The sequence below is a fragment of the Amblyomma americanum genome, chromosome 2 (assembly GCF_052857255.1).
Source record: "Amblyomma americanum isolate KBUSLIRL-KWMA chromosome 2, ASM5285725v1, whole genome shotgun sequence".
In the NCBI taxonomy this organism is placed as follows: Eukaryota; Metazoa; Arthropoda; class Arachnida; order Ixodida; family Ixodidae; genus Amblyomma; species Amblyomma americanum.
In genome coordinates, this window is record NC_135498.1 from 100,426,642 (window position 1) to 100,482,265 (window position 55,624).

The 55,624-nt window shown below is 48.4% G+C and overlaps 1 protein-coding gene across 1 annotated transcript; it reads right to left on the reverse strand.

The window, feature by feature from the left end:
- Positions 1-16,451: 16,451 nt before the first annotated feature.
- Positions 16,452-21,513, reverse strand: LOC144119938 (beta-alanine transporter-like). Its single transcript, XM_077652439.1, has 2 exons — positions 20,364-21,513; positions 16,452-17,152 (listed from the first exon to the last, which is right to left on the reverse strand). The coding sequence occupies exons 1-2, from the start codon at positions 21,511-21,513 to the stop codon at positions 16,452-16,454; spliced, it is 1,851 nt and encodes a 616-aa protein (XP_077508565.1).
- Between the last annotated feature and the right edge of the window lie 34,111 nt (positions 21,514-55,624).

Below are 55,624 nucleotides of genomic sequence, written 5' to 3' on the forward strand. Positions count from 1 at the left end.
AAAGGAAGAAATAGTTGCCGTAGTGGAGGGCTTCGGAATAATTTCTACCACCTGAGGATATTTAACGTGCACTGTCATCGCACAGCACATGGGCTCCTTAGCGTTTTTCTTTCATAAAAACGCAGCCGCCGTGGTTGGGTTGGAACTCTAAAGAACGGAGGTAGTCTAAAAGCGGGGAAGAGGAAACTAGGCATAGGGAAAAACCAGATGTATGGGTTGATAGACAAGGAGGGCAATGCCATTAGCACTATGGATATGATATTTAAAGTAGCCGAAATAGCCGAATGGAGTAGAGCGCATATGGCAGGTTCTCTCAGATCACAAATAGCAGGTTACCAATATCCCTCAAGAGAAAAGGGTACAACAGCTATATCCTACCGGTACCCACCTACGTGGCATAAACGTGGAGGCTAACAAAAAGGGTTGATCTTAAGTTAACGATATCAGAACGAGCCATGAAAGGAAAATGACAGCGGTAACGTTAAGAGACCGAAGCTGGCAGAGTGAGTGAGGGTACAAACGCGGGTTAATGACATCCTGGTCGAAATCAAGATAAAGAATTAAGCTTGGGAAGGGCATGTACTGCGAACGCAAGATAACCGATGGTCCTTAAGGGTAACGCAGTGGATTGCAAGAGAAGGCAAGCGTAGCAGGGGGCGGCAGAAAGTTATATAGGTGGGCGGATGAGATTAGGAAGTTTGCAGGCATAGGGTGGTCGCAGCTGGCAAAGGACAGGGCTACCTGGAGAGGCTTGGGAGAGGCCTTTGCCCTGCAGTCGGTGTTGTCGGGCTGATGATGTGGCGATGATTATGATGATGATGATGATCATGATGATCATGAGTGAATGCGCGCCTTTCATATATTAACTCTTCCGAACCAGATGTCGCCGCGCTTACGCTACGTATATCCTGCCCTAGCAGGGCTAGGCCATCATCATTGTTTTTTATATACGGGGGCAATTGTTTGGCTTGTTTAGATATCGCCTTTATAGGACGCACCCACACTTTTCCGTTGGGGATGTTTTATCGAATTTGAAATGTGCCTTCCCCGTTCACTGCCTGGTCCCTTTCTTCCTTGCGCAGTCTCCTTTTTACGGCTTTCAAGCGTGCGGGCGTGCATGAAAACATGAATGCCCAATGGCGACAGTTGTACAGTATAAGACAGGGGTTAGATTGGGCTAAATAAAAAATAATTGCCCTGCTGGCAATAGTATAAGGCAGATAAAAGCACAGATTACGTCATCATTGCACCCCTCACCAGACACTGTGCGAGGTGGGGGAGCCTGTAAGCAGTCCGAATTTCCTCGCGATCTCAAAAAGGGGCCAAACAAGACTGCATGTTTTAAATAAACTAATTTGACCCCTTTATACTCGTCGAATTACAAAACCTCTTCAGTTCTTTTTTTACGATGGAGGTTCCCACATTGGCGCCCAACATGGGGCATCATATGATAAAACTTCCATGTTGTTGGGGCAGGTTCGTAACCAGCGGGTCGCTCATAGGTGACGCGGGGACTCAAAACGCTTTTTGGTCCAAGGCGGAAAGAAAATACGTGAAACACAGCAAAACTAGAATTTTACACCACCCTGCAGTAGAAGCTCGGAGAGTGCATAAGTGATTGGTAAGCCAGTTTCGCTACGTTGAAGAATCCCGCCCATTTTACATTGCCTTTTAATAGCTGTTCTCCCTCTGTCGGCGCACCACAGGGCGCAGTCGTGACCATCAGACACAGGTAGAACCAACATCTATTCCCGCGCACTGCTCCTGCGATGCGGGCCTCGGCGCTCATCGGCGCCGGCAGATGGCGCTCACCACGATTTGGCAAAGGGAAATTAACATATCAGCGTTAGCTAGGAGCCAGGGAAGGAGGCACAAAAGCATAATGGAAAACATTCCATGAACCGTCACACAAATCAAAATACAGCAGAGAACTTTTAAAATTCCTTATTATGAAAAAGAAATAGAATTTTAGTTAAAAAAACCGGAGGAGGAGCACAAAATAAGTAAAACAGACACTTTAAACTACAGAAGTCGGATACACCACCGCAGTGGCTCAGGAGCAGTGCTTGGCCGTTGACTTAATAGACACAGGTTCGATCCTGGCCGCGGCGGTCGCATTTCGATAGAGACTAAATGTCAATTGGGTAGAGACACCAAATTCCAAGGTTCTACAGAGACTGTCATACGTATTCTTGGTATGTGAGCACCAGAGGAGCCATGTATTAAACTCAAGGGAGGTCTAGAACATATTTTAATCGCATTTTAAAGTTTCTGAAAATACCCACTCTTGGAAGTCCGACCCATCGCTAGTGCATCAACGTGACGTAAGGACGGAGAAGAAAACATATCAGGTATTTGTTACGTCTCTGCAATGTTTTCTGACGTGGGGGAAAGTTTTGCTGTTTTGCGGACTAGCAACCTTGCTCGCGAATCTTCCTTTTTCTAAAGGCTCACGACTGCGGTAACGGGGGCTCACGACCAACGAGTCAACGAATGCTGCTGTAGCGAGCCCGGCAGTCACGCAGCCCTGCTTGCGTTTTACTTTACGGGCACAGTGAGTTTCTAGGCACACCAATCGCCATGCCACCGGTTTCGTGCGTTGTTGACTTTTGCCTCAGCTAGTCCGGCACCGAAGCGGCGTTGCATAAATTTCCTCGGGAGGCTGCGCAGAAACAAGCCTGGATAGATTTTATGCGTGCAGCTGGGCATTCCGAGCAATTATACAGTGTTATATGCACGGTACAATTTGACAACAGCTGTTACGATTGCAGCCCGCATACCTCGCTGGCTTCGGCATTCGAGCAAAACTTTTCCTGAGCCCTGGCGCAATGCCAACGTTATTCTACAACCTCGCAGCAGCGCAGCGTCTTCTCGCGCAGCTATCCGCAGCGTATTCTCGCTGCGGATAGCTGACAGAGCGGACCAAAAGCGCCAAAACGTCAGGTGTGTATCGCATGCTTTCTCAATGATGTGTGTTGGCGTACATGTTCGTGGTGCAGCGTCAGCTCGTGCAAAAATTTTGCGCAGTGCGTCGTCGATGGTGTCAGCGGGCTTCTTGACTCCTGTGAGTACGCGGGCTTAGACGAGACTCCATACTTGTCGTCTTCGGACACAGGTTGGCATTTTTCGATGATCTGGTTTACTTCGGTTTTCTCATGGTGCCGGAGATTGATGTTTTGGTTGGCTCCTTATCTAGATCACAGTCGCCCCGAAAACGTACAAAAAGGTCGCGAAATAAATGGTATAGAAACCTGGTGTGAACGCCGCGACTTTATTAGAGCTTCGTATGAAGATGGCCTCGTTGTTTCTACCTCTGCCCAACCACCGGATTCCGCTATTGCTGTACGCGGAATGCCGCCGCAAGCGATACGGTTAAATAAAATTGACTGCCCTCGAGCCCAAAAATCAAAATTTTTCCTCTCTCCCTCTCTCTCCCAGGAGTATTTTGGAAATACAGGTACCAGGTGATCACAAGGAGCTTAGCACTGCAATACATCCATGCCACAGAGATTGCTCCTGACATTCCAGCCATTGTTACTGAGCTACTGTATGGTTAGTCTCCAGCACTTCTAAGTGGGCGCAATAGGTATGACCGATTGAGAGTAATTGTGATAGAAAGAGTGGTGCCAGAGCTTAGTTTTGAAAGTGCAGTGCCTAAGGGCAAAAGAAATGAGCCAGAAACCCGGACAGCATCTGCATTCTCAGTCTCGTACAGCACAATACAGGGACGCCTTGGAGCGCTGCTGGGAGTGGCTTGGCGTACTATGAAGCATGTTAGTCGTGTAGCGCTACTTTAATTTTGTGCACTTCCTAGACTAATTGTTCACTACCAAAGTACAGAGTTGGACGCTATGTCTGTGCGATGCACTTCAGTATAGAGCTAGGAGGTTTGTGCTCATTGTATTTTAAACACACCAATTGCCGTGCCTGCACTTTTCTTCCTTGTTGACTTCTACCTTAGCTAGACAGGCAGTTAAGCAGCTTTGTAGAACTTTGCAGAAACGAACAACAGTGTTGTTGGAATACCAGCATTAGGTGCTCAATGTGAAATTTAAAATGATGCTGCACAAGACGAGAAATGCAGAGTAAAATTTGGTGTGAGCAATGGTGTTAGAAATCAGGTGAAAACATTGTCACTTAGGGCATTCAGGTTTCAATAAAAACTGCCTTGACCCAAAATCTAAGGAAAGCAATACAAACCTAGTTTGGGGTCAACTCAAAGAGAAGTAAAGAACTTTAAACAGAGGCAGAAAGGAAGGCTGTGGGCTTGCATAGGAAATAGAAAGGAAAATTGTGAGAGAATCATTCCATGATAATTCAGGATGCTAAGCCCTACTGTTTCAAACGGCAATCCCGGCTACAGAAAAAAAACCTATTAAGAAAATATGGGTAATTTAAGAAACCAAATTGTCTATCTTCCTAGAATGTGGCAGTAGTCTGCCATAACTGATGCATGTACAGGCTTCAGAAGTAATGAAAGTAATGTGAAACGTTCATCATTGACATTATCCAGAGTCAGTTGAAAGATTGTCGGCTTAAAATCAGTGCAATGATCTAGTAATACAAGATCAGGATTCAGATTTGGGATAGCTTAAATAATAGCGAGATTTCTACTTGAAATATAAGTTCCACAGATTGGTTGGCTTAGAATAAAAAAATACAAAGCATAGCGGCATTCACTACCACCGTGTTTCAGTGAAGGTCCTCGGAAACCATTGGTTCTTCCACTGTTTCCTTGTACATATCAAATCTTGTGATACATGGGGTTTGAGGCAAGCACTTGACAAATAGCCTGTATGATTGTCTAGCATAAGTTTTTCATGGCCAATATGTATAAATAATGCCTCTTTGTATACTCTGAAGCCTTGCCATTAGTTTCTATGTACAATTTTGTTCCTTTTATTTTGATTTTAGCACTTTCCTATGGGCAAGCAGCACCGCTTCTCACAGTGCCAGAAAAAGCAGCGCCTACAAAATCTGATGCACAGGATCAGTGCACAGCCCCAGTGGCATGAAAGTCTACGCAGGTGGCATTCATGCCTATAACGAAAAGTGTTGGTGTGCAAACAGGGCATGCAACACAGGAAGCTGGTAGGTGTGCAAAGGAGTATTTGTCTCGTTTTTGAAAGATAACAAAGAAACATATTGTAATGCATGCACTGCGATTTTGTGAGTAGTTGGTGTTGTTTATCTCTAATAGCAGCACTAATTATACATTATTTTGCCATTACATGTGATTTTCTAGCGTAACATTCTTTGTGCTCTAGGAAAGAGTACTAATTATATTGTCATTAGCCCAGCTGCTGACCCGAAATCCACAGGTTCGATCTGAGCCTAAGTGGTGGCATTTTTATGTAGGCGAAATGCTAGAGGCCCATGTACTGTGCGATGTCAGTGCACATTAAAAAACACCAGATGGTAGAAATTTTCTGGAGTCCTCCACTACGGCGTTGCTTATAGCCTGATTCGTTTTGGGACGTTAAACACCATAAACCAAACCAGCAAGCACACTAGCGTGAGGTCTTCTTTGGAATCCTTTAACAATTATGTGTATTGTTTGTTGAGCAACACTCTTCTCTGAGAGAAGCGTCAAGGTGGTTTATTGTTGTTGGCAAGCCAGACATAAGCTTCTTTTAAAGTAGCTGTAATCGAGCTTGTTGTTCAGTTGATCATTACCAGGGAGCAGCCTCAGCAATAAAAGTTCAGTGTTTTTCCCAGCAGTTAGAAACCATTGTACTGTGCCTAAAAAAAGAGAAATCATATGTTTCTGTGGTGCAAACTTACCAGTATGCACACCATAGGCTGGCTTCTTTGCACTGAACAGTCTAGGTATACCAATGTAACGCATCTCTGATACTAGACACATGCACTGCTCATCTGTGGTACAACTCTTCCTTTCTGGCCAATTACTTTGACACTGTTTGCAACTGCACATTGCTCTTAATTGTCCTCCTAATTGCAGAATCTCCGACAGACATTAAAGTTGCCGATATTATGCTGCAAGAGGACACAGCTCCGAGGTGTTTGTCGCCAAACTGGGATGGTTTATCTGCAACATTCTAAGAGAATCATAATAACAGCACTTACTAACCAAGTTTGTACACCTCAGCAGCATAATCGTATCAATAAGCATCACCTAGGTACACGTATAAAAGCTCAATAGCATGTAGGTATCTTCGTTAATGGCCAAATTTGCTTCTGTAGAACCTTTGCGTAACATCAACATGCAAATATTTTTGTAGTAGTACGTGATGGTTGTTGTTATTTAGGGTTTATGGTAGTTGTACATTGAGCATATTGTTTCATTATATACATGACAATACTAAACTGACGGCAGGTCTCCCTCTGAACCGTCACCACCTCGGAGGTTGATTGTTTATGAGGACTGCTTGCTGCAACTCACCAATTTCTGCCGGAAGTGCCATCACCCAGCAAAGTCTTCACTGAAGGTGTGTAACTGAGTCTCACCTATCTATTGCAGCGGTTGCAGTAATCTTTTTCAGGTGATCACAGTAATATGCTACATATGCTGTTTGATATCTTCCTGCCATCATTCATTCTTTAATCTTGCCCTGTTTGTTTTTCCAGGCCATCGGCTCTCTTGTTGTGGTGACAGCATGTCCAGATATGCACAGCACTAAATGGTATAGCCAATATCCAACCAACACAGAGGTGGATTGGACATGGCAACGTGCTTCTGGCCGCTGCCCTTTTGTTGACAAGATGCAGCTCAATGCAGTCCCTGCGTCTCGTGGAGAATGCCGGCATCTGCTCCTTTTCAAAGCTCACATACGACAGAATCCAAAAGGACATCTTGTTTCGTGCTGTGTATAAGGTTTGAATGTTTAATTTATAAATGCCTGGATTACCGCTATTGTCAATGTCGACATTATATAATCTTTATTTAAATATGTTTTCAAGCACTGTGTGCTGTAAATTTATTATTTATGCGTGACATCTTTTAGATTCTGCTAATTTTCTTGCTCCCATGAATGTATTATTCAAACCGCTATACCATTCCTTTTGTTCTGGAGTTAGCGTTTTGGCTTGAGTTGTGTTATGTGTACCGTCGTGACCACAATATGCTTTGATTATATAACTTCTTTTACTACATAAAAATTGTATGCAACCTAATAGATATGCATGAGGATGCCTTTTGGCCTACAAAATGCAGCGCAATCCTTCCAGTGTTTCAATGACGTCATTCATCGAGGTTTTCAGTTCGTATTCACACACATCGATAATGTCCTCGTCGTTAGTTACTCTCCCGCTGAGCATCTCCGTCATCTGCGCCTCGTCTTCGAATGTTCTGCCGACTACGGACTCAATCTGAACACTGAAAAATCTGTGTTTGGCGCTTCATCCTTGGCATTCTTCGGACATCTCGTCGACGCCCACAGTATCCAACCTCTTCGTGACAAGGTTAAGGCAGTCGCGGACTTCCCCTACCCAGACTCACTATATCAGCTCCAGCGTTTCCTTGGGCCCGTCAGCCATTACAGACATTTCATTCCTGGACGTGCTGCCGTTGTTCAACCGCTAAAAAGTTTACCTTAGTTGGCCAACCCGAAAGCACCCGCTTTCTCCTGGATTGAGGCTGCAAATGCTGCTTTCATTGCTGTCAAGAAGCGTCTCGCTTTTACCACCCTTCTAGTTCACGTGCCACACAACGCACCCACGAGCGTCACGGTCAGTTTCACGTTCCGCTGTTGGCGACATTCCGCAGCAATTTCTTAACAGTGAGTGGTGCCCTCTCGGTTTTTATGCGTTGCATATTGAGATCACTCAGTTGAGGCCTTGGGCGCGGCCGGGCAGCCACCAAACCACGTGACGTGACGTCACGACAGCCGGAGGAAAAGCTGGGCCCCAACTCGCGCGGTCGCGCGCGGCCGCAGCCACCACCTGACTCCCGCTCCCCGCTAGGGGCGCTGCGCCGGCGCGTGACGTCACGGAGGAAAAGCTGGGCCCCAACTGGCGCGGTCGCGCGCGGCCGCAGCCACCACCTGACTCCCGCTCCTCCCGCTAGGGACGCTGCGCTATGATTGACGTCACGGCATATGTATAAAAGAGCTGCGCTCCTTCGCCGGGACAGTCTTATACCCCTGTCACACGGGCATTTCGAGGGCCCTTGAACCGATAGTCTATCCACTCAAAGGCAATCGAGCGCTGCTACACGGGCAGTTTCAATGGCGATCGAGTCAACGGAGCAGCACGGAACTCCATCGAGATATGCAACGCATTCTTGGCTTAACCAAGCTAAGCCTGGCCATTTTTTCTCGAAGAAGCTCTCATCTTCAGAGCAGCAGTACAGTGCTATCGGCCGCGAGCTGCTCGTGGCATACATCACTGTGAAACACTTCCTTTTCTTCATGAAAGGCCGAAATTTTGTGATCTTCACGGAGCACACCACTCACGAGCGCTTTCTCTTCATTCGAGACCACCTACTCACCCACGGAAACTCGACATTTGGCGTTCCTGTTGGAGTTTTCACCGACATCCGGCACATCAAGGGCGCCCATAACATTTCCACCGATACCCTCAGCCATGTATGTTTCTTGCAAACACCTTTTACCCAGCAGGATGAAGATCTTCAAGCAGTTTGTTCATCATCCTTGCACCTACGCCCTGTACATTGTACTGATCCTGGAGTCGACCTTATTTGCGTCGTGAACCCTGTCACTGGACACACATGCCCTTATATAGGTACCCGTGCTTCTACGCCGCAACCTTTCCAGCGATGTTCACCGCCTTTCTCATCTCAGTATCCGTGCCTCTCAGCGTATTGTTGCGGAGCATTTCGTGTCGCCTGGCCTCAACGCCGACGTTCGCATCTGGGCTCAGGAGTGCCTTGTTGCCCGCCAGCTGTGCAAAATTTATCGTCACACTGTGACCCCTCTATGAAGTTTCTAGCCTCCGGACTCCCATTTTGCAGTTATTCACATCAATCTGGTCGGACCATTACTATCATCACACGGTTACCGTTATATACTCACCGTAATTCACTGTTTTACGCGCTGGCTGGAAGACAGCCTTATACCGGACATCAATGTGGAAACGGTTGCCTCCGCCCTCATTTCCCCGTGGAATGCCCGTTTCGCCGTTTCGGCGTGCCAGGGGAGATCATCACCGACCGAGGCCACCATTTCGAGTCTGCACTTGTCGCCAGTTTACCCAGGTTCTCGGCATCACCCTCCTCAAAACTACCGCTTACCGTCCTCAAGCCAACAGTTCGGTCAAGATGTTACATGCAGCCGAAGGCATCGCCACCTCCTTGCCAGTTGTCCTTTTAGATCTTAGTACGGCCATCAAGGGAGATCTCGGAAGTGCCCCTTCTCATCTCGTCTATGGCACATCGTTGTGTCTACCAGCTGATTTCGTGTGAGCGCCTGCCCAAAGCGTTGTATGTCCCGTCCTGGCATACATTATGTTGAACTTCTAACAATTCTCTTGTTCCGTATCACCGCACGTTCGACACGTGCTCACCAGTGCAAGCTGACATTTGTCCACTGTGATTTGTGAGACAGCGCCTATGTTTTCTTATGCGTGGATTGTGCTTGCCGTCTGCTTCAGGCACCATATACTGGACCCCATCTCGTCGTCGCGCGGGGTGACAAAACGCCGTGTGTCATCAGTTATGACACAGTCATCTCCGTCAACCACATAAAGCTTGCCCACGTCGACAACACCGTGCTTCCTTAATCAGCTGCCATTTCACTTCTCTTTCCACTTCTTCTCAACAAGACATCTCCATACCCTCTTTAACACAGCCGGAAGACTTTGCTGGGACAATTCAGTCTCCTGAGGAGGAGGCCTTGTGGTGGCATGTTAGCGCCGTGCGCTGTGAGGTGAAGAGCTAAAAGAAGAGACACGCAGCGGCTGGAATAAACCAGTTTGGCTGCAGCTGTTGTGGAACCAATACCTTCTACTGCAGCATAGCAGCCAATCACACTGGATCAGTGCTGTGGAGAAGACAACTGCGAAGTGCAAGGGACGCTTGCAGACCTAACATTTACCTTGAAGTGTTGTTGGACGTTGCAGACTATGTAGTTTGAACTTGGCCAGACCTCCATCATACTCATTGAGTGTAAGACAGCAGAATCTTGTGCTATGCTTTTGTACGCTCTATGGAGGCAGTAGAACTGCTCAGTGAGGCATGTAACTTGATCCTTTAGGTGCTCATCCTTAGCACTCGAAGGATGAGGCGTGAATATTTGCACAGGATGTTGTATGCAGGGCCAAAGTACACGCAAGTAGAACTACGGCACAAATACTTTCTGCAGCTGAAGCTTCAGAAACATTTTCTAAAAATCAAGCAGCTGTAGCAAACCTAAGAGACAAGAGAAATCGTAGCAGTAAAAACTAGGAGGGCCACAGAAAATAGCTTCCACTCATCATAAAGTAGGTCCGAGTAGCGCCGCCAGAAGACCGGACGTGTTGGGGTCAGGATGAAGTAGCACTTATAACCCGTAATTGTCTAAGCTGCATGATACCTGCCCTCTACATAGAAGCTGTCTTTTGCTTTCTTTCTCGTTGTAAAGTTGATTCCATAGTCGAAGGCTTAGTGACATTTTGTACTGTTTTCTTTGGAGAAATTGTTCCCGCAGGTGTATGCTTTCCGAAGTAATGTCCTGCATGTGTGCTCATTGTAATACTGCATGAGCAGGTTCTTTTATATCTTAGGGTGTTGTGTAAAAAGTATGTTTTTTAACCGTTTGTAATGCAACTCCGCCCTCCAAGTATGGACCTGGTTCCTGTGTTACGATTTTTTTTGTATTCTGACACGTTGAATCAGTGTTACGCGTCTGATGGCCAAGGCAATTTTTACACAGACTCACAGGTGACAGGTGCTATGCAGCACGTGATGATGATGATAATGATGAATTTTTATAGCGCAAAGGCGTCTGAGGCCAAATAGCGCCATGGCACAATGTATTATCGATTTCTCAAGGTGGGGTCAAATACCCATTTCCCAAGCATTTCACCCTAAATAAGCCGAGCACCAGACCAGCGGAAAGCTTCTAGCCATTGTATCACCGGTGGGTACCCGGCGGCACTGGGGATCGAGCCCCGCACCTCCCGCATGCGCGGCGGATGCTCAAACGCTCGGCCACTGCTGCGCTCGTCTATGAAGCACGTGTCGTGTGAAAGTTCTTTATATTTGTGCAGGGCAGAAAGTGGATGACAAAAGAGAGGTAACACATATTGGTTCAGGTGGAGATGTTTTGGAAAAAGAAGTAATTTGTGGAAAAATATTAAGTGAAGTAAACGGCCAAAATGACAATAAAATGGGACAAAAAAGGCAACTAGAACCAGGTGTGGAACTATAGGCTGCAGTGTTTGCAAATGGTTAGGGAAGCCTGTCTTGTTTCATCTCATCCTGCAAGGTCGGCGAGCACTTAGATTTTACTTTTTTATTTATTTGGTTAGTTCGCACCTAAAGGCTCTCTTTCATGGGTATCACGTGGCGGGTTAGTGTACAGGGCGTATCCAGATCCAGAACAGCAACAAAGATATATTGTTTACCTTCTGAAAGGCTTCTTCTGCTCTGCAAGTGCGATGATCAGTTTGCATTATGAAAGTCAACTTGATAGCGCCACAAGAGCAACATTGGAGAAATTAATGAGAGTTTGGGACAGCTTTAAAAAATTGAAACGTTCTTCCAAATATCACACAGTGCCCTTCATGTCTGGCAGTTATATATTCTTGCACAGGTGGCAGGAACTCTGCAAACAACACCCATGAAGCACTGAGTAAAATGGGCTATGCATTTGACCTGACATATTGTCGTAATGGCCCCAACTGCTCGCAACTGATTTTTGTTTTATATAGATTAGACGATTTAGGCTGGGCTATCTTAAACAGGTATAGACAGCGCAGTGCTTGGTTTTCTAGTAGCTTGAAGGTTGTCTTTTTTTCTCATACAGTGCTGGCCAGTGATTGAATATCTCTGATGATGCCCCCGTGCATAATCCTGCAGCTGTTCCAGCGAGCCTACAGTGGGATACAGCCCTGCAAAAGTTTAACACTTACCTGCTGCTCACTTCTATTGTTGGCAGGTCTGGCACTGCCGCAAGAGGTAGCCCCAGAATGGATGCTTAGCGTTATTTGAAAATAGAAACACTTTTTTTTACTCAATATTGTTTTCATAACTCACCTCTTACTATAAAACACTTTGAATGGGTTGCCACCACACCTGCCATGCTTGATGCGCTAGCTTGCTTCAGGAGATATTTGGCCATGCGCAGGTTCTTATTTACCAGGGTATAGCTTTCTCGAGAGTTCAGGTTAAATTGACAGCATTCCTATCGATCTGCTGTGCTCACTGATGTGCGCAACACCTGCATAAAGAAAATGTACCTGCCTGCTCAAAATTCCCCATATCAAGCTAAAATTTGAAATCTTTCACAGAACTGCGAGAAGCTGGCGCTCCTAGTGATACTACACCCTGGCTTTGTCGACTTTGGAAGTTCCTTTCACAGTGAAAGCTCCTTGATACACGCAAACAGTCTCTGCTTAATCGTTTATAACGTCTGCCAACTATTACCACTCTTTTTCATTTTGTTCCTTCGTCTGCTTAATTTTATTTAGCTGTAATTTGTTCCTTTTCCAAATTACCTTCATTCAATTAGAACAAGTGTCACCTTTCTGCTGTCCTTGTCCTTCAAATATGAGCCCACTGTATCTTGTCCAACCCTCAAGTCGTCATTACTTGCACGTATTTGCTTTGTGTGAAGTGCGCTCAGGTTGTTGTTCTGTATTGCTTGTACAAAACTACATTATTGTACTGCTGATCAGGGTAACATTTGTTTGCTTTTTCTTTCAAACAGAGGTGTGCAAATGGGAGAAAAACAAGATAATGGGAGAGGGTTTGATCCTATTAAACTGGTTCGTCTGGATAACATGGATATTGAGGAAGTGCTGACATGATAATAATCAATGCTTTGCAGAAGGCAAGGAACGTGGGTTTTATGCACTTCTCAGGAATTTTCAAAAGTGCATGCAACTGAAGCAGTCCATTGTACAGCGATGTCTGTCATTGTACCAGAATATGCTTGGCACAGACTGGCTCGGCTAGGGGTCATCCCTTACGCATAGGAGCTAATGCAGGTATAGCTGTTCTGTCATTTTACTGTTGGGTATGAAAATATGTGTTCATTCATATTGATTACAGAGCAGTGGGATATTTTATCACATGTACAAACCCTGTTATGTGGTGTGAATTTCGGCAGTCGTATTGCTAAAGGCAGCATTTCTTGAATATGTGTTAAGTGTAGCGAGGACAGCCCAAAGTATGTATATGTATACGAAGTGCACATTTCTCCGAAATATCACATCTAATAATTCAGCCTAATGTACACATAATTTTTTGTTTTACCCGCAGTTCATTGTTCTGCTTTGCATTTTGATGTGAAATAAATAACTGTACACCTTATTGCCCTCAGTGGGCACCGTTCATTTCTGAAACTGATTTATTTAAGGTAGCGAAACTCACAGTATCGCTGTGCGGGGAAAGCATTTCTCATTTCTCCTACGACACAGCTTGGCAGAACTCTGCGATTCCTCCTCACAAGGCGACGCCTAATCCAGCGCACAAACTGTCGTTATGCCGCGTACCAGTAACGACTGAAAAAAATAGTCGCTGCATTATGATGATGATGTGAAAAACACAAAAAAATTGTTAGTTACAGAACCCTGATTCAGTTTTTCCATTAGTTGTTCAATATCAGTGGCAAGTGCCAGCAACTGAGGTGCCAGGCGAGGTGTATATACAGAATAAGAGAGTACGTTGCGATATTATGTAGGAAGCTATATTTTCACTGCTTTAAGCCTTGCTGTCAGGATTGCCAAAATTTCAACCACTGTCCTCAAACTTTAAAGCTTTTTTCATACGAAGGTGGCTGCATTCAAACTGTATAGCTGCAAGCGAAATGGTGGCGTAGTTAGGTTTGAAGATCAAGACAAACGTGGAGTTTAATGCAAGAGACACAAATGTCATCATTGAAACTGACACAGGAGCGGAGCATGACAAAATCACAACTGCCTCTCATGTGTGATCAAACATTCAACATCCAGTTACCTGTGGATCTCTGGTGCGTTGACGAGGGCCGGTCTGTCTTCCAGTAGTGCCAAATATGCAAGTTGCCGTGCGTAGATGTTAAGGGACCCCCTATACAAATATGTTGCTGCTGGTGATGCACAGAGCACACTCTGGGATGTGGGCAGCGACTTCAGGTATTTCAAGGCAGCGCAGACTCGAGAAGGGTGTCCATGGCTCGACAGCGGCCACATTCACATCGAGGATAAACGTCGTTATTATTATTACTAGTAGTACTACTATTGCAGCACGCAAAACTGCACTTGCAAGCCGTCGTGCCCGCAGTCGAAGGCAATTTCGGAAAGACCGCTTTGTGCATGCATTGGCCGCGTTTTTCCGAGTTCTCGCATTAGTGCACGTTCGCCACGAAGCATGCGGCAAGCGCAAGATCGTACGTATCACGGTGCAGGAACGAAAAGATAAAAGAAACGAATAAAGGTGTGCGAATGGATTGCTGGAGCGGCAAAATTATGCCCCTCAATCTCGCAAAGTATACGGCACTATACATGCACGTGGGAGAACATGTGCAAACAGTTGAGGGAGAAATGGCATCCAAACGGTGTAATTGGTGCCCGCGACAAATTGTATACGCATTCTTTACGCAAACAGCAAAAACCGAGCTACAACATGCAGGGTTGCACGTGTTAGTGGCCTCGTTTAAAATTTGTCCGCGATATGTTTGACTGGTAGTAACTGACAAAATGGCAAAAAGACCGGGCAATGCAGTTGGGACGAAAACAAACGAAAATCCCTTAGAGGAGCAGCAAAATAACACGACAACAACACTGCTTCCCAGTTTACGTTGCCTACACGCTCGGCGTCCGCTGGCACAACCTGAACTGCGTAGAGCCCGACGCCAGCGGGTCAAATATAAAGTTGTTCTCGTTGCCTCAAATACGATGGCACATACCCATGGTGGGGGATTGGCCAGGCCAGGGTTTGGTGCAGTTCCAAACAGGATAAAACTCATCCATGTTTATCTCAAGCGGTGAAAGAATGAAGTGGTTGTCGGTGTTCGCAAACGCGACGTCTTTTTCATCGTCTGTGTCGTCCTCCGATGCCTCATAATCAGTGTCCTCGCCAAAATAAAATTATTCGCCTTCTGACTCGGAGCTATTCGCATTAATTTGCGACTTGCCCTGCTCCCGTCTCTCCGTCGTCTCCGTGTTTACGCGCACCACGTGCGTGTCAAGCAGACAACGTGCCCAATCGACCTCACGGTTTTCCGGGCCCACGTGACAGCGCATTGTCTGGTTTTGGACGTCGCGTAGAAACCTGGCAACTACGAACCGAAACAGAAACCGGGGGCACAAATAGTACGATTACTAAATATAGCTTCTAACATTGTGTAACATGCTTACAGAAACGCTACGCATTATTTACAATCGAGAGGTGCGACATTGTGTAACATGCTTACAGAAACGCTACGTATTATTTACAATCGAGAGATGCGACATAGTTACTATAAGAGTGTCTATAAGCATAGTGGCCCTGGCAATCGGCCCATTCAAAGGGTATACCTTAATATCAGGGTAACACCGGTGAAAGGGCTTCAGTTAGGGATCGCCAATTCGGAAGACTATAAAATAGGATGAAAGTATTGAATTGTGGAATGGTTGGTTTAGTTTTGTTTAAGGGGGTTTAACGTCCTAAAGCGACTCGCGCTATGAGGGACGGTTACACCTTGTCGCCCCTACCGTGGTATATATATAGAGAATAGACGAGGAGAGCATAGTGGCGGGTTTTATTTAGCTTATTGACCAACTAATGCCGCATCTACACCAGGCTTTGCCGTAGGCTATATAAATAATGGATTAGTAATTAAAAATGTGCTCTCCCCACCACGCACTCCGGATCTCTAGCGCAATACTGGCGGGAAGTTGGACAGTTTCGCCGTACGGGACACTGTGCCCATCACTCAGTTACTCGCATGTGAGCTGTCCGCCGCTGGCGGACACAGTCGAACTTCGTTACGTGCTAGAACAATTGCTGCAAAATTTATTGGACACCATAAGAGCACGAAAATCACTGAATGTTTCCAGATGCCAGAGTTCTTGTGAATTCAGCGCTTTGTAAGCTATGGATCAATAAAATATCTTCCAACGATTCATTAGCAGCGTCTGGTAGTGTCCCTTTCGCAGTGCTACGCATATCCTGGGTACGAAACGATTTATATACTCTGTTAATGAGCACAGAGTCTAGAGAGAAAATGAGCTTCAAGTAAACAGCCGATGTATAAATAAAATAAAGCAGAGGATTGCGTATGCGCTCCAGAAACACAAATATGATTACTGCCACCCCCTCTCCCCCCTCCCCCACCCCAAATCACCGCGCATCTTGTTCTTCACTTCCGGCTCTATTTGGCTGCTCTCTGGATTTCGGATTGGCCGCTCTTGGCTCGCTTGCGCTTGCTGCCTCTTCGAGCGACCCTCAGTGGAGACTGCAGCTGCCACTTTTCGGCCGCGAAGTCGTGCATCGTGTTGGCCGGCTGCAGCTCCGTCGTCTCCGGCAGCGCCAGCGCCATCACTCCGAAGAAGAGCAACAGCGCGGCCGCCACGGCGTACATCAAGCCCTTCATGTCGGACGAATGAATCTCATTGAGGAAGGGCCCTATGACGGCTCCCACGCGCCCGCACGTGTAGCTGAATGCCAGCCCCGCCCCGCGAACCACCGTCGGGTACAGCTCGGCCGTCAGGATGAACAGGGTGACGGCGTAGAGGTCGAACAGCAGCATCCACACCACGACCAAGGCCGCCAGGACGTAGCCGGGAGCTCGAACCGTGTGCCCAATGGCCAGTGCTCCGGCCACGACGGCCATGATGATCAAGCTGAGGCTGAGCGTCCTGCGCCGCCCGGCGTACGTGATGATGATCACGTTCACGATGATCGAGGGTAGCCTGAGCAGGACCAGCGCGATCTGTGTCCCGTCGTTGGAGCGCATGATTTGGCCCGTTAGGAGTTTGTAGTAGACGGCGAACCCGACGAGCCAGCACCCGAAGGTGACCAAGGACCGGTGGCGCAGGGACTGGTTCCGCATAAGTTCGGTCACGTACACGTCTGCGATTAACAAGCGCGTGTTAAGAAATTACGGAGTGACGTTCGAAACGGTGGTTTTTGGTGTCCGCAGACAGCCTACGAGGATCGCGAGGCTTCGAAAGCGTTTACACACCTTCGGTACTCTGTACTCATCAGACGAGAATACAATTTCCTTTAAACTGCCTTGCCTGGAGTTTTTTTACTCGTCGCTTGATTTCCGTTTGATCGCCATGGTCTTTTTGGGCTTCAAATCGAATAAAGGCTAGAGAGTTACAAATGGTTGTAAGGGGCTTGAAGGTTTACAGGGAACAGATTTGTTCGAAGGGTTGTAATGACATTTAGACACTGGGATTAACTTGGAATTCCTCATCCCGCTTGCAAATGATTGCAGTGAGACACTCGAATCGATGTGGTCGACATATCGAGTGTGTACGGACCTCCCGCTCCAGTTATAGTCCTTATGAGTATGAATGAGTTGTGCGTAGGTGAGGGGCTGCAAAACAACGGAAGGCAAGGGAGACGGTTTCCAGGGGAAGAAGCACCACTCCGCCCCCCTCCCCCCCCCCCTTTCAATTCTAGGACGTGGTTTATGTAAAGCATGGTGTGGCAGAGCTAGTTGGCTTCACAGGCAGTCAAAGATTTTCGCTAAACGAAACTGAACCAGTCATGTTCCAACAGAAATCATTGAGACACGTCCAAAGTTGGTGAGCGTGATCTAGTTAGACATCACATACAATGAACAAATGAAACGGCAAATTCCCCATAAAAGAGTTCCTCCAGCCAAGGGCATCGAACGAGTTTCATGATGACGTGGTTAATCCGTGTTTAATTCCCTGCAATAATATCCAAATGGGATCAAGCATGCTTTAACTGAGCATGACAGGGGATAAGATAAAAAGATTATGACCGCGATGCTATAAAAATCGCTCGGCGCCATGGGCTATGGGCTCTCCTTTGGGAGGAATTGGGCGTTTCGATCTTGAGATGTTCTAAGTAGCATCAAGGTGGACGTCCCTGGTTGCTTGCGAATCTGCTCCTTGTATGCGTGGTTGTGTCGCGTAAAGATAATAATCGCGTTTGTTTAAAAAAAAAGTCATCCGTGGCAATGCGGATCATCACCGCTAGTTATTCTTCCTTGTTCTTTTTCAGTTGTAGCATTTGCCGCGAATTACTGTTTAACTATTGCGCCTGTGTTGTATGTAGCTTAACGGAAGCCACCAACTATATGCACAGGGTGGTCGTCACGTGATTGTACGGGCTGTGTGAGCGGGGTGGTCACGGGGGACTGAACCGCGAGGTGCTGTGGTCACACTCGGACGTACGGAAGCTGTGGACGGTCTCGCCAGCTGCCACGTTTACGACAGACACCCGCACACTAAATGTTAACGCTGTAAACAGAACGTGTGGCAGGCTACATTGCGATGAACGGTCTTTGTCAAACGCTTACAGCTAAAGGAAGCTTGCTTCTGGGCCACGCCGCGTAGCTTGTTATGCATTCACAGTGTTCGAAATCTTGTAGCTAAGGGGAACTCTAATTCTCCCCTCTCCGCAGGTTAGGACTTGCACGGATGCTGCCGGAGTTCGAAGCCTAGAAGCAAACCCCTGCGGGCTCTACATTTTACAAAGGTTGTACACGCTTGCCGAGAAGCTTGTATCTAGTCGTAAATAAAGGACAGAAAATCGTTACCAAGCCACCAACAAGTATGAATGACTAACTTAAGTGTTCGGTCGTGCTCTTTCAACTTGTCGTCGTCTCTTTATCGCTATCTGTTGTTTTGTGCAGCTGCAGTTTCGTGGGCTATCTCAGTTCTTCCCGAGTGCCTCAGCCTGGGCCGCTTTAGAACGTTGAGCCCCATAGAACAATATTTCAGCTCGTTAATAAGACTACTCGTTATTAAAGCACTCTGCCTCTATGATGTCCGGTGACCACCAGGGTTCAGTCTAACGATATGATCAAGCGTCGCTTCAGATCACCTTTGTCACGGGAACCATGCTTTATCCTATCACCAAATCTGAATTGCGTAGGGCAGACCCATACGGATTCACGAGCTAGTTAATACATAACGATTATGTAAAAGGGTGCAGAAAACATTACAGGGACACCTCATTGGCTAAAATGTTGGCAGAGTGATAGCATTATAAGCTGTTACTGTCTTTACCAAAAATGATGTCGCGTGTAATCTCGCGATGTCACTTACCCCAAGCCATTGGGAATTATTCATTTTGATTATGTCTCTTCCTTGTAGCCATTGGACGCATTTATGGCCGATGCCACGTTTTTTTCTCCGATGAGGCTTTTAGTTCTACCGCATTAATACGCACAGTGGCATCTAATTACAGCTCACACAATGGTCTGACTCGAAGTTGGTTGTCACAAAGCGGCTGCTGTGGCTCATGGGTTATGGCGCTCGGCTGCTGACCTGATAGACGAGGGTTCGATCCCGGCCGCGGTGCTCGAATTTCGATGGAGGCGAAATGCTAGAGATTCGTGTACTGTGAGATGTCAGCGCACATCAAACAAGCCCAGGAGGTCAAAATTTCCGGAGCCCTTCACTACGGCGTCCCTCAAGCCTGAGTTGCTTTGGGACGGTAAACCCGCATAAACCAGTCGACTGTCAAAACCAAGCATGGAATTGGAAATAGCTGATGCCTGAATGCTTGGCGTGTTATCGTTTCTTAATGCTGGGTTTCCGATTTATGCGCAATTTTTTGGATGAAAGTGATTTCGCTTTGCATTGTGTTTCGATTTGTAGGAATTCAATATTATCGAAAATTTGAAGAGGAAACTAAACCTCCACCTTAAGTATATGACGCGATGTGAAATTGGTCATTTTCAACTTTGCATTCATAGGTCCATGGGAGCCATCACATCGCTTCGCCCGCAGTGTGGTTAAGGGAGGAACCACTGCCCTGCGATGGGAGGGGCTGCCACCGGTGGGGCTTGTGCGACCCAAGTTGTTCTTCAGCTACAACACCTCGCTCTCAAGCATTTATTTAACGGACACCTGCCACGCTGGTCAGTTTGCATACAGTCCGGTGGGCTGGTTGTAATAACGCCACAAGGTCGCTTGACCTGCGTGACCCACCTAGGTTGCTTCTCTGGCGGGAGGCCACCTGGGCCACCCTACGCGTGCGCCCACAACGCCAACGCCGGATGTTCTGGGTAACGGGGTCATTAGCACTATCGCGTTGATGTAACTGACTACCATGTTAAGAAGGCAAAGACGAGCACCTTGAGGCCCCGAGAAAATGTCAGAGCTGCCGGGGTCCTGCTGCTGTTCCTGCTGCCGTTTGAGCTCGACCCTCAGCGCAGACAGGCGATGCTTGAAGTCGTTGGGGTCGGCGTTGTTGACGCGCGCCGCCCACGACAGCACGTCCTCTGCGCGTCGCATCTTCAGTACAGCCAGGAGCCAGCACGGCGACTCCTCCATCAGGTACACTCCAAGAACCAGGCCGCAGGTTGGCACCATGGACACAATCTGGACGGCCTTCCAGTCGGTGACCATGCCTAGCACGACAGCTTGGTAGACGGAGGCCAGAAGCGCGCCGCCGGCTACGGCGCAGCTGCAAAAGAGGGCCCGGTGCTGCGTGTCGGTAACCTCGAACAGCACCATGGTGGATGTGACGACGACGCTCGCGGCCGCGGCGGACAGGAGGGCGCGGAGAGCGGCGAAGGCGATTAGGGTCTTGGCGAAGACCACTCCTATGCCGGCGAACATGATCAGGAACGTCCAGATGCACAGCACGGGCCGCCTTCCGATCCTGTCAGCAGCGATTCCTGAAAAGGGCAAAGCAATCACACCTCCGAGCATGTAGGCAGCTATCAGGGCCGTCATGATCCAATCACGCTCACAGACGATGTTCCACTCTCTGATGATCGAGGCTGCCTCTACCTCGTAGTCCCAACCGGCGTCGCAGGGAATCGTACTCCTTTCTTCAACGCCGTCTTCTTCCTCGGAAGGGAGCGGCGGCTCGTACCGAAGACACTTGTGGCGAGTCACGCCGTCAGCCTCGAGTGGCACGCTGATGTTCCTCCATATCTCAGCTGGCACATGGGCGTACTCTGCTGGCGGCCGACACCAGTGGTCCGCGGGGCGCGCCAGGCTGTTGATCGCCGCTGCTTGCAACACGGTTGTGAAGTAGGCCAGCGTGGTGCATAGCAGAACGAGCCTCTGGAACCAGCCGTGGCCGAAAATGAGGATGTGGTCCAGTGGTGACGTGAGCACGGTAGAGGTGGCTGCTGTGACGGGGGCGGAGACCATGGTGGCAGCCTCCTGCGGTGCTTCGGGGTTCTGTTGTGGCATCGGCGGAGGTGCGGAAGGTCGGCGGCCGGAGCGCCGACTTTTCTTCGTCGAGTGAGCCTCCCTTTCAACGTTCGCCATATCTGCAGTTACGGCGGAGGCGGTGTCCGACGTCTGCGTCCGATGAATAGAAACAAATCTCAATTATGGCGGCACCTCCGTTTGGAACAGCCTTGCTCGTGAGCAGGCGCCGTTTTTTTCTTCTTTCTTCACTGGAAGCTTTGTATGCGCACTAATGTTTTCTGAGCCGTATCTGAAGGCGTAAACAAACGTCACATACCGGCACTGACATCGGTTACGTGAGACATAAAATGCGAACCTAGTTCAGAATAGAATAGAAAACAAAACAAAAAACACAAGAAAAACATTTCATAGACCGGCATTATTTATTTGTTTCCAGCGGCTCAACTTTGAAATTCGTAGGTTGTTAATGGTTTTAGAACGCCTTTATGCACGTGGTAATTTTTTTTTCTGTAGGTATGAGACAATAACTCAGATCCAGGCCATAAGTGTAAGGCAGATGAGTGATTTGTTGAACCTCTGCGTACTTCCTGACCGTACTTTCCTGTCTCTCCTTAAACCCCCTTCTGCCAGCTTGCAGTCATTCTTTGGCTAAAAGAATGCTGTATTTCGCTGACTACGTTCGTTTGTTTTGTGGGCTCTGAGGGCGCTTGTCACCAAAATCATCTAAGACAGCTCTTTTGCGGGCACTGCAAAGGGTAGGCGTACCGCATTTTCCTTGGTGTATTTTGTTTTATACAGTGGTTGTAAAATGGAACCAGTGCGAGAAATTCCCGCGCTGAGTAAACAATTTATAACTGAATTTGCTCTCCCGCTGATAATTATATACTTGTGATGTTCCAAGCATCGTTTTCCTACTGAGACTGAAACTTAAACTACACTAAGCTAACAATTAGGGCTAGCTGGTGTGACGCAGCTTTGTAACATAGGTGTTACACACGTTTTCATGTGCAAAAGTCTGCTCGTATGTCACCGAGCTTATGTGTTTTGTTTACCTGCTATTAGATGGCGTTACAGTAAGCGTCAGCGCAATAAGAAAAGCCCAAAACGCACATTATTGTCACGTAGTGGTGACGGCAGTCGAAGCAGCGATGAAGACGGACGAAAGGGTCTTCTAAAAGAACTGTTTATTGGGCTGACTTGCACCCAAAATGGACTGAATCACTCGGCGGCGGCGAAGCGACAAGCGTGCTCGGCGGTCGCCGAACAGAATGCCCGCCGCTGTCGGCCGTGCTCAATTTAAAGCTGATAGCGAACATTCGAGATAAAGGGCGCAAAGTTACTAGAACATTCCGGAACAACGTAGAATCAGCTTTGCCTGGCTGCGATCAATCGAGATAAGTCTAGTCGCGTCTTGCGTCGCAAACAAAGCGATAAGGTGGTGTCGCGGCAGATTTGAAAAACGAACAAACACTGCAAATATTGGCGGCATTACTCCCCTCTCAAAGAAGCATCGACCCGATGCATTAAAACAAATGCGACTAGTAAGGGAAAAAAACAGATCTTGCGAAAAATAGAGCATGGAAATGCAGCGGCCTTTAGCGCGCATAATACGGCTTCAGACGGACTACATGGACAACTTCTGGTCGTACGCGGCGTCGCTGGGATGCAGTCATTGCGTCAGGGATGACTTCATAATCCAGTTCACCCAGCCGACGAAGAACCTTGTACGGGCCGAAATAGCGGCGCAAAAGCTTTTCACTCAATCCACGGCGGCGAATGGGCGTCCACACCCAGACTTGGTCTCCTGGCTTGTATTCCGCGTTGCGTCTTCGTATGTTGTAGCGTCTGGCGTCGGACCGCTGCTGATCTTTGATCCGTAATCGGGCAAGCCTTCGAGCTTCTTCTGCGCGTTGAAGGTAGGCGGCAACGTCGACGTTCTCTTCTTCTGTAACGTTGGGCAGCATGGCGTCTAGCGTGGTCGTGGCCTCCCTGCCATGGACGAGCCTAAAAGGCGTCATCTGGGTGGTCTCCTGCACTGCGGTGTTGTAGGCGAAGACGACGTAAGGCAGGATGACATCCCAGGTTTTATGTTCGGCATCGACATACATAGCGAGCATATCGGCGATGGTTTTGTTCAGGCGCTCGGTCAGTCCGTTGGTCTGCGGATGGTATGCAGTTGTCCTCCGGTGGCTGGTTTGGCTGTAGCGCAGGATGGCTTGCGTGAGTTCCGCCGTAAATGCTGTTCCTCTGTCCGTGATGAGCACATCCGGGGCGCCGTGTCGAAGAAGAATGCACTCCACGAAAAATTTGGCCACTTCTGCTGCTGTTCCGTTCGGTAGGGCTTTCGCCTCGGCGTAGCGGGTCAGGTAGTCGGTCGCTATGATGATCCACTTATTTCTAGATGTTGACGTTGGAAAAGGGCCAAGCAAGTCCATGCCAATCTGCTGAAAAGGTCTTGAGGGAGGTTCAATGGGGTTCAGAAATCCTGCTGGTCGTGTGGGAGGAGTCTTTCGTCGCTGACAATCTCGGCATGTTTTCACATAGTGTGCGACATCGGCAGACAGTCGGGGCCAGTAATACTTGTCTTGAATGCGGCGGAGGGTGCGAGTAAACCCGAGATGTCCAGCTGTCGGCTCGTCGTGTGAAGGCTGTAGAACTTCTTCGCGGAGACAAGTAGGTACAACAAGGAGGTAGGCTGTTTTGTTCGCTGTAAAGTTCTTCTTCACAAGGACCTCATTCTGCACACAGAAAGAAGACAGTCCTCGCTTGAATGAAGCGGGGGGTGAAGAAACCTTGCCTTCCAGGTACTCGATGAGGCCTTTTAGGTTGGGGTCCGAGCGTTGCTGCTGAGCAAAAGAGCTTGCGCTGATGGGTCCCAGGAAGGCGTCCTCATCGTCGTCCAGCGGCGGTGCATCTACAGGGGCTCGTGAGACGCAATCGGCGTCAGTGTGCTTGCGTCCGGACTTGTAAACGACGGTAACGTCAAACTCCTGGAGACGCAGACTCCATCGAGCGAGTCGGCCAGTGGGATCCTTAAAATTGGCAAGCCAGCAGAGCGCGTGGTGGTCGCTGACCACCTTGAACGGCCGTCCGTAGAGGTAGGGGCGGAATTTCGACGTAGCCCAGATGATGGCAAGACACTCCTTCTCAGTGGTCGAATAGTTAGCCTCGGCCTTGGAAAGGGAACGGCTAGCGTATGCGATGACCTTCTCCAGCCCGTCACTTTTTTGAACGAGAACGGCGCCTAGTCGCACGCTGCTTGCGTCGGTATGAACTTCAGTATCGGCGTTTTCATCAAAATGCGCAAGGATCGGTGGGGACTGTAAACGACGCTGAAGTTCCTTGAAGGCTTCTGCTTGCGGCGCTTCCCATTTAAACGGCACGTCTGCCTTCGTCAGTTTGGTCAGGGGCTCGGCGATGCGCGAAAAGTTTTTTCACAAATCGTCGGTAATATGCGCATAGTCCGAGAAATCTGCGCACTGCTTTCTTATCGGCCGGCGGTTGAAACTGTTCAATAGCAGCTGTTTTCTGCGGGTCTGGGCGTACTCCTTCCTTGCTAACGATGTGGCCTAGAAACAGCAGCTCTTCGTAGGCAAAGTGGCATTTCTCTGCTTTCAAGGTTAGGCCAGACGACTTGATTGCGTCTAGTACTGTTCGAAGTCTTTTGAGGTGCTCTTCAAAGTTCGAGGCGAAGACAACGACGTCATCTAAATATACCAGACAAATCTGCCACTTCAGGCCTGCCAGCACTGTATCCATTACTCGCTGAAACGTCGCTGGTGCGGAACAGAGACCAAATGGCATCACCTTGAACTCAAACAGCCCATCCGGAGTTATGAATGCTGTCTTCTCGCGATCTCTTTCGTCGACCTCAATTTGCCAGTAGCCGCTCTTGAGGTCCATCGATGAGAAATATTTGGCGTTGCAGAGGCGGTCCAGTGTGTCGTCGATGCGGGGGAGGGGGTAGACGTCCTTCTTTGTTATGTTGTTCAAGCGGCGGTAATCCACGCAGAATCGAAGTGCGCCGTCTTTCTTTCTCACTAGAACAACCAGTGCCGCCCATGGGCTGTTTGAAGGCTGGATGACGTCGTCGCGAAGCATTTCTTCGACTTGGTCCCGGATGGCTTGTCGTTCTCGCGGAGACGCACGGTAGGGGCTTTGACGGAGAGGTCGGACGTGTTGATCCGTTATAATGCGATGCTTGGCAATTGGCGTCTGTCGCACCTTCGGCGATGTCGAAAAGCACTCACTGTAGTTTTGAAGCAGATTGCGGATCTGGTCTTGTCTGTTCCGGTGCAGGGCTGGGTTGATGTCGAAAGTGGGCGAGTTCTCTTGGTCAGGCGGATCTTCTGCGGAGGGGTCGGAGAGGGCGAAGGAATCTCGTACGTCAGATATTTCGTCGTAGAAAGCAATCGTCGTTCCTCTGTTAATATGCCGGTATTCTTCGCTGAAGTTAGTCAGCAGTACTTCGGCCTGGACATTGCGGAAATGTGCGATGCCTCTTGCGATGCTGATTCCTCGGTCTAGTAGCAACTGCATGTTCCCCTCGATGATGGCTTCAGTGTTTATGGCTTTCGTGGCGCCTACGGTCACGATAACGCTTGAACGGGGTGGGACGCTCACTTCCTCCAGGACACTTAGGGCAACGTGATTTTCCCGAGTTTTCGTCGAAGCGATGGCTTCGTCCGTCGAAAGCGTGATCAGCTTGGATAGCAGGTCGATGATCGCCTGATGCTCATTAAGGAAATCCATACCCAAGATCACTTCGCAGGAGCATTGCGGTAGCACAACAAAGGTCGCAGGATAGGTATGTCCTTTGACAGTCACTCGCGCTGTGCATCGTCCTGATGGCGTAATGAGGTGGTCCCCAGCGGTGCGAATTTGTGGGCCGTCCCAAGCCGTTGTGACTTTTCTGAGCTGCGCAGCGAATGTTCCATTCATCGACGAGTAATCGGCTCCTGTGTCGACTAGAGCGGTAACTTTCCGGCCGTCGATAGTCACTTCTAGGTCGGAGGTCCTGGCTCTTGCATTGCATGTCGCTCTCGGCGTCGGGTCACGGCTTCGTCGCGTATGCGAGTCACGGGTTGGGCGTGTGGTCGAAGCTCCTCTGGGTGGCGGCGTCGATTTCAAGGTAGCTTGCGTCGTGGTCGAGGTTCTCATTGTGTGCGGCGTCGGTGCAGCGAGTGTCGGTTCTTCATGCGGCGTCGCGGGTGCAGCGTCTTCATGGGGCGTGGTCGGTGGAGGATCTTCGGCGTTTAGCTCGTGAGCAACCTCACCTCCAGAGGTTGCTGCCTTTAGTTTCCCCTACGGGGGCTGGGCGACCTTCCTCGTACCGCGGCTGCGTAGCTGCGGCGTGGCGACGCAAAGCGCGAGGTTGACGGCGATGATGACCGCGAAAAGCGGTTCGGCGTGTACTCTTCTCGACGCAGGTACTCGTCGATTTCGTGCGGGCGTTGTCCGAAGCGTGGTCGTGGGGCGTTAACGGCAAATCCTCGAAGACCGATACGTCGGTACGGGCAGTGACGAAGAATATGGCCGGCCTCACCGCAATGGAAGCACAACGGCCGGTTGTCGGAAGTCCTCCAGGCGTCGCATTTCCTGGGGCTTGAGCGTCGGTCATAGGCTGGGCGGGCGGGGGCTGGGAGGCGGCGTTGTGGAACGATTGGCTCATCTCGGGGAGGACGTGGGGGTTGTCGCTGGGGCTGAGCAGTACTTACTGCAGCGGCGTAGGTCATGGCCTGGGGTTCTGTGGCCGTCGGGGTGCCAAGTGCCTGTTGCACTTCTTCCCGTACCACATCCATCAGAGTCGCTGCTTGTGGCTGTGGGGAAGATGGCAATAATCGGCGTAGCTCCTCTCGGACGATTTCGCGGATAACTTCCCGCAAGCTGTCGCTGGTGGTGGCCGGCGTGTCCGAACGGATTGCACAGGCAGAGGAAGGGCGATTGTACTGCCGAGCTCGAACGTCGAGGGTCTTCTCAATCGTGCAGGCTTCTTGCATAAACTCCTCGACTGTTTTTGGCGGCTGGCGGACGAGGCTTGCAAAGAGTTGTTCTTTTACACCACGCATTAAAAACTGAACTTTCTTTTCCTCGGTCATCCCGGGATTCGCGCGGCGAAATAGGCGCTTCATCTCCTCGACGTAACTGCGGACGGGCTCATTCGGAAGCTGGATCCTGGACTCGAGGAGTCGTTCGGCTCTTTCTTTCCTCACGACACTGGTGAATACCTTCAATAGTTCTCTCTTGAATAGCTCCCATGTCGTAAGGGACGACTCGTAGTTTTCGTACCACGTGCGTGCGGGGCCATCCAATGAGAAAAAAACGTGTCCAATCTTTGCCGCATCATCCCACTTGTTGAATGACGCCACGCGCTCAAATTGGTCCAACCATTCTTCAGGGTCTTCGCCTAGGGATCCATTGAAAGTTGGCGGCACCCGCGGCTGCTGCAGTATTATCGGTGTCGACATCTTTGGCGAGGTTGCAGTGCTGGTAGCAGCGTCTTTTCGCTGTCTGGTGCGGTCCGGCAGTTTCCCGAACTCAGGCTCCTCTCCCTGGAGACGTCGGCTGGCTCGCTGAGCTGCTGGTTCGTCCTCGGGTGTGAAGCGCTCAGGGCTGGGTTCACGATTTGAAGGGGGCGTCCGGAACATGGAAGTTACCCAGCACCTCCACCAGATGTCACGTAGTGGCGACGGCAGTCGAAGCAGCGATGAAGACGGACGAAAGGGTCTTCTAAAAGAACTGTTTATTGGGCTGACTTGCACCCAAAATGGACTGAATCACTCGGCGGCGGCGAAGCGACAAGCGTGCTCGGCGGTCGTCGAACAGAATGCCCGCCGCTGTCGGCCGTGCTCAATTTAAAGCTGATAGCGAACATTCGAGATAAAGGGCGCAAAGTTACTAGAACATTCCGGAACAACGTAGAATCAGCTTTGCCTGGCTGCGATCAATCGAGATAAATCTAGTCGCGTCTTGCGTCGCAAACAAAGCGATAAGGTGGTGTCGCGGCAGATTTGAAAAACGAACAAACACTGCAAATATTGGCGGCATTATAGAGAGGACCAACATGAATGCTAGCTGAAAGCTGAACTTTTATTCAGCGCTTCTGTTTAGTTGCTCCGACCTCGCGGTCTTCTGTCGCATCGGTTCAGCGAAACATATGCCTCCGAAGTGGCGACCTTTACCAGCATCTTCTTGCCTTTACAACACCACATCTATCACCTAGTGCTTACGCCGACAACTTCTAGTCCTCCGACGCACCGCATGCTCTAACTGTCGATGATGATGGTAATGTAAAACATTTATTTGGTCCAATAAGAAGCTTGCCCCGTCCGGGAGGGGCCCTCAGGCCAGGGTTCTTGCGGCGGCTGCCGTCAGCCTTGCCCGGTTCATCAGCTTGCGCCGGCCATACAGGTCAGAACTGGACAGCACGCCTCGCCATTCGATGGGACGAGGGATAATGATGCGTAAAGTTTAGCGATGTACTGGGGATACATCTGTACCAAGGTGACTGGATGAACTCTTTCCACATCCGTGAGCTGCACGGGGGGTTGATGACTTCTGTCCAACCTGGAGCCAAGTTGTCTCCAGTACTTCTGCGTGGCAGACTACCCCTCTGCTCTTGTAGGCTGCATGAGTCAAAGGCGGTTCTCTGCAAGTTTGGCCTGCACTAGCCTCATTACGTGGTGATTGAGGGTGAGGCATTGGTGTCATGCAGCCATGCATGACTAAGCGTCCGATTTTGGCATCCCTGCGGTGTTCGCGAATGGCATCGCGTCGTGCTCGTCATGCTGTTGTTGAAAACTTTTTTGTTCGTAAATTCAGAGTGGAAAGGGATTAGGCGGACGGTGTGTGAACCGCATCGCCCCATCATAAATTCTCTGGAGTCCCCGTAGGCCGTCTGTCCCAGACCATGTGAGTGAGCACGACGGTGCGTGCATGCAGTGCCGGCACATAGACGCCGTACGTTGTGGCCGACAGGTCCTCCGCAGCTTTCTCAATGGCCCTACTCGGCAGGTACATGCCAGCTTTCCTTTGGTGTGAGAGGATAGCGTTTCTACCACGGCGGCGGCTCAACTCGAGACGAATCATGTTGTGGCCGCCGCCAAGACTCTGCAGCCGTCCTCGTCAATGACGATATTCTGCAGGGTGACGCTAATGCGAGGCGGCGGCACAGCATAATCAATGGAGGTATGTAGGTATGGAGGTACCTTCCCCTAGCTGCAGCAGCAGCTGCTCATTCGTGTTAGTGTAGCTATCTTGCTCATCGAGGTGCCCTTTGAAGTCACCTACTGCGATTACCAATCTATCCTTCGTTCGCCCATATTAGCGAGGCCTAGTGTAGTACATATCTCATCACCTGGGCATTTGCACATCAAGTACCAACTGGCCTAGATATCCACCCTTTTTGAAAACATTCTCGCAGTGTCTGAAAAGCGAGGTATATAACACGCACTGCCACCAACGCCCCCATCACATCACCGAGGAGCGACAGGCGGAGAAATGCGGTGGGTGCGCATTTGCACCAGTTTCCAGGAGAACGAACGTGAGCAGTGCAGCGACTGCCGCTGCCTGAGCAGGTGCAGAATCTGCGCGTAAAGAAACCATTCGCTCCACTGTGTCGAAGAAAGCTGTGCAATCAGGCTCTCTTCTTATAAATACAAAGTGGCTCTTCACATAAGTAGACCTCAGATTGTTAGGCTGTACACTTGTACAAGAAAATTTTTAATATTCGGTTTATATATTGCAGAGCAGCTAATGTGTGTTTACAGCGCCCTCCGTTTCCTGCCTTGCCGTTGCACGATGTCTCCCAACTGGAAAACTCCGGCACCTGCGGAATGAAAGAACTTAGAGCTGAACGTCGATTGCACCTACACTAATTTTCACATGCTACATACCCTACTGAAAAATGTATATAGGTCTGAATGGGTCAGCAAATAGGATTATGGCACATTTCGTTTGGCTTTATAGGATGGACGTCCCAAAGCGGCTCAGTCTATGAGGGACGCCGTAGTCGAGGGCTCCGTATATTTCGACCACTGGGATTCTTAACGAGCACTAACAACGCACAGTACACGGACCTTTCCCATTTTTCCTCCATCGAAGTGCTACCGTAGCGGGTGGTTTCGAACCCACGACTTGCATGCACTGTGGGATGTAAGTGAACGGTAATTAACCACGGGTAATCGAAGTTATACGGAGCCCTCCACTAAGGAGTCTCTCAAAGGCTTAATCGCTTTGGAAGCTTCATCCTATAATATTAATCGAAATGTGCCAAAATCCTATTTGTCGACCTATTCAAACCTGTACACATTTTTCAATGGCGATTGGATTACACTGGTCAAGTCAAACACGTTTTGTATGCTTGTTTAAGAGGCCAACAATGATAACTCGATAGAATGAAGCGTTTCTTTGTTGCTAGGACCGAGCTTGGCTTGCGATAGATACTGCTCGCACTGAGGCATCGACCAAAAGAAAGGCACCTTTCCGCGCTTGCGCGAGGGCTGGGCGACTGGACCCGAATGGAGCCTCTGACAGTGCTACAACAGCTTATCGAACCAAGTTCAGTTACCATTGAAATGTTGTGGTTTATTGTGCCACACACGGGTTGAATGCATGTCACACTATCTTGTGATGACGGACTGAGTTTCCGATACGACAGTGGACAGCGCGCGGGGAAGCAATTGCATGCAGCGAACGCTGCTCTAAAAGTTGGCTACGCTAACGGAAACTGAATGTGCTCCTCTTTACTTCAGCAACGTCCCACTGTCCTCTTTAGTTCGGCGTAGACGATGAAAATCATCGAGCATTTTCATCGCGCGTGTTGGCTGCAAGAATTCCTCATAAGAGCACTTTTCTCTCGCCAATGTCGCTGTGCGCTCGATCGGGCACGGGAGGTGGAAACCATGCGCATTCCGGGATGACAAACTGACTCTGCTGTGTTCGTCTTCAAACCCAAAGCGTGGACAAAGGTACTAATTTCAACCGACAAGAAAGTTGGTGCACGCGTGATCAGCTCCGCGTCGTAGCCGCGATTTGCAAGCACATCGCGCGCGCACAGAATAAATCGGCCCACATAGCTGCGGCGTCGAACGCAAGCCCAGTCTCGAACAGTTTCGTTCCTTTCGGGTCGCCGTCACTGCAGAAATAGCGCACGCCCGCAAAATTGGCAAATCACACGCGCCATACTCAGAAATTCTATATACGAACGCATTTTTCAACAAGAAATAGTTTATGAACGCAATTTTTTTTGTTTTATTTGCTTTATAGGGGTTTAACGTCCCAAAGCAACTCAGGCTATGAGCGACGCCGTAGTGAAGGGCTCCGGAAATTTCGACAACCTGGGGTTCCTTAACGTGCACTGACATCGCACTGTACACGGGCCTCTAGAATTTCACCTCCATCGAAATTCGACCGCCGGGGCTGGGATCGAGCCCGCGTCTTTCGGGCCGGCAGCCGAGTGCCATAACCACTCAGCCACCGCGGCGGCTCCAATTTTTTTTCATATATCGTAAGACAATCAATAAAATCCGCAGATCTCACCTCAGCAGGCTTGCATTTTTTTGCTATTAACGTTATTGCTATTGCCGAAAACGTTCCTGTTGGTTTTCCATGGCGATGGGCAAGCTTAAAAATATATATATTTTGCTATGAACCGAAAGAATGGACCATTACCTCCAATATTTCCTTAAGAGTGCCTTATATTATCCCACAGTTGCCTCACAATTGAAACTGATATCCAAGAATCCTGGACCTGAGCGATCGGGAAGGCGGGGGTAGTGACCCGACCCTGTTTCTAGAGGGCGCCGCTGGGAGACCTCATGGTTTATCCATGGCTTATGGGGGTTTAACGTCCCAAAGCGACTCAGGCTATGAGGGACGCCGCAATCAGGGACTCCGGAACTTTGTTTTGAGGGAGGAGGGGGGGGGGAGAGACTTCGATCTTATTTTGTTATTTATTTATTTATTGAAAACTAAACATTTCGACAGATTTGCCTGTCTGGTTGGGTGTGGCTAGTGAAGACGCTAGCTACTGCCCCTAGTCACTCCTGGTGAAGCAGCCGAGCCGGCTTCGAAACGTTGGGTTTGAGATTAGTCTTTTTTGGTTGGAGATTAGCAGTTTATTATAAATATTTATTTAATGCTCATTTACATATTATTATTTTTTATTATTATTTTTTATTTCTGAATGCTGGAAGGTTGATGGAAACTGTCACATTGTGGTGACTACACCCCAGCAGTCAGGAAGACAATGAAAAGGCTTCCAAAAGAAACTGTTTAAGAAGCTCACTCTCGCCCGCTAAGAACAGAACGACTCGGCGGCGGCGTGCTCGGTGGTCATCGAACTGAATGGCTGCAGTTCTTGGCCGCGCTCAATTTAAATCTGGCAAGGAACCTTCGAGATAAAGAACCAAAAGCAACTACAACGTTCTGGAAAAATGTGAAAGCATTTGCACGAGGCCAAGGTCAATGGAGATAAGTCCAGTCGCATCTCGCATTACAAAACAAAATTATAAATCCGCGTGCCGGCGGTTTTTAGTGCGAACTAACAAACGGGGCAAAGGTTCGCTGCAATATAAAACGAATTGAAATGGGAAGATTTACGCACGAGGAGAGGGAAGTTGCATTAAAAAGTTTAAGCATAGTTTGTTCAAATTCTGCTAATTATTGTCATGTACACGGGTCATACAGTCGGCTTCTGTTGGGACATGGCTGGTTTAGGTTACTCGTATACGAAATGCTTTACAACCGGCTACGAAGCCAGGTAGCTCAGGTCCATTGTGCTTTGCATTAAAAGTCCTAGAACTGAAGTGTTTCACTTGTCAGAAATCTGACCCAAGTGCAAGCAATTCGAGAAGGGGAGGGGGGGGGGGGGGATGCTGCCCCTCTAAAATAATGTTTGGGAGGGGGGGGGCGACTGCCCCCTTGCCCTCCCTGTTCCAGGGTCCCTGGCCGCAGTGAAGGGCTGCGGAAATTTCGACCTCTTGGGGTTCTTTAACGTGCACTGACATCGTACAGTACACGGGCCTCTAGAATCTCCCTTCCATCGAAAATCGATCGCCGCGGCCGGGATCGAAGCCGCGTCTTTCGTGTCAGCAGCCGCGTACCATAACCACTGAGCCACAGCGGCGGACTAGGAGACCTCAGGTGCCGCCTTTGCTCGCCTCTACAGGCGTAATGCACGTGCCGTATAACAAAGTCTTGGTTCAGTTTCGTCAAAACGCACTCACACAAGCAACTAGCAACGGCTACATCTATATATGTGAAAAAGAAATGACGATCTGTAGGACATATGCATGCGAGCTCCTCTTGAAACTGCGCGTACGGTGCTGAACCTAAAAAATTACCGAAAGGCTGGGGAGTATGATTGGGCGAGAAAAGTTATAATTACATGCAGGCGCTTAAACTATACATGCGAATCTGAGCCGTTCGATGATGACAGCCAGTGTCATGCATGCAACAAAAGAGCTCTTGCGTTATGTACAAAAAGTACGGCAAGCTAGAACATGCAACCTAAAAAAAAAGTGAACGGGGAGGGGAAATTGGGGAGAGTGAGGATAAACGAGTGCCTCCAATACTGACCCATGCGCCGTGGCCTCGCGTGCCATGGCCGCCCGCCATGAGAGAGAACAGCCTTCTGTGCCAATAAAGGAAGAGAAAAAAGGTGGCTCGGAGGCCCTACGGCTGGTAGCAAGGCGCAGCGCTGAAAAATTCACGAGTGCTGCCGAGCACTTGCGCCCTATTCCCAGTCCCGATTGCCCATTCATGGGCCGACCTGGTGAAAGAAGCGGTGCTCCCAGCCACCCGCTTTTTCCTCTACCGTGCAACCCGATGAAGAGAATTTTCCTTTTGTCTCCCGTGCACAGTGGAATTGAGCTTGTCGGCGGGCACGCTAGCTACCGTCCTCACCTCATAGTGTCGTGTTAACGTGCGGGGGAGTTTTTTTTTCTTTTGCTTAGCTTTTCGCTATGCTTTATGGTGGACCTCTGAACAGCTTGAAGCCGCTTTCTCCCCTTTTTTTTTTCTTGTGGTTAAGTAAAAACACCAGATTCCAGCGCAACTAATAAGAGCCCGCGCTTACTTTTCGCGTCCAGTTTTTTGTCAGAGAACAAATGAAGGTTTTTACGAACTACAACGAGGGACTAGGCAGCGTAACCAGACTTTATTACTGCGCCCGTCACTAAAATTTATACCGCCGTGCGCCATATATACATACTTGATGCTGAAACAAACTTACTTCGCGTGCCCTCCTGAATAGTGTGTCAAGGGATATATAGAGAGCAAAGAAAAAAAAAGGCCGGGAGGCTGACTACAAGAAAGTATAGCGCTTTGCTATTTTGTAGTCGGAGTTTGTGAGCTGCATCGGCTAGCTTGCGTATATGGGCAAGAAAACCATGGAAACTTAATGTAACGGTCAGGCGTAGCACAGGCTGTCGGAGGGTTAGGTTGGCGGATGAGATTAAAAAGTTTGCGGTGACATAAGGTGGTCCCAGCTGTCACAGTACAGGGTTAGTTGGAGGGCTATGTGGGACACCTCTGACCTGCAGTGGACGTATATAGTTACACTGAAGGTGATGACTAATTCTATGGTAGGACTAATAGAAAGATTGAGAAATAGTAGTGTGCCTCCCCTTGATGATGACGACTGAGTGAAGGCAAAACGGGATGAAAAGAGAAAGGAGAAAAAATGCGATTGAAAAATGGGTTTCAGGTAAGGAAAGAGCCAAAAGGACAGCGGAAAAAGGATGGCCATACTTAAGTAAGGGGTTACGAATCTAGAAAATCAGAGGTCAGCAGGCAGGAATAAGGGGGTGATCACACAGTGTTCGCTGTGGATGATTGAGGAGGTGTGGGTCTAAGTTCACAGAAGGCGAAGGCGAAATACCGAAAATAAAGTTGATACTGAGTCCTACCGTCCTTAATATACTAAAATTATCTTGCTTTCTGGATTAAAAGGAACGCTGTCCAGGGTCGTGTTACCGCCGGTCTACCTTCGCTTTCTCCGTATCGCTTTCGATTTTATTTGTGGCCCGGAAAGCTCGTGGCAGACAAATAGATAATACGAAGCTATACGTCTATTCGCTTCTCTAATCAGTACACCCCTAATAGGCACTTTTTCGAGACCATATTGGCGATTTCTTTTTCTTCTCAGCTAATTTAATATTGATAGTCCTTTCGCTCCTTTGCCATCATCCGACGGTCGACATCGGAGCTAGATATCAGAGTATTGCTAGTAAGCCTTGACCTCGCCGGTGTATGGCAGTCATTGTAAGATAAATAAATATTAATCCTGTAATCAACTGCTGCGAACATTCGGCCACTGGTGTCCCTTTGTAACTCCAGTAAAGATCAACGACATTGGATTCCCTGCTGGAGCACATGGAGCGGTGGGACAAGTCAGTCAGTCGGTTGCGACCCGGGTCTCTCTCGCCACGCTAAAGTCGCGTCGAACCGTTTCCATCTGGGCCCCACAATACGCACATGGTTTCTTTTTTATTTTTGCCATCGTTACTGGCCCTTCAGTTTGCTGAATATAGCGCCTATCACAAAGTGAATCGAAACCAACCACGCCAAGTGATCCTAATTCCAAATTATTTCAAGTGACGTTAATTACGCCAAGGCTGCTCAGAGCGAAGGGGGGGGGGGGGGGGGGGGAAGGCCGAAAGGGAGTTTAAAAGATAAAAACATGGGCTTCGCCCTTTTTGGCGAGTAGTCAAAAAAAGCTCCTTGGATCGATTCGCAGCCCAATAACTTATGTTTTTGGCTGATTTGTTCACCCACCTATAATCCATTCAATTAAACAGTGCTCGTTTAGAAATTTCGCCTAAAGTGATGCGTAGTTTAATGTTTTATTTCTTTCTTCGGCTGCCATTCAGCCTTACAGCTGTTCTGATGTGTTAACGAGACAAGTCGGAATACAGGCACATTTCGGATGATGCTAAAGAAGAAATGGCAGCTTGCGCGCGTAAAAAAAAAAAGGGGGGGGGGGGGGAATCGACAGCCCTCAGTCACTTGTTTAATTATCGCTCTCAATAAAACTTTGCTTCTATTTCTGTTCCTTTTTGTATTTATCTCTTTATTTGCGTGACGAAACATTTAAACTAATTGCATGGCTCCGCATTAGAAAGCTTACCGTAGGGAAATACAGAGCAGTCACTTGCGTTCTGATTCCGGTTCTTTTTATGTATTCAAATGTTATTTTTTATTGTTTTCTGCCCAGAAACCTATATGAACTAGGAGTATGGAAAGCAGTTTACTGAATAGGAAAGATTCTTACCGACCTATACATAACTATACTGGTACTCTTCGTTTGGGGCAAATATTTAGGTATATGGAGTGAAGTGTAGAGAAAGCGTATTCAATAAACGAAATATTCAAGCTAAATGTTTGTTGGGATATAATTAGGGTGTAGCAAGGCATGTCTAACTAGGATAGAAAAAAAAAAGCTTCTAGAGTTTGCGAAGAAAGTCGATGCCTTATTTCCGATCAATAAAAAGTCTAGCATATTGCGCTTCCGCGAAGGCCAATATGCATAAAAGTTGTAAGGTTCTGATTGCACACAACTTTATCCTTGCCGCAGAAGCGATCGTAGCGCGCAGAAACTCTAGCGGGGAGGGCATGATCGTATGTCGGCTCTATATATGCCGCAATTGGACTACCAGCGTTGGCCGAGAAAGGCGAAACCGGAACGAAAAAGCGCCTTTAAACATTTCGTATCCGCAGCCGTATCGACTTTTTTTTGTCACGTGCATATCTTTCTGGTGACACTTCTTCACAATCCTTGGCTTCATTCCCTCTTTATGAACGAAGCGCTGAACGATGTTTTCTCCGAACTGGGCGAGAAGCTTTGGCGATGCCAATTTCCCATTCCTTCTGCGACCGGGAAAAGTCAATCCAAGTTCTGATACGATTGCCAGCGGATGATGCGAAAGTTTTGCGATCCTTGGCGCAAAACGGATCTGTGCTTCCAACCAGGAGCCCCGTATGCAGTCAGTTTGGCAAAGAAATAAAAGGGGGATGGGGGGGGGGGGGGGGGGAGAAGAAGCCACGCTCGTCAAGTGGGGCCCCGCTTGGAATAGCTCCCACCCAAAGCGAACGCTGAAAAGACAAAACGGATCGCTACGCTCGCAGCCGCATCGAAAATGCATGAGCACAGCCGCATCAACGGCAAAGCGGTTTTTTGTCCCGAACCGTGTCCAGCTTGTTACTATACTCCTCGAGATGGCGCTCGCTCTGTCTTGTCTTCTACGCCGTCCATCCATTTTGATTCCGTCGACTGCCCTTATGTTTCTCTGCGCGTTGCATGGACTCAATTACCATCGCCTCGAGGCTCTACGGCGGCGGTGCGCACTTCGCATCGTTGGCCGCAAGGCACTCGTACAACCCCCTCTGCCCTTTCTCCATCAACGCCCTCGCCCCCTGTGGTCTTTTAGTGCGCGCGACAAGGTGGCCACTCCACGACAACGCAACGACTGGGACCAGCGGCTGTGTTTCTTCGTTGCGGACTGCGTGTGCGCAAAAAAAATAAAACAAAAAAAAGACATCCGGAGCTGTTCATTTCGCAATACGAGTGTGCGGGTTGTACATATACGGGGGCTTGTTCGTGCTCCGCAACTGCACACTAAACTGGCGCGCTGTCGGCGTGTTCTGAGAAGGCTGCTTTTGCGTATTACTTTTACATTGGAAACAGAAATAAAACGCGGAAGGCAAGCAAGCAAGAAACGCAGCGCCCCCCCCCCCCCCCCCCTCTTCTGTAACTCTCCCCTCCCAGAATTGGCTGAGCGCGCAGGGCCGCACGACGGCTGTGGACGCGCCATCAATATTAGAGCAGGCGCTCGCTGAACACTGCTGCTGGTCTCGCAGTGTGCGTGTGGATCTGTGCGAGTGTGTGTGTGCGTGTGTGTGCAAGCACATTTCGCCGTGCTACTTATACGCACGTCGCCTGCATTATGCACGGCTCGATGCGCCTTCGCTGCGCTCCGTCGGAGAGTCAAATTTGGAGTCGCTTCGGTTGTCTGTTCTCTCTCTCATTTTTTTTTTTCGTGTCACCTTTTTGTCTTGCCCGCGCACTCGCGGCATGGGTGGAGAGGGAAAAAATAAACAGAAGTATGTAGCGGTAATGAGACTGAAGAGTGTGCGCGGGTGCAACGACAACGACGACGACAGCGACTGAGGACGGACCTCCGTCGCAGTAGCGGAGTCTGTGCCCACGAGCTGGAAAATAGAAGGGCCACACATGGACCCTGAAACGACGGCAGGGGAAAAAAGCGACGAAAGGTGTATGTGATGTAAATCCTTGTTTTTCTTTTTCGTTTGTGTGCTTGTAGGGGGGGGGGGGGGGGGGGGTATGTCTTTCACGACGGAGTCGTTGGGGGCCGCCGACATGCGACGACATGTGTGTGTGTTTGTGTCGTCGGTCCACGACGAGTGCGTCGGGAAAGACATCCCACAGACACACACGCGCGCAGAAATAAAAAAAAGGGGGGGAGACAGAAGATACGGCATGTTTACAGTCGGGTACAAAAGGCAATTCTACCGCCAGTTTTTCCAGCGGAAAAACAATGGACAAGCAAAAAGGCCACAAGCCGAGCAGCGAGCAAGAGACGGGGATAATTCAAGACTGATTACAAGTGGCCCCCCACTGGAGAGAGCACGCGCTTTGTGTTGTTTTTCTCTGTTTTTTTTTATTACTACCGCTTCTCTTTCATTGTAATAACATGACAGAGAGAACTCGGGGATAGTTGTCCGCTATTCCGCCGCGCGTCGTCTCGTCTTCGGACCACTGGGAAGCAGCTCCCCCTTGGGTTGGCATTCGTACGTCGCGCAGACAACGAGAAGACGACGAACGGCGACGAGAAGTCCCCCCCCCCCCCCCTCCCCTTGTACTCTTTCTTAGCTGTTCTTTCGCTCCATTCGATTCGTCACTTCTTGTCGTGTTGCATCGGGGAGCATGTCTTTTCTTTCATTCGTTTTCTTTTTCCTTTTTGTGGTTCTGTCGCTTCGTCCCTCGGTACCCGGAGCCCTGCGTCGCTGCCACTAGAGTGTCGAGTCGTTAATTGCATTTTCGAAGTTTTGCTGGAATTGAGAATGCAGTCGTTTTCTCGATACGCCTTACGATTCTTTTTTATTTTTTTTCCTCTCCATCCCCGCGGGGCACTCGGCGTCTGGGCCTGTTTTGAGGCGTCGCGTGGCTGCCACCCGCCCGCCTTGCATGCGGGGGGCGACCCGTTCCGCATTCTTCCAACTGATTGGAAAAGTTGGAAACAAGCGATGCCCGTCGTGATCCTCGCTCGCGCGATGACGCTGCGTCATTGTTTTTTTGTTATTACGGCGGAAAAAAAGAAACTAAAGACGGATCGAGGCCACGAGATGGGTTTCGACCTCGAACGCTCGGTGTCGCTAGAGGCAGCAGCGGCTGCATGCGAACGATAACTTGCTGCGCGCTGCTACTGCCGTACTGCCTACAGCGACGCCTGGTTTTCTTCTGTGAGGAGAAAGGAGGAAAGAATAAGCTTTTGCAGTGCAGGAACCGCTGCGACTGCAGGGGTCAAACAACAGATTCTGCCACATGCACCCAGAAAATTCAGTTCCTGGTTACTATGCGCCGTGTCTGCGCCCAAGAGTTGCGGACATTGTGAACAAGGGAGCCGCAGCGCTCCCGAAACGTCTTTTTTTTTTACCATGGTGAGTGAACAGTGAACTTCACCAGCCATGATAGCTGATCAGACCGTATGCCGTCAAACCATCGCCTACATCATCATCATGACCATCATCAGCCGACTTCAAGGCAAATGCCTCTCCCATGTCTCTCCAGTTAAACTTGTGCTCTGACAGCTGCGGGTAGCGTATCCCGGCAAACATTTCTGCCGCCCCCTGCTACGCTTGCCTTGTCTTGGAATTCACTCCGTTACCGTTAAGGACAAGCGGTTATCTTGCCTTCGCATTACATTCCCTGCCGAAGCCCATTTCTTCTTCTTGATTTCCATTAGGATGTCATCAACCCGTTTATGTTCCCTCGCCCACTCTGCCCGCTTCGGCCCTTTAACTAAGGTGTGATGAAGGATGCAGTAATGATTAACGTAATGGAAAAAATTACCTGATTTTATGAAGCCCAGTACTGAGCGATGGTATGGTCCCTGCGTCCAGGCAATATATGAAGCAGGGTTGCTCGGTGAAAGACCCACTACCTTCAGGTGCCGGATCCTTGTAGGCTTGAGAGCTGGGCAGTCCCACAGTAAGTGGTGAATGTCCGCTTCAATGTCCTCGTGTTTACATATCGGACACTCAGGCCGAGGAAAAAGATCTCGTCAATGAGGCCAGTTCCGAGTGACGGCAGGCGTGAGGGCAACCCCGACCCGGATCCTCCTAAGCGCAACCTCCTCTACACGAGTAAGACCGCGGGGGAGGGTTACCGCACACGGAGAGATGAGAGCACCTGTGCGGCGCCGGAGGAGTTCCTTTCTTGATAAAAGCAGGGTAAAATTGTTCAACTGAAGGTGCCGAGGCAATGGTGAGCCTGGAGTCGCGAGGCAGGTCGCTAAATCTGCCTGGCTTTGAGAGGTCAGCTGATCCCGTGGGATCAATACGTACTAGCTGCGGGATGCGTGCCGCGAGCCGGTGGATGTCCTGGCATATTACTGGGGAGGGGCTAACACGTCGTAGCAACTGGACTAGTCGAAGGGCGTCAGTGCGGATGTAATGTCTCAACCGAGACCTTTGAGGAAATAAATAAATAAATAAACGCGGGCCGCAGAAAGCATAGTTGTGGCGGCCATGCAGCAGAGTGCTTCTTGAACTGCAACGAGCTCAGCACAAAAGGACGTACGGGGTTCCTTAGGTCGAAACCTAGAACTTTGGTTTCGGGCAGGACAGTAGATTTCTGGTGTTGTTTCGCAGGGTTGTATCCTTGCGTCTACGTAGACAACAACGGATCATTCAGGCAGGCAATCATCTTGTCCTTCAAATTTCTGCCGAAGCAACGATGCCGAGTTAGCATATGTTGGTCGACGGTTATCCGTTTCCTTGTTGTCGCTGAGCTGTACAAACTTCCATGGGGGAAGAAGTGGCGTTGGTGGCTGAAGATTGGAGTGAGACGTTGCATAAGTCCTCATTGCATGCGTGGAGTGCGATAGACTGGCCTTAAGTCTGCGCACTTCACGGCGCTTCTGCACCAGCTCATCAATGGTGCATAGCTGCGCATTCTCTTGCAAAGCTATGACCAGTGTGATGACTGGAAGGCACGTAATGGTCCTCATAGCCTCTCGATTCACGGCTTCAAGACGATCCCATTGGGCTCTTGTAAGATCTTGAAACTGGGCTTGATAAACAATACGTCGCTGCAGAACTGCTTTCACCAAATTCCGTGCAACGAACAAGCCAGCGCCACCCGTTTTAGAAGCAATTCTTCTAATCAAACCCAAAGTCTGAATAGCTTGCCTTTTTGTCTGAGAGAGCCTAGCAGTCGCTGATCTTGATTGGTGAATCGTTAAGCCCGCGATTTTTATACTCGGACTTTCTTGTAGTGTGGTGCGTCATAGACAAAGACGGATTAGACTTGCAGCAAGTCTACAGCGTCTCCAGCGATTGGCCATCGACGTGTATGCAGTTGTATGCACATAAAGTTCAAGGCCGATGGATGATGCGTAATTAGAGGTAACATCCAAGGCTGATTGAAGGGCAGCCCTCTGAGAAGATGTTGGGGAGTATTCCACACGATGAACTCCTTAACACCTTAACTGACCCCTTTTCGTTAGTCTCCACGTTTCTGCCCATAGGCGATTACCGGCAAGTTTCAGCTGTTGTATACGTTTCTCCTGAAGGATATTGGTAAACTGCCATTCATGACCTGAGGGAACCTGCCATATGCGCTCCACCCCATTTTTATTCTTCTAGTTACTTCCCTCTCATGACCCGGATCAGAGGTCACTAGCTGCCATAAGTGGACGTATTCCAGCACCTCGCTACCCATCGTAAACTGCAGTTCTCTTCTGAGGTTGTTAAAGATTACTTTGTTTTTCTGCATGTTAATTTTTAGACCGTTTTGCTCTAGCTAAGTCATTCATCATACTTTGCAGTTCATCTCCTGTGTGACTCAGCAAGGCAATGTCATCAGCGAATAGCGGATTACTTAGTTATTCTTCACTAACTCTTATCCGCAACGGTATCAAATCCAGGCCTCGGAATATCCCCTGCAAACAGGCGGTGAATAGTAGTGGCGAGATCGTGCCTACCTGTCTCAAGCCTTTCGTTACTGGAATTTTAGTGCTTACTTTAAGGGGGACTATGGTAGCTGTGGAGCTATGGAAAGAAAAATGATAGGTGCAACGTTAAGAGACCGGAAGCGGGCAGAGTGGGTAAGGGAACAAACGCGGGTAAACGACATCCTAGTCGAAATCAAGAAGAAATGGGCTCGGGAAGGGCATGTAATGCGAAGGCAAAATAACCGCTGGTGCTTAAGGGTAACGGAGTGAATTCCAAGAGAAGGCAGGCGTAGAAGGAGGCGGCAGAAAGTTAGATGGGCGGATGAGATTAGGAAGTCAGTCATCAGTCATAATATACTTTTGGCGAAACTGGTCGACTACGGCTTCAGGGGTCGTATTCATGCGCTTCTTGCGTCATGTCTTGCACACCACTTTCAGTTTGTAAGTGTTAATACCTGTCGATCCTCGGTAAAAAAATTAACTGCTGGCGTACCGCACGGAAGTATCCTTGCACCGCTTCTTTTTAACTTATATAGAAATGATATCGTTAATCAATGCCTACCCCGCCGCGGTGGCTCAGTAGTTAGGGCGCTCGACTACTGATCCGGAGTTCCCGGGTTCGAACCCGACCGCGGCGGCTGCGTTTTTATGGAGGAAAAACGCTAAGGCGCCCGTGTGCTGTGCGATGTCAGTGCACGTTAAAGATCCCCAGGTGGTCGAAATTATTCCGGAGCCCTCCACTACGACACCGCTCTCTTCCTTTCTTCTTTCACTCCCTCCTTTATCCCTTCCCTTACGGCGCGGTTCAGGTGTCCAACGATATATGAGATAGATACTGCGCCATTTCCTTTCCCCCCAAAACCAATTATTATTATTATTAATCAATGCCTGCATGCGAAGTGTGTTATGTATGCAGATGACGTCTCACAGTTTTTCTCATCCAGCGCATGTGAAGATGTGATAAAAGAGGCAATTAGGACACTAAGTACACTCTATCAATGGTCCCTTAGTAATCAGCTGAAAATTTATGTAACTAAAACTAAGACTATTATATTCAAACCAAAAAAGAAAAACAATATTCTACCATGCGTTCTTAAGCTAGGTTTTGAAGCCATAGAGGTTGTAGACAATATTAAGATATTAGGGGGACATTTCAACAGCCAGCTAAGCTAGGGCAATCATGTTAACGCTGTCATCGGTAACCTTTCTTGTGTCACAGATATCATTAACCGGCATCGTCAATTACTTTCATGCAAAGTTAAAATTCTCCCATATAGTTCGCCTTTTATGTCCCAAGCAAGCAATGCGCACTCAGTTTTGGGAACAGCTACAGGCAGCAATAAAAATAAGATTTACGTTTTACTGAAGAAGGCTCTACGTGCAATACTAAACGTCGGTTCTGACATAAACACATGCGACTTATTCCGCCAGTTCAATGCCGTAAATGTGTCTGAAATGTATAATGATAGGCTGGCTGAATGATATGAGAAGGACATAAAACAAAATGTGAATGACTTGCGTGACACGGCACACCTTTCGCGAAATGTACAAGTTTACCCTAGCAGACACAGCGACCTGTGGCATATTCTAACATTCCGCGCAATACATGGTACATATAGCCAGGCAAACACGTTGCCCCGTCTTTTAAATAAGTTTTATACTGCAAAAGTTCAAGTATCACGAGCATTGCCCTGATTTGAATAGCCAGAGACCTGTTTTTTTTATTAAGTATATATTTCTGTTGCTTTTTTGTTATCATTTGTTGCATGCGCTTCATTCGTTATTGTTTTTTCTAATGATGCGCCAACCGTTCTTGATAACCAGTGTTCGCATTTTGCGACGTTACTTGTGTACGTAATCTACATGTTGCCTGCTGCCCTGCAACATAGGGGCCGAGGGGTATGTCGAGCCACAATTTCTGGCTTTTTTCCCTCCACCCTCACTATGTGTACATGGGAAATAAATTAAACTGAATTGAAATTGAAGTTTGGGGGAAACTGTGGCAGCAGCTGGCCAAGGACAGGGTTAATTGAAGAGACTTAGGAGAGGCCTTTACTCTGCCGGGGCTAATGATAATGGTCTGGAGTGGCAGGCCCATTTTGACGTTTCACGGGCGACTTCACGGTTGGGCGTCTCGCAGGCCCGTTTTGGCGTCTGTACGCTCACGTGCATGCTCGGCATTCTCCCGCTTGCGGTCATGGGTTCAGTCGCGTTGCCGGCATGCTTCACGGACTCCACGGCCCGCTTGAAGGAAGCAAAAAATTAGCTGCGGTTCAACTACTTCTAAACCTGGTTAGAGGGCGAAAGCTGTGGTGTATCGGGCAACTAGACGTGGCTTGGCGTCTGCAACGTTGAGTGCGTTCCGCACACTGGATAGGCTGCGCACCCAGCCTGCCACCCTGGCAGGTGGCAGTTATTTATTTATCAATGCTGCCAATCCCTGTTTCAGGGATTTTTACAGGAATGGGCTCTGGCCGCGGGCAAACAGTCGACCAGGCGTAAACACTATTTCAAGTATACATGCAAAGTACAGTGAAGATTATGGGGACAATAAGAATAGGCATTGGAAAAGGCAATACAAAGATAACCCATAAGCACTCATCACCTTTTCCCTTCATAAATGATCGCGAGGGATAAAAGTAAATACATGGAATATACAAATACATGGAAAACCCCCAAAATGTTACAAAAAGTAAATAAAAATCACTGTTTCTTTCCTGACAATACACTTTTGCCAGCTAGCGCCAAACATTTATCAGTAGTTGGCTGTACAATCAGAGAGTTCCACTCGCGCACAGCTGCCGGAAAGGAGAACATAAAGGTATTATTTACGCAGAAATATTCTTGTATGGTGAGTTCATTTTTGTGACGCGTTCCCCTGGAAGTGTTCAAGGTCATGTATGCAGCAGAATCAACTTCGTTATGTAAAATCATGTACAGAAGCTTTAGAAGCTTTAGAAGCTTTAGCATCAGCGCCGGAGAATCCGTGCGCCTATATCTGTTGCAGATAAAGCGCACACTTTTTCGTAGGACAGCCTCAATCGTAGCTATGTTATCTGGCGTGTACGGGAACCAGGAGACGTTTGCGTATTCTAGTATTGAGCGAATGATAGAAGCATACGCCAAAAGCTTGGCTTCTTGGCTTCTTTCGTAGAATACCGCAGCGCTCGTTTCAGGAACATGAGCTTACGCATCGATTTGTTTGTTACGTGCTCTACGTGAGCTGTCCACCCCAGATTGGCTGATATAACGATGCCTAAGTATTTGTGCTCGCTGACTGTCTTGAGTGCAGAGCTCCTATAGCCGTAAGGGATGCTAAGTTTGAATTTCTTTTTTGTTATAATCATTGAAACTGTTTTGTTTAAGTTAAGAGTCATTTGCCACTTCGAACACCAATCTGCTATCATGCCAAAATCATTGCTTAAGCTTATTTGATCTTCTCTGCTTTTTGTTTCTCTATATAGCACGCAATCGTCTGCGAACAACCTCAATTTCTCTTCTACCTGGCCAGTAATGTCATTTATGCAGAGAAGGAAGAGAATTGGGGCTAAAACAGAGCCCTGTGGTACACCGAAAAAGGACCGGGGCAGTATCTGAAGTGTGGTCGCCGAGTTGCACGAACTGGCGGCGGTCGGTTAAATAATTGGCGATCCATTGGACTACTGACCCACCCCCTAATATATGACTTAGCTCCTGTAGCAGTTTGGCGTGTAAGACCCGGTCGAAGGCCCTTGATAAGTCTAAGAAGATTAAATCTGTTTGCATTTGGTCGTTAATTGCTTTTGTGAAATCATGTAAAGTCTCGACAAGTTGTGTAACAGTAGACAGACCACGCCTGAAGACATGTTGTTGGGGATGGAGAATGTTATTTGATTCAACAAACTCTGTTATTGATTTTAGGATAATGTGTTCTAAAACTTTACAGGAAGTGCACGTAAGAGAAATGGGCCTGTAATTTGACTGGCAAGTCTTATCACCTGGTTTATGAACTGGTATTATTTTTGGAACTTACAGTTCCGCTGAGAGGCAGCGCTTATTGAACACAAGGCATAGGTACTTACTCATGGGTTCGGCATAACGTTTCAAGAAGACATTTGGAATTTCGCCCGGACCGCTGCACTTTTTATCATCTAGGTTTAACAACCGTGAGAGTATTCCTTCTTCAGTTACGACTGGGGCATCCAGTACGCCATATTTCTCTCTGTTTTGTTGCCTAAAAGAATGCGTAACACCATTGTCTGATGTAAATACGGATTGGAAAAATGCGTTAAACGCAACCGCTTGCTTTTTTTCTTCGTAAGATGGCAAAGGGTTTGGAGGGTTTTCTTTGTCACTAATATATCGCCAGAATTTGTGGGGCGATTCTTTGATAAAGTTGCTAAGAGTTGTTTTACAGAAGTGCTGCTTTGTTTCTTTTGTCTTTTCTTCAATTTTTTGTTCATTTGGCACCTTTTGGCACAAGTCTGAGGCCGGGCTTGATTTGTTGGATTTTCTCAACCTTTTAATTCTACGTTTTAAGTTTATTACTTCGCGAGTTATCCATGGATTATCCTTTCTTGTGGTCTTTCTTGTTAGAGGGACAAACTGCCTCATACAGTGCAGTACAAGCTTTTTCAACTGCAGCCGTATTTCATCGATGTCTGCAGAACCTTCGGTGCATAGGTTGTAGAAATCGAGTTATTCGTGTGCAAGGTATGTCATGAGAGCTGCATCATCAGCTTTGTTAAAGGCATATACACGGTTTGTAGAACCACTCTGGCGAAACCGTGCTGGATACGATAGTGTGCACACAACGATATTATTATCAGATAAACCATTGAAGATATTTACGCTAACCTTTTCCTTCAAAAAATGGTCGGTTAGGAAAATAAGATGAAGAATAGATGATGATGATGGATTTTTATGGCGCAAGGGCATCTATGGCCAAAGAGCGCCATGGCACAAGGTGTTTTTCAAATTCTCAAGGTGGGGTCGAAGACCCATTTCCCAAGCATTTCACCCTAAATAAGCCGAGCACCAGACCAGGGGAAAGCTTGTACCCATTGTATCACCGGTGGGTACCCGGCGGCACTGGGGATGAAGAATAGAGCTTGAAGTACCCTACACCCGAGTAGCCTTGGAAACAACCTGTGTTAGATTCAGAGTGAATAAAAAGTTTACCAGAAAATTGTTTATTGCCGTGGACGGGCTTAAGAAGTTCCAATTTACCTCTGAAAGGTTGAAGTCACCTGCCATTATTACAGCGCTTCCCAGCATGTACCTCTGCATATACTCAAGAAGAAAGGAAGGCTCTGCGTTTGGGGGTCTGTACACAGCGCCAACGCAGGCAGAGCTCTGACTTAGCTGAACCTTACGCCAGACTGCTACTACGCCTGGAACGTCTCGCATTAGTGAAGTGCGTATGCCTTGCCACAGAAGCATAGCCACTCCCCCACCTCTAGTTTTTCTATCTTTACGAACTATGGTGTAGCCAGGAGGAGCAATCTCATGGCTCTTGATATCTGCGTGCAGCCACGTTTCCGTGATGCAAAAAATATCAGAGTTTAGAGCAAATAAGATTGCCTCTAGCTGTTCAGCTTTGTTTACGAGGCTACCCGCATTAACATTGATAACAGTTAGGGGCGTCGGCGGCATCGAATTGCTCGGGCTGGAGCGTCGTCCTGACTTTCGTTTTTTTCAACTTCAATAATGTCGCGTTTTTCTTCGTGCCATGCGTACAGACGCTTGTTTATTTTTATTTTATCGTATTTAAGGTAGACCTTATCTTTCTGATCACGATTTACTTTTGTTCGCTCCCACAGTTTCTTTCTAATTTCTCGCACAGCTTGGGAATAGTCTTCTCCAATTGAATACCCAGTTTGTTTCAGCTTAGTGCAGTTTCCTAGTATGTTAGTTTTATCTCGGTAGTCACATAATTTCAAGATAGGCCTATGCTTTGAGTCGTCAGATGCTTCCTTTCGTCCGAGACGATGGATCCTTTCAAAACCTGCCGTTTTTATTTCTAACTTTTCTTCAAGAATTTTCTCTACAGTGTCCTGCAAGCTTTGAGGGGTCTCATTTTCTTGTTCTTGAATACCATATATAATGAGATTAGACCTGCGGCTTCTGTTATCTAGATCATCAACTGTTTTTGTCAAGGATACAACCATTTTTTCAAGTTTACCAACTCATTCCATAAATTTCATGACCTGTTTTTGTTTTTCAATCTTACCGATTTTCTCTAGTTTTTGGTTGGTAACCGTTCTCTATTGCTATATCTCCTAAATGTCTTTCGCAATCGCTTTCAGCTGCTCTTCAACTGTTTCGCCTGTGAGCCAGGGGTTAGTCTCGACGTCCCCCGCCAGTAACAACAGAGATCGTAAAGTGACTAACATGTTGCAAAACCATTGATGGTTGATCGCGAGATTAATGGTTAATGGTTGACCGCGAGAGATTGGTCGCCCAATGAACTCCCCGACCAATTTCTGCAGTGCCGTCTGTCTACAACAACGTTGTCAGCGCTAATGCATGAAGCTCACATCTCTCTCTCTCTCTCTCACCACCGCCACGTACTTCAAAGCGCGATTGAGGCGTTCACTTTCCCAGGGAGCTAACTATGCGCCTTCCTTTCCTCAAACACATAATAATAATAATAATAATATTAATAATAATAATTGGTTTTGGGGGAAAGGAAATGGCGCAGTATCTGTCTCATATATCGTTGGACACCTGAACCGCGCCGTAAGGGAGGGGATAAAGGAGGGAGTGAAAGAAGAAAGGAAGGAGAGGTACCATAGTGGAGGGCTCCAGAATAATTTCGACCACCTGCCACCTAGGGATCTTTAACGTGGGAAAGGAAATGGCGCAGTGTCTTTTCACATCTCAGTGGACACGAGAACGGCGCCGTAAGGGAAGAGATAAAGAAGGTAGTGAAAGAAGAAAGGAAGAAGTAGGTGCCGTAGTTAAGGGGTCCTGAATAATTTCGACCACCTGGGGATCTTTAAAGTGCACAGACGTCGCCCAGCATAGAGGCGTCTTTTGCGTTTCGCCTCCATCGAAACGCGGCCCGCTGCGGTCGGGCTCGAACACGGGTAATCTGGCTCAATAGCCGGGCGCCCAAACCACTGAGCCACCGCGACGCCTCAATCGCGTTTTGAGGTAAGTGGCGGTGGTGAGAGATATATGCGCAGCAGGCATTAACGCTGACAACGTTGTGGCATACACGAGGCGATTTTGTGGAGGTAAAACGCTAAGGCGCCCGTGCGCTGTGCGATGTCAGTGCACGTTAAAGATCCCCAGGTGGTCGAAATTATTCCGGAGCCCTCCACTATGGCACCTATTCTTCCTTTCTTCTTTCACTCCCTCCTTTATCCCTTCCCTTACGGCGCGGTTCAGGCGTCGAACGATATGTGAGACAGATACTGTACAATTTCCTTTCCCAAAAAAAACAATTAAAATACACTAGGCACTACAGCAATAGGCCGCAGCCTTCACTGGGTGACCAAGCTCTTGCAATCAACCATTCATTTTACTGCCCCTGGCCGCGCTGCCTATCTAGTGTGCGGAACGCACTCAGCGTTGCAGGAGCCAAGCCGCGCCTAGTTGCCCGATATAGCACAGGTTTCGCTGTCTAACCAAGGTCAGAAGTGATCTAACAGCAACTAATTTTTTACTGCCTTCTGATAAATTTTCTTGAGTGGTTAACATTAACTTGAAGATTAACGCATTGCAAGAGATACAGAGATAATGTAAGAACAGTGCGCGACCCTCGTCTTCATCTGTAAATATTCATCGTCATCATCACACATCTTCGTCTTCGGAGGAGTGGCCGCCATTATTGCGAGTGGCAATAAAAACTCGCTTCGTCCACAGTCTGCGTTCAACATGAACGGTTAACAGATTCGACTGTGGCGGAGGAGAAATTGAAGGGTGGGTTGAAGGTGCTACTTTACCTCCGGAAACTGCACAATTTAGTTTTCCGTATGGCGACCAGGGGTCTGAGAGGCTGGACGTAGAGGCGATGATCAGCGGCAGAACGGTGACGTGGAGCGGTGGCGCGACGACCGGACATTCGACGAATGGTCTGGAGAGGGCGACGGAGAGGAGAAGCGGGGAGGACCGCTGGAGAGACACGTTGGCCGGTAAGGATACGATGAGTACGTGTCGTCGTGATGAGGAGCATTAGCGGCAGAAGTAGGGTGGTAATCATACGATGAGTAGGTTTCGTCTTTGCGGAAGTGACCAAATTACTTACGCTCGTCGCGCTGACGCCGACGACAAACACGGGCAAGATGTCCACAAATTCCACACTAGTTGCAGATAGAACGAGGCGGAGGCGGCCGCCAAACCGCTGGATATATTTCGGGTCGCTGGGATAAGGAGGCGACAGTCTGCTGGACGGGCGGCGAATGTGAAGGATAGACGGGAGGAGCACGAGACGTAGCAACGTGGGCATATGTGGGCACACAAAGGGGTACAGATGGTTCGGGTGCCGCGGGGCGAGGTACGGAAGCGAGCTCGTCCTTGATGAGATCCCGCAATGGCGAGGTCGGAGGCCGGTGCTGATGGGATTCCACCGGCGGTAAGGTGGAGCCGTGCAGCTCCTCTCGGATGATGGAGCGAATGGGTGAGCGCAAGTCCACATCAGTTGAAAGGCGGGGGTCCCAGGCGTAATGCAAGCGGAGTGATTGGAGGTCGCCAGGACGGTGACATGTGATGCGGATATTGTTGACTGAAGTGGGATTTTGGCTAGCCAGCGTGGTGAAAGGAAATGAGCCGATGCCTTTAAGAATGTGACGGACCCGATCGCACTCAGGCATTGCACTGTTGACACGTCGACACAGGCCAAATACATCCTCTATGTAAGTTTCGCCGGGCAGCTCGATACGCGCATCTTTTTTTGTAGATGGCCGAGCTTGCACCAACAGTTCCAGAATTTGCCGGATCTGCGAAGTAAAGTAGGTCCAATCCGGAATAGCACCCTTGTGACTGAGGAACCAAGTCTTGGCCACGACGGTTAAAAAAGAATGAGACATGGACGAGCTTCATGGCAAAGTCCCAACGATTGTAGGCACTTACTTGATTGTACTGGTTGAGCCAGTCCTCCACGTCATCACCACGGAGACCCGCAAATGCAGGAGACACGCGCTGAAGGGTGGTGACGGTCCATGTAGGCTGTCCATGGGAAGGAGGGGCCGCAGGTGTGTTGGAGTCAGGGCTGCGGGCGGAGGTATCAGCAGGAAGGGGAAGCACACCTGCTGAGGCACCGGCAAGGCCAGCGGAAGCGTCACTGCGATCTTGGTCGACGGTTTCATCTTTCCCACCAGTTGACGACCGGAACGCAGCTGCAGTGTTGAGACGGAGAGGACCCAGGATCGAGAGCAGCCTCCACCACTGGTGAGACTATGGACGAAGCGAGCTTTTATTGCCACTCGCAACTATGGCGGCCACTCCTCCGAAGACAATGATGCGTGATGATGATGAATATTTACAAGTGAAGACGAGGGTCACACATTGTGCTTACAATATACGTAATAACATGCGGAGAAGCTGTGAGCAAGCTGTGAATAAAATTAACACGTTTAGTTTCAAAGGCAGTCCACCTTTTGGCGTTACCTGCAGTGGCATGAATTGTATACAGAGAGAGAGAGAGACACGGTTCAGCTTTGTAAGCCATATCTGAGAAGGGATTCACTTCGCATGCAAGCGAAAAATATGCAGCCGCAAACTACTGCATCAGGAGAATGACAGAGCCTTTTATTCTTGCGAAAGCATAAAATGGCTGTGTCCCGAGTTTCGTGTCAGCAAAACTTTCTAGTCACAATTATGTTGTTTAGTGTAGATAAATGTGCGAAAGTTAGCTTGTGTTAGATACTGCGTGATGAGATCTCGTTGTGGAAAAATTTCGTCGATATGGTTAGATTAATTAAACGCGAAAATTACACTTCGACGTCACAATAGCCGCGGACAAAGGTATAGCTTCTCCGCACGCGGGTGTCGTTCTATAACGAGATATGTGCAAAAGTTTGATTGTGTTAAGTAGTGCGTGGTGAGATCTTTCGGTGGGAAAACATTTGGTTCATGAATTGCAATTATTTAAACTTCGATGACACAATAGCCAAGGACGTCGACATAGCACCTGGATGTCAAAACAACCATGGACGTCGGCATAGCACCTGTACGTGAAAAGTAAAATAAAGTTACAGAAATAAAAACAGGACCAATAAAAAATAAATGAAAATTGAACATTAAAATAAAATTAATAAAAATGAAAATTAGAAATAAAATAAAAGCATAGGGCACACGGGTTGAAGAGCAAAGGCAGACTATCGTGGTTAGAAAAATTACAGGTTCGCATTTGTCTATCAGCAGAAGTGCGAAAACCTTTCCTTAACCTCTCTCCGAAACCCGCCGCGGTGGCTCAGTGGTTAGGGCACTAGTCTACTGATCAGAGTTCCCGGGTTCGAACCCGACCGCGGCGGCTGCGTTTCGATGGAGGCAAAACTCCAATGCGGTCGTGAGCTGTGCGATGTCAGTACAAGTTAAAGATCCCCAGGTGGTCGAAATTATTCCGCAGCCCTCCCACTACCGCACCTCTTTCTTCTATCACTCCTTCCTCAATTCCTTCCCTTGCGGCGCGGTTCACGTGTCCGCCGATGTGTGAGACAGATACTGCGCCATATCTTTTCCCCAAAAACCAATTTTCATTTTCAGTTTTTTCTCTCCCCCATTTTTCATTTCTTTTATCTTCCTAATTTTTTGTTATTTTATTTATTTTTATATTGGTTATTTTTCTGTTTATTTACATATTCGTTTAAATTCTTGAAGAGTGATAATAACCATAATTGCTTTTGGGGCAGAGGAAATGGCGCAGTATCTGTCTCATATATCACTGGTCACGTGAACTGCGCCGTAATGGAAAAGGTAAAAGAGAGAGTGAAAGAAGAAAGGAAGAGGTGCCGTAGTGGTAGGCTCAGGAATAATTTCGACAACCTGGGGATCTTTAACGCGCACTGACAACGCCCAGGACACGGGCGCCTTACCGTTTTGCCTCTACAGAAACGCAGCCGTCCCGGGTAAAAATTGGTTTTTGGTGAAAGTAAATGGCGCAGTATCTCTCTCACATCCCGGCGGACACCTGAACCGCGCCGTAAGGGAAGGAATAAAGGAGGGACTGAGAGAAGAAAGGAAGAGAGGTGCCGTAGCTGACGGCTGGGGATCTGAGATCGCACAGCACACGAGCGCCTTTTGCGTTTCGCCTCCATCGAAACACGGCTGCCGCGGTCGAATTCGAACTCTGGCACACCGCCGATCCCCCCTCCAACAATGAAGCGACCAACGAATCAGTAGCTGAGCGCCCTAACCACTCAGCCACCGTGGCTGGTTAATTTTAAAGCGAAAGCTTTACTGGCCGCGAACTTGCGATTTCGCCATGGCAGTGCTCCGAGGAGGCACATGACGTCACAGCGCGCGCCTCACCGCGGATATTTCTCTCTCTCGCTCCCTAGTCACTACTGCGCATGCGCCACTAGCAGCACCGAGCCACAGGTGCTACGCCGCTGCGCAGCGCCGCGCCTTTCCTTACAATCCAACCTTCAATTTTCTCTTTCTTCTTTTCCTCCCCCTTTATTCCTTCCTTTACGGCGCGGTTCGGGTGTCTACCGAGATATGTGAGACGGTTACTGTGCCATTTCCTTTCCTCAAAAACCAAACAAATCAAGTGAGCTGACGGCGTTCTTAGAGTTCATTGGCGTTGACAACTTTGCAAAGGCTGTACATTTTCACGAAAGGAAAGGCGCACAATCGGCTTCGTGGGTCAGTGAGTGAGACCTCAATCTCGCTTTCATGTACGTGAAGTTACCCGCCGCGGTGGCTCAGTGGTTAGGGCGCTCGACTACTGATCCGGAGTTCCCGGGCTCGAACCCGACCGCGGCGGCTGCGTTTTTATGGAGGAAAAACGCTAAGGCGCCCGTGTGCTGTGCGTTTTCAGTGCACGTTAAAGATCCCCAGGTGGTCGAAATTATTCCGGAGCCCTCCACTACGGCACCTCTTCTTCCTTTTTTCTTTAACTCCCTCCTTTATCCCTTCCCTTACGGCGCGGTTCAGGTGTCCAACGATATATGAGACAGATACTGCGCCATTTCCTTTCCCCCAAAACCAATTATTAATTATTATGTACGTGACGTTGGTGTCCAACTGTAAAAAAAAAGCCTGCTCTAATTGCATTCCGCACACGGGATAGGCAGCGCGCCCTCCCTGCCAACCTGGGAGGTGGCATGCAGCTAATGTTTTATAGCGAGATATTGATCACCAAATTACGCTGCGGCCTAGCTATTGCTGCAGTGCCGCATGTCAGCCACAACGCAGTCAGCGCTAATTCATTCAGGTCACATCTTTCTCACCACCGCCACATGTATCAAAGCACGAATGAGGCGACCGCATATCCAGGGAGCCAGTTATGTTTCCTTTCTTTGCTCAAAGCCATCGCGTCTAGAACATTGTCAATGCCAACGCCAATGAACAGAGTGAATGCCGACATCTTTGGTTTTGTATATCTTGGATTAGCTGAGCTAATCCACATTAATTTTTCATTGATTGCATAAATGCTGCGTATCATCTGTTGACTGACAGTTCGTGCGGACAACTTCCGTCACGCACCTCGAGGTAAGAAAGGCTTATTCCTTAAAAATTACATAACAGTAATAACTGAACAGCGTCCAAGTAAGACGTAATAACACAAGCACGTGACTTCCTCAATGCAGATACTGCCACTTAAACCAACCTTCAGGTAACATGCCTCCGCTATGCTGTCGTAGAGAGCATGAATTGGTGCATCAGTTTTATAAAAAACATGCTTCCCTTTACTTCATTGTAGCACACCTAATTAAAGACCATCGCGCCTTCTTGCCATGCTTTGAGCAATCTGCGTAATACTTTTTATTTGTTATACAATAAATTTCATTAAATATCTGGTTTGCGGTTTTTTGCACTGAACCGCCGGTGCAACAATCAATTCGCGGGCTGTACGAGTCAGGAAGGCGAATCCTGAGGAA

Excerpts from the sequence above, each read along its gene's own strand:
- LOC144119938 (XM_077652439.1), bottom strand. The coding sequence starts at position 21,513 with ATGGCGAACGTTGAAAGGGAGGCTCACTCGACGAAGAAAAGTCGGCGC. Across the intron at positions 17,153-20,363 it reads CATTTTCTCGGGGCCTCAAG|ACGTGTACGTGACCGAACTT; the intron begins GTGCTCGTCTTT and ends TGTTAATCGCAG.